This window comes from Diabrotica virgifera, chromosome 4 (genome assembly GCF_917563875.1).
Source record: "Diabrotica virgifera virgifera chromosome 4, PGI_DIABVI_V3a".
NCBI lineage: Eukaryota > Metazoa > Arthropoda > Insecta > Coleoptera > Chrysomelidae > Diabrotica > Diabrotica virgifera.
The window spans coordinates 213,187,413-213,259,501 of NC_065446.1; the positions used below are offsets into that span (position 1 = coordinate 213,187,413).

Consider the following 72,089-nt stretch of genomic DNA (forward strand, 5'->3'; position numbering starts at 1 on the left):
TGAAGTTAAGTTATTTGAGTTGTCCGTACTGATATGCAAGAGAGAATGATGCTTTTTACCACATTAAGTACACTTTCCGTACTTACAATTTAAATTAATATGGCCTGAATATAGGCAATTGAAACATAATTTAAGCCTTTTAACATTTTTAGCCCGATCAGAAATACTTAAATGATTGAAATCGGGACACAGACTTTTTTATGATTGATGGATTTGCAGAAAGCACAAGAAGTTTGGGTGGCTACTAGAGCTCTTGAGGATTTCTTATCGGAACTGAATCGTTCTTTACTATTCTGTCCAAGGTTGGCATCAATTTTTTCCAAAACGTCAGCCTTACCTTTTAGAAAATTAATAAGATCCTTTAACGTTGCGTTTGAAGGTTTCTTAGATTCCCACTCCTGTATGGTGTAGAAATCAAGTTTTTCTATTATAATAAATATAAGTAAGGTATCCCAGATATAAATTGGTTGGTCCAATGATTTAAGTGACCTTAAATTACCTTGAAGTTCATCTATTAGTTGCCTGATGCTTGATGGAGATGGCTTTGTGATTTTTGGGAGAGAAAAAAGACACTTGCTGTGATTGTATATTAATAAATCTTTGTTTGCAAATCTTTCACATAGCATTTGCCACGCGACTAAGAAATTATCCGAAGACACTGGTAAACTACTAATGACATTTTCAGCAACACCGCTAACAGAGGATTTCAAGTAGTGGAATTTTTGAATAGGATTTATATCTGAATTATCCAAGATTATTGACTGAAACGAATCTCTATACTATAACCATTTCTCATAGCTCCCGCTGTATTTTACAAGTTGAAGAATAGGTAATTTAATGTTACAATTGACGTTAGGTCGACCAGAAGGACCTGCTTGGTATTGAACATCGTTTTCTGAATAATTAATTTTATGCATAACTTCATTGGGATTGGACTTTGATAGCACCGATCGTGTTTTAGTAATAATAGAGAAATAATCTTTTTCGAAGAGCTCTCTTTGGGACGCTTCCTCCTCTAAATCGCTCACATGATATTCAATTTCGGATTAAATTTCATCGAAATCATTTAATAAATCTACAGCTTTATTTAACCTTAATTTGATTTCCTCTGACGGAATATTATAATCATCCTTGGAAATATTGGACTCTACATCTGTGATATAATTTTTAAAAATTGTCAATTTAGATTTAAGCCCTGCTCTCTTTCTCTTGTACCTCTCAAAGTTGGAAATTTGACTATGATTTTCAGTTTCGGACATTGTGACTTATATTGAAGTAAAAAAGAAGAAAATAAAATATGACAATAATTCTATAACGAGAAATGTCACGTAAACTCACGTAAATGTCAGATAGTTTTGACAAACCAAATTAAATGCAGAATTGTCCAATATGAAGGATTGATATTAAAAAAGTAAGTAATAATTTACAAGGTAACAACAAAAAAAAATAACCAACTGGAAACTTAGGCGTCACAAGTGAATGATAAGACACTGTGATTTTAAATATCAAATAATCGGTCAATAGAATTAAACAAAGAAATATGAATAAATTTTGTGACACTGGCGAATGAGTAGACGCCGAAATTATCAATTAAATAGGAAAATTAAATTTTATAACACTGGCAAATGACTAGACGCCGAAATTGTTAATTTAATTATATCCCAAGTAAAAAATTCTAAAAACAACAAGTATGTATGAGTCAATTCTTATTCAACAAAAAAGTGGAATATAAGAAAAGGAATATAAGTTCTAACCTTTTAATTTCAACGGCTAAAAGTCGGCTTCTCGTTATTTTTCTTATATGCGGTTCGAATAGGACCAATGAATAAACTTGGGCTGTAGTTGGACTGTATATAGGTGTGTTCTCTTTTTTGCGTTTCCAATGTGGTTGAAATAATTGTATAGGTATTGATTTAAATATATTAATGGAACATGCATTAGGGAAACATTTACAAATCAGTATATGAAACAAAATTTTTCTTACATTAAACATTAAAATAGCTATGGGAATAAATTACAATTCTTCTTTCAAATTCTTCAAAGTGGGCTAAAAGGAAAACTGTACAGTAGACGTTATCGTCTATTTGACGGTTTGATCTGAATGCAGCCTGTTCGTCTTCCAATTCTTTCTCTATCACTGATCTCAGACGCTTCTCTATAATTCTCGTGTATACCTTGAAGACGACCGATGTCAAGGATATTTCTCTATAATTTTCGCATTTATTATGTTGTCCTTTTTTGTATATTGGCAGAACTATGTTTTTCTTCCAGTGATCTGGGATTTTCTCTGTACTCCATGCTTCCTTGCATATCTGAAAAAATCAGTTCTCTCCTTTTTCACCCATCCATTTTATTATTTCTGGATCTATTTGGCACTTTCCTACCGCTTTTCCAATTTTAACATTGTTTATAGCTTCTTGCAGTTCTTCATTCCTTATGTTCTCTGGTTCCTCTTCCTATTCCAGTTCTGGTCTGTTTCTTTCTGCTTCATTTCTTTCTATTTCTTCGTGTTTGAATTTATCTTCCTAGTATTGTTTCCATACTTCTACTATTTCTGTAGCCTCTATTTTCAATTGTTTGTTTTTATCTTTGACTCCATACTGTTACCTACCTATTTTCCTTCTTAAACCCTTTATACGATTCCAGAATTTTCTGTTATCTGTTTTATAATTTGCTTCCAATTCTCTCCCGATTTCCTCCCAGCTCAGATTTTTCGCTTCGCTTACTGTTATCTTTGCTCTATTACGTTTCTCTATATCTTCTACTTTGTTAATTTCATCTCTACATTGTTGATATTTTTTTCCAGGCTTACTCCTTTTCCTTTATTATTTTCTTTATTTCTTGACTCCACCATTCTGTTCTCCTATGATATGTATTTTTTGACTTTTTTCCACAAATTTTCTCTACTGTTTTATATAGCGTGTCTTTTAGTACTGTCCATCTTTCTTCCATACCCAATTGGACTCTTTCCAGCACTATTCTTTGCAATTCCTCGTATATTTTTTGTATATAGTCATTTTCCTCTTTCTTTTTTTTTCACCTTCTTAATATTTATCTCAGTGTATGACTTATCGACTATATATTCCTTTTTGTTTGTAGTCATTTCGGCTACGAGTAGCTTGTGTTGAGTGCTTAGTTCTGCAAATTTTTCTGTTTTTATATTTTTGATAATATCCATTTCCATTATTCATTAATCTATTAAACTTTTAGCATTTTTTTCCTGTGCTTCAAAAGTATATCTCTCCTCCATATTCTGATACCAGAATCTCGACCCGTAAATCCCGTACTCTCAATTTACGGGTTTATAAAAATAGACCTGTTTTGTAAAGCCAACAAAGATACCTAAAAAAATGAAAAAGGATTTTTGTTGGTTAGGCGAGGGCGAAGGGGTTGGTGAGTTAGGATTGCGCTGAGTCTTATTCTTTAATCATATGCGACTAAAAAAAAGAGAAACACTGAATTCTGGCACTAAGGGAAGGTAACCTTTAATTTATCTCGTAGAAAGTTTGACGCGCCACTGTCGACGTACGTGCCACTAAAAAATGCCGGCATAGTGCTCATACGTTTTTTTGGGTTCTACTATTTAACTTATAGACGTTTACGGTGCCTAAAATGATTAGTTGTCGATAAACTACATGATTTCAAAGTTCATTATTTCGGATTTTTAGCTATAATGGGCCACGTATAATATGTATAATATGTCTGAGGCTGACCAATTAAGCACTATTTGAAGCTGAACTTAATCTATACCCATTTGGTCAATTTGTGGGTTCCCTGTCTCCCTTTAAACCAGAGATACATTCAACCAAAAAATAAGTTCCTGATATACCTATTCAGTGCTATAGCCGGCTTATACAACGTGGTCAAAGTTCTTCTTCTTCACGTGCCATCTCCGCGATGGAGATTGGCAATCATCATGGCTATTCTAATCTTAGATGCTGCTGCTCTGAATAGTTCGGTTGATGTGCATCCGTACCATTCCCTCAAGTTACGCAACCATGAGATTCTTCTCCTTACTACACTTCTCTTGCCCTGAATTTTCCCCTGTGTAATTAATTGAAGTATGTTGTATCTCTCATTAGGCATAGCATCCATCAGGTATTGCAGCTTTCGTGTCTTGATGGTTTCCAATATTTCCAGTCTTTTGATGACTTCGTTGTTTGTTATATGCTCGGTCCGTGATCTCTTCAGGATTCTTCTATACACACACAGTTCAAATGCTTCCAACTTTTTAGAAGTCGACGCGTTAAGTGTCCATGCTTCTATCCCGTAAAGCAGAGTCGAGAAAATATAACACCTTGCCAATCTAACTCTCAAGTCTAGTTTCAGTTTTCTTGCAAAAAGTACCTTTCTCATTTTATTGAAGTTAGTTCTTGCTTTCTCTATTCGAACTTTGATTTATTTGAAGTACTCGTTTGTGTGATTAATTATTATGCTAAGATAGTTGTAGTCTTCAACTTATTCTAAAGTTTAATTGTCAAGCTTTCATCATTATTTTGGGATTTTAATATCCTCATAAATTTAGTTTTCTTGATGTTTATTTATAATCCATATTCTTCTCCATACTCAACTATCTTGTTCATTAGCTTTTGGATGTCTTTAAGGATGTCTGCTATTCTGATAGTATCGTCCGCATATCTAATGTTGTTAATTGGCGTTCTATTTACTTTTATTCCTGCTGTTTCTCCCTCAAGAGCTCTTTTCATAATTTCTTCAGAGTATGCATTGAATAGTAGTGGTGACATTACACACCCCTGTCGCACTCTTTTTTTAATTTCGAACTCTTCTGATGTGTGTTCATTAATGCGTATGTGTGCTTGCTGCTTATAATATAGATTTGTTTAATTGTAATTGTTTTGCTTTGAGGACGTCCATTAGCTGTTTGTGGCGGACTTTATCGAAAGCCTTGTTGTAATCTATGAAACAGACGTACATATCCTGTTTCACATCCAAACATCTCTGGATTAGTACGTTGAATGCAAAGAGAGCTTCACGGGTACCTACGCCTCTACGGAATCCAAATTGGGTGTCTTCAATATAAATACATATCAAGTGTTTGGTATATGCGTTTATGAATGATCTTTCAAAACATTTTAAGTGTGTGAGACATCAGGCATATGGTGCGGTGGGTGGTGCATTCTCTACCATTTTTTTTAGGAGACAAATAAATGTTGAGGTTAACCATTCATTGGGTATGTCACCCGACTGATAAATTTCATTAAAGAGCTTCAAGAGGATATCTATGTACTCATTTTCTGTTAGTTTAAGGATATCAATAGGCAGTTGATCAGGCCCCGGGCTTTTTCTGTTGCTGGTGTCCTTTAATGCATACAATATTTCTTCCTTTGTAATTTTTACACTTGTTTTTCTGTTTTCGAAAGATATGTCTTGTAGGTTTCCTCTTTTGTCGTCGAAAAGCTCTTCCATATATTCTTTCCATCGTTTTAGCTTTTCGTCAGTCGTTTTAATAGTATTTCCATTTTTGTCTGAAAGAGTTGTGTTGTGGTTTCCTTTTTGGAGCCCTGCCATTTCTTTAACCTTTTTATGCAGGTTGAATAGATCGTATTTGTTCTAAAGATCTTTTGTCTCTTTATATTTTTCCTCATAGTAAGTTTGTAAGTTTGTAAGTCAAAGTTCTAAACTACACCAACTCTGAATCGGCTCAGAACTCCTGTTAAAACATAGAAAAAAATTCAGATTGGTGTAACTTTTTACACACATAACCGTACACAAACATATCCACAAATATGTTTTCCCTGAGCTAGGTAACTTTTGAATGGTTTAACCGAGTTTCGAAATTACAAATCCTATGAGAAGAAGCAGAGTCCGGAATTAAATTCTGGAAATTTTTTTTTAAGTTTTGGGGATGAACCCGAAAAACAGGCCCCGAATGTGGAGGGTCGTAACACACATACCCTGGGACAAAAAGGAATAGTTGATGTATGCAATTGGCGGGTCTTCCCTAAACTTTAAGATTGAATTCAGACCATTTGTCAATTCAGTCCCTGTAAATTCCCTTAAAATCCCCTTAAATTCCCTGTAGCTAATAACCTCAGAGGTTGATGCGACTATATTGTACATTTATGTTCAAATAAAAAATCAAACCTTAGTCATAATATAGTCACATTAAGTAATAAATAATTTTCAAGTTAAAAGCTATTAACTCAAAAGCTTATAACTAAAATATTAAAAAATATATTTAAATATGTATTACTTTCCAACACGTCGGTCGGCATACAATAACCGATTATTATCAAACACTAATACAGGAACATATAAAGCACCTGGTTAATGTAAATAAATATATAATATAGATAAAACTATTTTTTAATAATAATGTTAATGATTTTATTGCATGGTTATAAAATTTGATAAAAGTAAATCGGAAGACTATATAAAATGCAATTTTGAATTAAATCAGTATGTTATCTGTAAGATGCATCTCACAACCACATTCGTTCTTCTAGTCTCATTCATACTTTTGGGGGTCCATGCAGAGCTAATAGCTGTGCTGCAGGTACGTACCTTAAATTCTTATTTTCATATAATATTTTTACCCTTCGTCTGTTATTTTTCTTCTACCTTTGGTATTATAACAATGGATGGGTCTTTTCTTGTCTGGCTATGTCCTTCCATTAAGATAATACTTGTGGTCTTCTCCTCCATTGTCTTATATTCATGGCTTTCAGGTGGTCTTCCACGTCATCCATCCATCTCGTTCTGGTCCCTTCTTTTTTTCCTTCCTATCGTCTTCGATTGTAATATTTTCTTTGCTGTTTTCGCATCTTTTTGTCTCTAGACATGTCCCAACTATATTTTATGACTTTATACAAATCTTACAATATCATATCCTTCAATCAGTTCACTATCCACATTCGCAGATTCTACATGTGCCATGTGCCGTCTTCCTCTTTTATCGGGCCATCTATTTGTCGCAGTACTTTTATCTCGAATCTTCTGTGTTAAGCTTCACCTTTTTTTGTCATTACCCGAGTTTCACAACCATAGGTTCATGCGGATCCAATTAATGTTCTGTAGATAGTAATTTTGGTTCTTTTATCTAATCATTTTAATGTCATCAATGTTTCTTCTTTTTCTCCTTATATTAGGCCTCTTGGCCTGTTCTTAACCGATTTTGAGCTTATATTCGTAGCTATGATGTTGACTGCCAGCTATCTCGGCACCTTTTAAAAGCCCTTCCTATTGGTCTCTTCCCTGTTGGCTTCGAATTACTGGCTATACAGGCTATTCTGTTGCTGACCATTCTCGCCAGATTATGCTGATTCCACTCTTGTCGTCTCTGTCTTCCCCACCGTACTATATTTTGTATGTTACAAAGATCTCTTATTATGTAGTTCGGTATTCTGTCTCTCAGTGTTTTCCCAGTTATTGACCTCAACGTTCTCATTTCTGATGTTCTCAGTATCCTCTTGGTTTCTGCTGTGTGACTTCTTGTTTCTATCGCGTCTCTATTCATCAATGTTTTATTAGGGTAATATGGATGCATTAATATTGCTACGTACGGAATTCTTCTAATTTATTTCTGTGTCCAGATATGTGAAAACGTCCACATGCTCAGTGGTAGAGTTGTTTATTGCGATATTATTTTCGTTGTCAGGTTCTTTGGACGGTCGTCTACTTCGTTCTTGTTTCGTATATTTTAAGTCCTCTTTTTCGTGCTTCATGATCAATTTCCTTAAACGCTTCCATTAGTCGTTGCTTGCATATACTAATGATGGCTACTTTGTCTAAATATGCAGTGATTTGTATTGTATTGTTTTGTAATTGATATGGCCGGTTACATTAGTTTTTCTGATGACTACCTCAAGACCTAGGTTGAACAGTATGAACGCTTTCTGTTATTGCCAACAAAAATAAATTTTCTTCTATAAAGCCTTACCGACCCTCATTCTATCATTGACAAAAATTCAAGAAAACATCGTTTAGAAAATGCTCGTTTCCTCTTGGGGTGTCCTGCTTTTGCTCTTTTCCGTTCAAGTAGATGAGTTTCAACTTTATTTAATATGAAATCCTTTCAAGTGTTAAAATATCTTCTTTGTAGTTTCTTCTCCCATCGGAGGTTGGCAATCATTATAGCTATCCGTACCTTATTGCAGGCTGCTCTGAAAAGATCCACTGAGCTGCAACTATACCAGTATCTTAAGTTAAAGGAAATTCTTCTTCTACCTAGGGATCTCTTACCCTTAGTTTTAAACTGCATTATGAGCCTTAGTATCTCATATTTCGCACGTCTCGTAATGTGGCCCAAATATTCCAGCTTTCTTGATTTGATGTTCTGTATCACCTCGCAATTCTTTTGTGGCCTTCTTAAACCTCCTGCATTTGTATCTCATTGGATCCATGCTATTTGCAAAATCCTTCTATAGCACCATATCTTAAATGCTTTCAACTTCTTTATATTGTCTATCTTTAGTGTCCAGCTTTACATTCCATATAACAAAGTCGAGAACACGTAGCATCTTAAGGCTTTTATCCACAGCTCCAGAGGAAGGTCTCAATTAACAAACATGTTTTTCATTTTTATAAATACATTTCTTGCAATTTCAATGGGTGCCCTAAATTCTCCACCTTGGTAATTGTTCTCATTTACCCAAGTTTCCAGATATTTGTAGCTATTTACTCTTTCTACTTGTTTTCTCTCGATATCTCGCCTTCCTACTGTATGTTGTTTAGAAATAATCATGAAGGTTTTCTTAACGTTCATTTGTAGTCCATATTTTACACTAACTTGATGTAATCTATTTATTAATCGTTGCAGTACTTCTAGACTGTCTGCAAAAATAGCGGTGTCGCCTGCGAATTTTATGTTGTTCAAGATTTTTCTATTTATTGATATACCCTGTCCTTCCTCTGATATGGCTTCCTTAAAAATAGCTTCGCTGTAAAATTGAATACCAATGGAGACAACACGCAACCCTGTCTAACACCTCTTTTGATTTCTATGGTTTCCGTTTCGACATTTTCGATTTTAAACTTTACTTTTAATTCTAGCACAGATTGACATTCCACAGTCTTTTCTTTTAAATTTCTGCAAATTCCTGATGCCGTACTCAAAAGCCTTTTGATAATCCAATATCGTTAATTCTCATTCTTATATCTAAAATATGTCGATCAATAATTTTCACAGCTTATGCTTCTCGCATCTTGAGATAATTTATTCATACATCTAAAGCGATATATGCTGCAATCAATTGATTTATGTGAATTTTCAATTAAAATTTTGATTTATTTTCATACACTGAGGTAGATAATGGTGTCCTATGGTTTCCAGTAGTTCCTGGAAGGTCGTATGGTAATGTTCGCTTCCTAACAATACCTCTTATTTTCATTATTGCATTCACCGTTGATGAACCTTACTGAAATTGTGCTTTGGATAGTAGAATTGTGTATTATCTAGATTTTATCTCTTGTTTTTTACGTAAGAAGAGCAATTTTGAAGATTTTATTTTTTATTTGTTGTCTAATAATAAGACTAATAAGAAATGTGATAGTAAAATATTACGATCTTAATAGTAGAAGATATATAAAATAACTAAAATTGTCTCATAGATTTTTAGGCATGGACAACGTACACCTGTATCATTTTTCCCCAACGATCCATATTACGATTCATCATATTGGGGAGGATTAGCTTCAGGAGCACTAACTAATGTATGTAATTTTTTTATTATAAAGATATAAATACGTTTCATATACAAATAGTAGGTATATAAAAGACTGGTTTTTGTCTACATTTATGACAAGTGAATGAATAAAAAAAAGTATCCCTGAAGTGTTTAAAATATAATTCCTAGCTGAGTGTTTCGGCTTACTAAGCTATTTTCAGAGCGATTGATAAAGATCGATTGGTAGCAAACAAACTTTAGTTTGTTTCATGTTTGTGTCCATCGCTTCCTAAATTCGAGATTTTGATTTCATCACTCCAAATTACCTTCCTCCAACGTTTCTTTGTTTACTTTATGTAAGTCCAAGTCCAATCAATGCGTGTTTTCAGCTGGTTTTTGTTTGTTAATGTCCTGTTTGGACCTTCAATGATCTACTGAATACTGGCGACATATTCTGCGCTCTTCGTATTGAATATCGATTTTTTGTTTGTGATTCAATAAAATTGTGTTTTGACTAGGAAAGTTTTGGGGTAGTTCTGATTTCTTTCATTATATATGGATTTTGGGCTGCTGAATTCGACTATGAGGTTTGCGGACAAAATTTGTTGCCGGAACATTAAACAAATCGCGAAAAACGGAAAATTTAAGCTCTTTCCCGCTTTTTTGCTCAAATCTCGAAAACTATTAACTTTTAGTAAATGGTCTGTTAATAGAAATTAAAGTATTTAAAATTATATACAAATATCACTATTTACTTTTTTTTTTCAGACGAACCGTTCGGTCTAAAGTACAAGTTGAATATTGCCAAGTTTTAACGGTCTCGGCAAAACCCACTTTTACATTCCAAAACTTTATTTTTTATTAGAATGTCACAATTTGATGATGATATTTCCGAAGCCATTCGAGAAGCAAAAAAAATATTAAAAAATCCCAAATTGAAACAGGAACTCGCTTATATCAATGGCAATTATAAATTAATAGTTACCACAATTACGTTATTAGAAAAACAAGAGATAAATTTATGTGAGTCAGTAAAATTAATAGATAATTTAAAGACGAAAATTAAATCGGCACCTGGAAGTAACGGTGAATTAATTTAAAAAAAAGGAAATATGTTTTCGACAAGAATGAAGGTTTTTCGTTTTTATTTAATGTTGCTAAAGTTTTGAATGGGACATTTTCCGAGGAATTACAAATTATGCCAGATTTATTATCCGCTCTGAAATATGGTCCAATTACATCTGTCGATGTCGAACGTTCGTTTTCAATGTACAAATTAATTTTAAGTGATCGAAGATATAGTTTTAAGACCGAAAATATTGAAAAACATTTAGTTGTTTCTATTAATGATAAAATTTTAAGTGGTTACAATGTTTAATTATTAATTGACAGTTATTTACTTACTAGTTTATTTATACTAATGTTATGATTATGATGTGTAAATATACCTGCCTTAAGTTAATATTACGTTAATTCACTTTGTACAATAAATAGTAAGTTATATTCCTTTATTGCCTATATTTTGCCTAAATGTTTAATATTCCCGTTATTTTTATTAAAAATCTTTGCCTATATAGGCGCCTTTTTCTTCAATTTTTGTTGCATATAAATCCGAGCTTTACCTATAAGCGTTGCCACCAGTGCTACAATATAGCATCAGTGCAGTGCTACAATATAGCATATATATTATATCTAAAATATGTGAACAAATATATACGGCAATGACTTGTCTTAGGTGCCAATATTTTGAGGCTTTGGGAACAATAATCTAACATTTTCTGACATATTTCTACAGCCTTGGGACACCAATGAGTCTAAAATTTTATAAGCAACGCATATATTCGGGTTTGGTAAATTGAGACCATAACACCTTGAACGTATATATACGGCGGCTGGGAATGCAGACCCACTTTTTCAAAAACATATATATGCAGATTTGGGACAGAAAGGGTTAACGTACATACAATCGACAGATACCCCACTTTTTACGTCATGGGTGGCATTTCTTGTATTGCACCAAAATATGCAATAGCTCCTAAACAATCCATTCCTCGGCTAAAAACTAAACTCGCACCTGAGGTTTATGGAAGTCAGAGAGCTGTTTAACTAATACATTTTGAAAGAACAAAACCTCAAGGTTTATCAGAAATCAATATCCGAAGGGAATGTTCACACCAACTGATACTGTCACTCCATCTGTGCCTGATCTTCTGTGGCTCTAAGGGAAAAGCAGACACATTCTCGGTATTTTGGGATGGAATGGATTTATGGAAGCTGTGAGAAGAGACATACCATATTCATATTATGAACTAACATTTATTATTTGTACAAAAAACTAAGAAAAATTTATCAAATGTATCAAATTTATCATTCTAATAAAAACTAAAGTTTTGGTATGTAAAAAGTGGGTTTTGCTGAGACCGATAAAAATTGGCAATTTTCAACTTGCACTTTAGACCGAACGGTTCGTCTGAAAAAAAAAGTAAATAGTGAGGTTTGTAGATAATTTTAAGTACTTTAATTTCTGTTAACAGACCATTTACTAAAAGTTAATAGTTTTTGAGATTTGAGCAAAAAAGCGGAAAGAAGCTTAAATTTTTCGATTTTCTCGCGATTTTTTCAATGTTCCGGCAAGAAGTTTTGTCCGCAAACCTCATATTCGGATTCAGCAGCCCAAAATCCATATATAATGAAAGAAATCAGAACTACCCCAAAACTTTCCCACTAGGGAGCTCGTAGAGTACAAATTGACTGAATCATTGTTCTTTTCGCTAATTTTGTCGTTCCAGTGGTATGATAACGTTTAGAAACTTTCTTACACCTGATATCACCACCCAATTTGTTTTCTCATTTTGATATGTATGTAAACTTCTTCACGAATAAAATACATATATGTAATTATTGTATTGGTAAACTATATGAATCAGGATTGAGATGAATTCTGCTGAAAAAACAAAAAATTCTGTAAAGTTTGCAGAATTTTGGTCACTAGTGTATGTATTAAACTATTGCTTGTTTCTCTGTTAAAGAGTGCCTCTCTATTTATCCATGAATTTTATTATTTTTGTTTTCTCCAACATTTTTTTTGTTTAGTGTTTCTTATCTAGCTTGTACTCTGTATGCCATGATATGTCTTATAGCTATATTTTATTTTTGACATTTCGATTTACAACTAGTAGAGTGTTAGTTCAGAGAAATAAGGGAAAAAATATCCTGTTGGTGACACATCCCCCTCCAGGTCGAAAACAAATTTTTTGAAAAGTATGGACATCTATATTAATAACCTATATGTTTCCTGTATCCGATTTTGATGATATACGTAGTTATAAACAAATGAAATTAAAAAAACGGTAAATTTTCGCTTTTTTCGTCTATAACCAAAAAGTTAAGTATTTTAAACACATTTGGAAGTGAGAAACTCATAAATCGTATAAATAGCTTCAATATGGCGTTCGCTGAATATGTCTATCCTTATTGGTTGCTTATAAAATTACAAAATAAATCATAAATTTTGATTTTTTATAAATATTCATAACTTATATAAAAATTAACTTACAACGTTCTTATTACACGGAATGCTGAGACATCTGGTGCTTAAGTTATACTTTAAATTTCAAACTAATTAGTCAAATAGTTTAAAAGGTATTTAATTTGTTTATCATAAATTAATTTTTTTTTGCAACGCCATAAGTCAGAAAATGATGAAGTTACACTATTACTTTGGATAGTTTTTTGAAAGAAGAAGATATATACTATTAATTTAATTTAAAAAAAATGACAAAAAATAATTCTAAATACTGCAAAATTATTTTGCAAAAATATGTGAATTAAAAAAAGGGGGGGCTAACTTCGTGCCTAATTTTCCTGAGACAATTGTTTTTCTTTCTAAATGTGTATAAAAATTCAGTCTTTGAGAATATTAAAAAAATATTTTTCTACGGGTAACAGTTTAAAAGTTATGCTAATTGATTGTAAGTAAGCAAAAAATCAACGTGTTTTTGCAAAATAATTTTACACTGTTTAAAGTTACTTTTTGTCATTCTTTTTTTAATTAAGTCAATAGTATAAATGTTCTTCTTCCATAAACTGTCAGAAGTCTTACTGTAACCTCATAATTTTCTGACTTATAGTGTTGCAAAAAAATTAATTTGGGTAAACAAATTAAATAACTTTTAAAATATTTGACCAATTGTTTTGAAATTTAAAATAAAATTTAAGCACCAGAAGTCTCAGCAATTCGTGTAATAAGAAGGTTCTAAGTTAATAATTAACTTATGTAAAAATTATTTTTACATAAGTTATGAATATTTACATAAACTCGAAATTTATTATTTATTTTGCAATTTTCTAAGCAACCAATAAGGATAGAAATATTCAGCGAACGCCATATTGAAATTTTTTCGACGAATTATGAGTTTCTTACTCTCAAATTTGTTTAAATTGCTTAACTTTTTGGTTATACACGAAAAAATCGAAAATTTACGATTTTTTGATCTTCATTTGTTTATAACTATGTATATCATCATAATCGGCTGCAGGAAACATATAGGTTATTAATATAGATGTCCATACTAGTAATGTAACGAATATTCGTACTCGCATTCGCATTCGCGAATATTCGCATGTTTTTGCATATTCGCATTCGCATCGGCATTCGCAAAATTTGTGCGAATGTTTTGCGAATATGAAAACCAGAAGAAAAAAATAATTTTAAGATAAAATTAGGTTAATAAAATCAAAATCTATTAACTTCTCATCTTTTTTTATTAAGAAAAGGTAACTTAACCTCAAACATGCAGCTACTCTCAATTGGAAATATGCAGGACACAACAGCAGACAAAGAGTCGGAAGACGGAATAAAGGGATAACTCATTGAAGACCTTAGGACTACAAAAGAGGAACGGGCAGACCACAGACGAGATGGTCGGATGACCTAAAAGATACACAGGGACCAGAGCGACAGCATTAGCACTGAACCGAGAAAAGTGGAAAAATAAGGGGTAGGCCTAAGTTAAACTTTGGACAATTGAAGGTCAATAGACAGATATAACTTAGCCTTGTATAGAACTTAACCTTGTATGGAATGGAGGCCTGGACACTCAACACAACACTGATGAACAAGTTAAAAGCCTGAAAATCATTAAAGTCAGAAAAGTTAGCTACCTGGGACACATAATAAGAAACGAAAAGTACCGCCTCGCGCAACTGATCATCCAGGGTAGGATTGAAGGAAAACGGGGTTCCGGTAGGCGCAAGATTTCATGTCTTAGAAACATCATAGACTAGACCGGCCTTTACTCAACACTTTTGTTGAGAGCCGCATTGGACAAAGATAGATTTGCCAGTGTAATCGCTAACCTCCACTAGAGGAAAAAGCACCACAAGAAGAAGAAGAACCTTGTATAATCATATATCAGCCTTCACTTTTTTTTTTATTATTTGGTATTATGCAATAAAGTTTAAGATTCAGATTGATTTACACTAAATATCAATTAACGTTTCATTACAAATTTTGGAAACATTACAAAAATAGGAACAAATTTAATAAAAACTGAATATTCGCATTCGCATCAGCATTCGCGAATGTCGGTAGCAGATATTCGCATTCGCATTCGTATTATCGAATGTTCAAAAAATGACATTCGTTACATCACTAGTCCATACCACTTAAAAAATTTGGCTTTGGCCTGGAGGGGGATGTGTCACGAGAAAAACCTTATTTCTCTGGACTATGTTCCCGGGCTAAAAGTTATGTAAATGTTTGTGTTTCCTTCTACTTTAAAACGTAATAAAGAAAAAAATGAGTTTAATATTTTAATATTATCTGCCTCTTTTATAAAGGCAGTTCATAAATATCCACTGCGCGTCAAACTGAAGAAATTTTGCATTTTTTTATTTTTTTTATTTATATCAACTTAAATCATTTTTTTATTTAGTCACTTACTATTGTTGCATATTGCCCACATTATCATTAGTATCTAACAAATGGAAAATAAGGAAAAGGGCAAGTGTTGCTTGTTCCAATAATGTTGCTAATACTATACTAACTAGACAATATTTGCCGTGTATGGTCTTGCTTGATCTTGCATCAGCAGAAAACCATCTCAAATAAACCCAGCATATGGCACCATATGATTTTTTAAGAACTCTTTTATTGTAGGTTATTCTTTAAATAACTTTATTGGATTTCGCTATTAAATTCATGGTCATATTTATCATTTAGTTCATTTTGACATTATATTGTCCGTCAGATAAAAGCAACGATTTTTGTAAAATATTAAAAACAATTGATTATGTTACTAATTTAGATTTAGATTAACTGTGTATTTTATATTTTTAGGAAGGAAAAAGAATGCAAATGAAACTCGGTCAATATACAAGAAGTAGATACTCAAATTTCATCCCCAAAAAGTACGATCCATCCTTTTTTTATGCCCAGACTACAGATGTAGATCGTACGCATATGTCTGCTCAGAGTAATATTTACGGTTTATTTCCTATATCAACATCGGATCAGAAGTGGCAAAACAAAATAGATTGGCAACCCATACCCATTCACCCTTCTGATAGCGCCGTTTTATCTACCTCAATTTTCCCAGCAAACTGTCCAGCATACACCAAAACATTAGCAGCTGTGATAGGTAGCGAAGAATTTACAAAGTTGGACTCAGAAAATGTTGAACTATATAAATATTTAACGAATAATAGTGGAAGTAGCGTCACGGACATAATAAGCATAAATGGTATATGGGATCCTTTAAAAGCAGAAGATTCTATTGGATTCAGTTTACCAGCTTGGACTAAATCTGTGTATCCCGAGCCTCTTCGAACAATGGCCGGAAAACTTTTTGAATTATTCACACACACGACCACAATGAAAAGATTATGTAAGTATTAGATTCACTATCAGATATTTCATTAACTTTTTATCGAACTTCCTGATGTCTGGTGGTTTTAAATCTCTTTATAGCCGGCCCAGTTTTTTGCTATAATTTAGTAGGATGTTATCTGTGTCGCATACAGTAGAATGCTAGTTTAGACTAGAGCATTTAGCATAAAATAAATATATTTTAAATACACCATCTAGAGACTTGCAACTTTTTGCATTGTGTTCAGGATGATGCGAGGAAAAAATTCTACTACAGCAAAATGGGTGAAAATGCAGAGTTGTATTGGAAACTGCATAAAACGCATCTAAAAGTGCATAAATATGTCAAAATAGGTATACCGTCATATTTTGTTACTTTGGAGTTTTTGGGATGGCTGAAGATGAATACGCTAGCCGAACCGACCACCAGAGCACCTCGTGCCCACGTTCACTGCTAAGGCACGTTATTTGAACTTTCGAGGATTTTCGGCACTAAATTCATGCAAACAGATTGCTCGAGAATTTTTGGGATGGCTGAACAAGAATACGCCATTATGACCGATCACCGGTGCACCTGGTGCCCAAAAACCCTCCAAGATTTGAAAGATAACATGCCTGAGCAGTGACCTGGGGCACCTGATGATCCGGGATTCGGTTCTGACGTCATATTTGTATCCACCGACCCCAAAACCGCCTAGTAATCTATTTTCATCCATTCCAGGCCAAAAACCTTCGACACTCCAGAAGATGACCTACCTTAGCAGTGACCGTGGGCACTACGTGCTCCGGGGGTCAGTTCTGATGGGTATTCGTGTTCGGTAACCCCAAAAACTCTTCCTGTAATATTTTTGCATCAACTTGGTGCCAAAATCCCGCGAAACTCCAGAAGATGTCTTGACCCTAGTCACCAACTTCTACGGGTGTCGGTTCTGAAGGCGTATTCACCTTCAGCAACCCCAAAAACCGCCCTAGTATTCTATATGCATGAATATATGCATACATATAATAAAAACAGTACCAAAAACCCCCGAGTTACAAAATCTGCCCCTTACTCTACTTACTTTGAAATTTTTTGCACATTTTTCGATAGTAGACATTTTTTCTGATATCATCCTGAACAGAATGCAAAACGTTGCAAGTCTCTAGGTGCTGTATTTAAAAATCTATTTATTCCGGTCTTCTTAGTGCTAATTGCTCTGGTCTAGTTCCATTCCTATGGTTTCTGTTTTCCGCATTGTATACTATTCTGAATTTTACATTGATCTGCGCCTATTTAGTCATCTATCTCTAAACCTCTTCCAAGCACTTGATGTCACTGCTAATATTTCTGGGGTTTTAACTATTCCTTTTATTCTTTTGTCGCTGCTTTCGCATATGTTATATACACATTATGATCTATTTCATATCCTTATTTTCCACAAAACCGATCACATAATATATCCTTACATATGCTGCTTTATTGGCTTGTTGTCTAACATGCTTTTTAAAGTCTCAGTTGCTATATATTTATACTCCCAGATATGAATTCTCAAAATTTGTTTTCTTTTTTAGTATTCAGTTATCTTTAGGTTTATTTTCATGCCATTCCTTGTATATTTCTGTTTCAGTTTTCACCAATCTTCTCTCAGTCTTAGCAAAACGTGTCGTCAGCAAAACTTAGGGTACCTATATAATTATTCGTTTCTTACTAGTATGCCAACCCCTTTGCACTTTCTATTCCATAGTCTCAAGATTTTTCCAGGAATATTTTATATACGGTAGGAGCCGTGGAGAAGCCCCATAGCAGTCCCTTTGTCGTCTTAAATGGACTGCATCTATTGTCAGTTTTGATAACTACTTGATTATTCTTGTAGAGTGTTTTTACAGCTTTTATTAATATTTGTGGAACTTTGATCTCTTCCATTGCTTTCCATATATTGGTTATATGTATCGAGTCATACGCCTTCATAAGATCTACATAAACCAGATGGACGAATCTATTTTGTCTTTTATCATTTGTTGTTGTTTACTGCTACTGTAATTGTTTCTTTTTTTCCCGCATTATGACTAGGTATCTGATTAGTAGTTTTTGTCCTATCTACTTTTCTTTTCGTTTTTTGATACTCATTTTTGACTTTTTTCGTTACTAAGTACTCATAAAAAAATTCTTCCTTTGAGTTTTACTTACGACTTTATTTCTTTTTATTGTAATATTCTTGTCTTGAGTTTTACTCAAAAATGGTCTGAATTAGAGTGTGCACTTCTTGTTTCTTTAGATAAGCACTTTAAATGTAATTTTTCCATCCAGGGACGTCAAAGTTTATAAAATATTTTTATGTATCTTTTCTTTTCAATTGGGTACTTCTGACCATCATTCGATTTCTCACTTCAAAACCAATTAGCCATTGTTCATTTTTACCTGTTACATGAAGTTTACTGTATTTACCTTTTATTAACTTGTGTATAGACTTACCCAGTTTTGCATTACAGACTTTTGCATTACTACAGTAATATTTCGAATTCTTTGTCTAATTACCTACTTATAATACACCCCCTTTTTCCTCATCTTCCTTTTCTTTTGAAGAGGTGTATATGTTTGTCTTCTTCTTCCTACTTTATAAATAGGCTCAATGCCTGTTTTACTTCGGTTTTTAGCTACAATTGACATTGTCTGACCATCTTTTCCTGGGTTGTCCCAATGATCTTCTTACATTTGGCGATTTGTCTCTTGCTATTCCTACTATTCTATTTTCTGTCATTCTTTCTATGTGTTGATTTCATTATATTTTTCTTCTTTTGGTCCACATGTTTGTTTCTTCTATCCCACATCTCGCTCATATTTTCTCACTTCTTACTTTGTCTCTTAGAGTTTTGTTTGTTATTTTAGGTAAGACTTTAATTTCTGCTGTTTCCAACAGTCTTGTGTTTCGCCGTATCTTCTCTTGCTTCCTCTGTATACGTCATTATCGGTCTTATTGTTGATTTATATATCCTGGTTTTCGTTTCCATTGTGAGGTATTTATTTCTCCAGATTGTGTTCTTGAGAAATCCTGCTGCTCTGTTGGCCATGTTCACTTGTTTTTGTAATTCTTCTTCCACTTTTCCGTAGCTTGACAGTTTTATGCCCAAGTATTCTGTTTCCATCACTTGTTTAATTATTTTGTTATTTACGACCAATGTACATCGTCTCGGTTCCGCTGATACCGCTATCGATTTAGTTTTCTCTGTTGAGATCACCAAGTTGTATAGGAGAGCCGTGTCTTCGAATTCTTAAATTAATCTTTGTAGATTTTCTGCTGTTATTATGGCGTTGTCGGTGTAGCAGATTATTTTGATTTCCTTTTCTCCCATTCTATATCCTCTCTTTTTCTTAACTTTCTTTATGATTTCATCCATTATCAGATTAAATATTAAAGGGCTCAGCGAACCTCCTTGTCTAATGCCAGTTTCATACTTCATAGGTTGCGATAGTTTTCCATTACATCTTACCATAGCTATGTTACCTATATATTCTCAATGCTTTTTATTAAATCCAGTGATATTCCCTTTTTATATAATAAATGTATCGCGTCCCGAATTCTCACTCTATAAAACGCTTTCTTCAAATCTACCACGCACATATATGCTGATTTGTGTTATTTCAGGGACTTTTCTATTAATTGTCTTATTATAAAAATTGCATCCGTGCATGATATTCCTGTCCGAAATCATTGCTGGTCCTCGTTCCTTCGTTTATTTTTGTCGCTGTAATTCTTGTTGTCAATTTAAGTGTTGAGTGTATTTAAAAGATTAATTGCTCGATAATCATTTGGGTTCTCTTATCTCCTTTATTGAAGAACATCAGCAAGATCGCTCTTCTCCATTAATCTGGTATTCTGTTTGTCGTGACTATTTTATGAATTAGAAGTTGCGGTTGTTGTACAAGGTGATCACCTCCATATTTTAAGAGTTCATTTGGTATTTAATCTTCCCCTGGTGACATTCTATTTTTTAATTTGTTTATGTTTATGATTTTTATATTTAGATCCTTTCCTTATGTTATTAGATATGTTTCTGTGTATTGACTTACATGTCCATTTTGTTTAGAACAGATAAAAGGTTGATTTGTCGCTTAATTTAGTATTGTTGAGGTAAGAGCTATTTTGCCATTATTCTTATTCCCCTTATTCATTTTTAGGTATTGGGCCATTTATAAATGAAGTTGTGACCTACTTGGAATCAATGGCAGCTGATTCCAGCTCGTCGTATAAGTACAAAATGTACAGCGCACACGACACCAATATAGCAGCAATTTTGAATACATTTGGTGCTTTCAGTCCCAGTTTTCCTCCAGCATTTGCATCCACAATTTATATAGAGCTTCATAAAGAAAACTGGCAAAACGTAGTTAAAGTGTTTAACAAAGACGGAGATACTCTTAAACAGATCAGCGTTAACGGATGTGAATTAAGCTGTCCATTATCTAGCTTTAGGCAAGCTTTAAGTGATATTATTGTTGATGCTGATACCAGGGATGCGGAATGCAGTAGTACCGAAGAGACTAAAGTTTTATTAGGAAGTTCAGGCACAACTGGTAATAAATATTCTGCAGCAGAACTTGAAGAAAAATTTGCAGGTGTTATGACCTAAATTTATGTTATTCAGTTTAACTAAAAAGTTGGCTAAATCGATTTTAAAACTAATAAACTTTATATAAGACCTACATGACGTGTATTGAATTATTTCTTCTTTAAACCAAATACCATTTTTTTTTTGTTAGAGTCTCGTTTCAAGGGTTTTAACAAGTTTCGTTTACTAAATCAATTTATCTCCTTAGATTTTTTAATTAAATATAAATATTTAGTTTTCTGAAACAATATTTTTTTTATCGATAATAGGATAGCTATAGGTAGGGGATCCCAAGCGGGAATTTTTGCAGTTACTCGAGCGCGTCAGATTATTACATGTGGAGAAACCTTGTACCCTGAAACTGTACCTCTACCATACATTGGCTCTTAATGCAGGGGAGTTCGTTAAGGGGGGGGGGCGAAAAAAATATATCCTTAGAATAACTCGAAATCGTCAGGTTAAGGTAAGGTAAGGTAAGTACATGCAAAACAGTGCATATTTCAAAAATCTGACGATTTGAGCGGGGCGTAGGGAAATGGGTGAGCCCCAAAGTTCCACACGAAAAAAGCGAATATTTTGCGAAATGAATAACAGATCAAAAAACTAAAACTTACTAGTCAATATTTTCCAAAAATCTATCGAATGATACCAAACACGAACCTCCACGGAGAGGGGTGGGAGGTACATTTAATATTTTAACTACGAATCCCGCGATATTTCGCGAAATGAACATCAGATCACAAAACTGAAAAATACGCTTATTCAATATTTTAGAAAAATCCATCGAATGGTACCAAACATGACCCCCCGCGGAAGGGGAGACACTTTAAAATCTTAAATGGGAGACCCATTTTTTATTGCAGATTCGGATTCCTTACGTAAAAATAAGTAATTTTATAAGAGACATTTTTTCCAATTATGGATAGATGGGGCTATAATATAAAAAGCTATTGTTGGAAATGGACAATTAAATTACAAATGTACAAGTCCCCACTAAAATGGAAAACTTTACTTAACTTTTTTTGGTTTTACGACCTACTCTTCACAACCCAGTAGGTCCCTAAAGCGTTCGAGTGATTGCACATTTAGCATATTTTGCTCCCCTAATTAGACAGTCTCATTCTGAGATGGGAGGTAGAAATTGGAGAATCAAGAAAACAGAGAAATAGAGTCTTAGAACACGTCACACAACTTAAAACACCTAGCCACATCCAACATGCGCAAGCTAAGTGCTATAAGTAGTTAGAATCAGAAGCAAAAAGTAAAGTGGACAGTGACAGCTGAAATACGTCGAAAGTGGACTGGCAGAAGTACGCCGAAAATGAAAGCAATATATCGAACTAAAATGTAGCCAATAACTATTCTACAAACAACATTAAAATCCAGCAGTAGGCGGGGTAGGTTTACTTATAATAAAAAGTGATATTCATGATCATACAGAATAGGGCTATATCGAAAACAGTAATATCAACCAACATCCAAAATAACCAACATATTATATGTAACAGACTTTAAACCTATGTTTGGACATCAAATCACCAAGATGAAGAAATAAAGCAATTCTGTAAAAAAATTAATGGTATGTAATCGTAATGGACAATCCTTCTTTTCGCATCATAACCCTGGATGGCTTTTTTCCTATTTGGCTATGTCTTCCATTTAGATCTGTCTTTTGCCCTTCTCCCCCATTGTCTTATATTCATGGTTTTCAGGTTGTCTTCCACGTCATCCAACCATCTGGTTCTGGGCCTTCCTTTTTTTCGCCTTCCTACCGGCTTCCATTGTAATATTTTCTTTGGCGTTTTTGTATCTTCTTGTCGCTGAACATGTCCCAGCCATTACAGTCTTTAAATTTTCATAAATCTTATCACAATATCGTACCCTTCAGCCAGTTAATTCACCTCGTCTTTTCTCCTGATTCCCCATGTGCCGTTTTTCGCTTGTACCGGGCCATATAATTTTCTTACTATCTTTCTCTCGAAAGTCCTTGAGTTGAGCTTCATCTTTTTTCGTCATTGCCCAGGTTTTACAACCATAGGTTAATATAGGTCTAATCTTAATTGTTAATCTAGTCTTAATTGCTCAACCAGATTAAATTTATTAAAATCTCTAGTAAACTATCACTGGGGAGCTGATGAGGACGTCCTAATTAAAATGTACAGTTCTCTCATTTGCTCTCGTTTGGATTATGGATGCTTTGTATACATATCAGCTTCAAAGTCTTATGTAAGAACTCTTGACACTATTCAGAATACCGCATTACAAATATACAAATCTGTCTTGGAGCTTTCAGGGGTTGTATTTTCGAATTCAATCGAATATTTTCGCATACGAGTTAACCCGAATGAAAAATTTCGTATACGAAGGTGAATGTGTATTTTTGAACGTCCTTCGAAATGTTATACGGTTATACGTATACGAGCAGAATTTGCACCGGTAACACTGCAAATTCGAATAACATTGAGCTTATTTGTCATCGGAAAGGTCACAATGTTGCCATACTTTGTTTGTATATTTTTTGTGTAATTTCAATCAATGGTATAATCGCAGTATTAAAAACAAAATGTTATATTTGTTATATATACACTGGGGTATAATGTACAAGAATAAGATTTTATAAGAACATTTAATGTATAAAGATAACGACTTATAGTCTGAACCAATTTAAAAAAAGGACATTTTTGGGAAAAGTTGTTTAGCAGTTATTTTAAGTGTAATCGAATCTTAAGATTGCATAGGTATATTAGTAATATATATTTGCAAAGTCCGCAGAAAGTGTGCTATTTTGTTTAATATTATTTTTGTATCCAGTATTTACACTGATATTTTACTATTTATTTTTCAAAACTTTATTTCAAAGCGATTTTTTAAATGCACATTTATGTAATGTGATAGGTGGTATGAAAAAAATTGAGGATATGGCAACGATGTCATATTATGTCAAGTTTGGAGCTTAGATCCAATGCGTACATAAAGTTAGGTTAGGTTATACATATTTTCAAGGCATAATCGTACATGTTCTTTCTTTCTATTAAAGAATTATTTAAACAAGCCATCGAAAATAAATTTCAATGTAAAAATATTGTAGACAAAAACACAATTAACATGATCAGCTAAAACTATCCTGACAACTGAAATGACAACAATAATTCGTATAGAAGCATCACGATTCCAATGGTTCATACCCATTCGAGCTGTCGTATACGAAAAAATTCGTACACGAAGTATTCGAAAATACAAGACACCGCATTTCAAGCGAAATTCTTCTAATTTCGTATGCGAAATATGCTCGAATTAATTCGAAAATAGGACCCCAGGTCCAGTCCCACCGAATGCCTTCGTTTCGAGGCAGGTGAACTTCGTCTTTCACTTCGCAGGCAACAATTGCTTCTGACATACTTTGCTAGTGTCTTCTAATCGAAACAACCCTGTAAATGAGCTAATTTTTAAACCCTATAACTGCACGCCCAATAATAAATATCAGACACTACCTCAAATTTTACTTCCTCGTTCACTACCTGTTGATTTATCAGTAACAGATACTCATATAATATCATCAACTTCTCCCTGGATTAACAATATCCCAAAAATTAACCTTTCGCTTAACAACTATCCGAAAAATATAACCAAGAGCCAAATTCTGAGACAATCGTTCCTAAAACTGGTCAACACAAACTCATACGACGAGATTATCTACACACATGCATCTAAAACTGTGACAGGGGCTGGATATTTTGTAACAACTGCAAATATTGTTCTTCAGAAGTTTTGCCTTCCATCATCCAACTCCATCCATACAGGAGAGCTATATGCCATCCTGCAAGCATTAAAATGATTATCTAGCCAAACTAAAGCCAAAAACATTGCAGTATGTACTGATTCGATGTCCTCCATCGACTCAATTAAAAATATATACTCCCAACATCCATTAGTTCACGCCATACACGAAGAAACAAACCGTCTCATTTCTTCTGGAACAAATACAACGTTAATCTGAACTCCTTCACACCTTGGAATTTCAGGCAATGAGACCACCGATACTGCTGCGAAGGAAGCAATCAGAACCAAATCAAACATCAAACCCGTTCAACTAGCATCAGATCTAAAACCACTTTTCAGGTCCCAAATCAAAAAATCCTGGCAAAACCAATGAAAGAGATCAACCTCGAAATTATACAAAATACAACCTACTGTCGAAACATTTCAGCTGCCTAACTTAAGCAGAAGAGACAAGTTAATTATTCGCAGGTTGAGAATTGGTCACACACGGTTGACACATGGACATCTCATGGCTTCAGGGACATCAAATGTTTGTGAAAAGTGCAGTGAATATTCTCAGCATATTCTCACTCAGTGCAACGGGTTTGAACAAGAACAAAAAAAAAATACTCGATACAGGGTCTTACGAATGTGATACTCAGTGACTTGAAACATGTTCACAATATACTTGACTTTCTGCGTGAGACAAATATGTACTATAAATTTAATGTTTCTTTTTTAGGTATTTTATCTCTATTGTAAATAATAATCTAATATAATAACTTATGTAACAAAATTGGCCAAGTGTAAATAACCTTGTTGTTGAGACACAATAAACAAAAAACAAAAAAAAAACATTCATAGTTCAGAACAAAGCTATAAATAAAAAAGAGGTATTAATATCTGTTTTTAAGTGTGCGTCTCAGAGACTTACGTTGTGACCATTTTCCACGTCTGTAATTACAGAATTTAGAATTAATGAATAGATCAAAGAAAGTGGAGGTCCGAGCCAAAGACAATCTTCATAGCGAAAAAAAAAACTGTGAGAAGCTGCACCGGCTTTAACTCACAATCACCAATACGCCAGGGAAATAAGGCAAAAATATACCATGCTCAGGACACTTGGGCAGCCACGTTGCAAATGGTTTTTTTGGGTACTATATACCTATACATATTATAAATACCAAAATGCCCGTCACAGTTTGGACGAGAATTTTAGTTATTAACAAATAAGTGTCAAAAATGGCAGTTTTTTCGTTTAAATCGCCACAGGTAAAAATAGGGTAATTAAATATCTTATATAATAGTATCCTTCTTTTAGTAGATGAGCAAAGGTTTAAAATGGCATTTTTTTAATTTTGGTCTGATCGTTTGTTGCTTCGGAAATTTCAAAACAAAACTAAAATTTCGAAAATAAAAATTTTGCTATAACTTTCCAGAAATTGACCTTAAGGCTTACATATTGCATGAAAAGTTGAGTAAAACTGTCCATATAATGCACAAAAAATTTTAAGGTGATTCGTTAATTTGTTTAAATTTTATTCAATTTGTTTATCGCAAAGAGCTTTTTTTTTCAATAGTATTATTCAGAAAATAATAATGATATTGCAATTCTGTGGAAACCAGATGGAACAAAACTTACTAGAAATTTTGAACGTACCTATTTAAAAAAAAATCATTAAATAGTCATTTCTATCATACCAAAAATGAAAAAGAAGCAACCTTTATTCGAAACATTTTTTCGAATTATGGATAGATGGAAATGGAAATGGAAAATTAAATTAGAAATGGAAAGTTCCCACTAAAATGGAAAACTTTGCTTAACTTTTTTTGGTTTTAGGACCTACTCTTCACAACCCAATAGGTCCACAAAGCGCTCGAGTGACTGCATATTTAGCATATTTCGCTCCCCTACTATTACAATAGACCAAAAATTTGCTTAATTATATTTAAACTAATGACTAATTTATGCACTTGTAATAACCAAACTTAAACAGTTCTAATAATACGAGGTAAGTTTAACTTTAATATTAAAAAATGTTAATCTTTTCCTAAACATTCCACAATATATTAAACCCTTTGTGTTCCAAGCACATAAATTTATTACACGAGTAACAACTATACTTTGTTTTTCGACTTTTCTGCATCCATAGTAAAAACAACGACCATGAGAATTTTCAATATTTTGCACATTCAACGTAATATCAAGCATTTCTCTGAGTGGCATACTTATCATCTTTGGAATGTTTGTTGCAATAAATCGTTCTCCAGTGGTTTAAGCAATTGCATACCTTCTGAAAGTTTATTTATTGTTCTAAGAACTAGAAAAGTAATATTTTATTCACTGAAAATACAACGCTAAAATTTACAATTCTTGCCTTTAGTATAACCACAAAAGCAAACATTTGTCTCTGAGCCCAAAATTTTGTCTAACGAACAAAATATTCATCTAAATTCAACAACCATTTAAAACTAACAAGGGTTAGGTAAAATATAAAGCTATTGAATGACCTAGCTCGAATACAGTAAGGTATCTTTTTATGCGGATTATTTTTATGCGATTTTGAAGGTATGCGGTTGGTATTTCATTCAAAAATGTCTATTATTAACAAATTAGTATAATTAATATTAACTATTCCCATCCAGTAGTCTAAGAGTTTGCAATTCGGGTATTCCCCTTGTTACATGTTGTACCATGCAGCTATTATACCAATCTGAATAGCAGTCTGATTTTTGCATGAGAGTTTAATGAAAGGGTAACAAATCAATTGGAAGTTCTGTCGAACAAAATACATGTGATGGTTTCGTGGTCTAACCGTTCCAAATTTTTAACCTGTTCCACAATTAAAACTTCCCCTGATTCAGTGTTCTTATTTATCAAAGTTTGTCCGACTAGACACCCTTAAGCTATTAACAAATTTTCATCCAGACCTATATAACCTCTAATTGTTTTGAAATTAAATTTAAATGTTGCTGATTTTAAGTTGCAGTATAATAAACAGCACATTGTGATTTCTGGATTGAAACATTTAATTAAGTTTCGTAAAGTGTTATGTTCCATTACAAGGGTTGTTCTGAAGCTATTTTCTTGTGGTATTTTTACAATTTTAACTATTTATAATGGTAAATAAGCCACAATATAATTAAAAAATGATTTTTATTAACGTTTCGACGCCCAAATCGGGTGCCGTTGTCAAAATACAAAATACTACTAACATAAACAAAAATGTTGTCGCTTAGTAAAAAAAAAATCTTCTAATAATTTATTTAATTTGACTCATTTATATCGGCAATTCAGATATATATGATACATTTTAAAGCAGAAGACTTTAAAATGATATTGCCAATATTTATGAGTTGCGTTCCTGGGACGACTTTACTGAAAGATAGTTCATTCGATTACATGAAATCAACCCCAACTCAAGAATATCCGTCACAAAAAAATCATAGCATGTGATCTGTCTTTAACAAGACAACCACATGCAACGGTGACATTAAAATTCTCGCGTTAGAGATCTCATAGTAAATCACGAGGGAAAACCAGGAAAAACCTCGTGATACTATCCCGACATCGTAAGTATTTGGTCTTACATTTAAATTACTCTCAAAATTAATACCAAATTCTGACTTTACTATAATTTTGTTTAAATTATAAATAATATCAATAATACATGGATATATAAGTAATATTAAAATATAAAATATGTACTAACTGGACTATTGACTTACTAATTGTGGTATTTTCTTTCTATTGACTTCCTCTTTCAGTATGGGTATCCACATCCTACTGCATTCCACCGAGGAATTTGCGACACAATTTGTTTCGTTTAGCATAATTAGAACCGCTTCTTTGATTTTTCTCTTTTTACTATCTGTTTCTTTCAGGACTACACTTGAATCTCTCCACTGAACTCTGTGTTCATTATCCCATGCGTGTTGACATATTTGAGATCTATCAAACTCTCTATTTTTAATATAAGATTGATGTTCACTTATTCTAACGTTTAATGGTCTTGATGTTTTACCTATATAAAACTGTTCGCATTCACAAGGTATTTTATAAATTCTTTGTCCTTTCTTGTTCATTGTTAGGTTTAGTCTTAGATAGAATAGATCCCAATGTGTTGTTTGTTTTGTATGTTTTTGAAATTTTGAATTTATTTCCTATTGTTTTAAGTTTCTCGGATAGTCCTTTTATGTATGGTATTGATATTTTCCTCGTATTATTTCTTGTGAATGTTGTAGGATCCCGTTCTATGTTGTTCTGTTCCATTCGATCCAATCTTGACAATTCCTTATTTATAACCGATAAAGGATAATCATTTTTAATAAAACAGATGTTAAGAATTGTTTTTCTTCTAAAAATGAATTTTCGTTAGAACAAGTAATCTTAGCTCTATCATATAAGGAGTTTATGATTCCTTTTTTAACGTTGATGTTGTGATTTGATTTGTAATTGAGATATCTGTTGGTATGTGTTGGTTTTCTATACACTTGAGTCTCATATCCAGTATCCTTCTTTGAGACTAAAACATCGAGGAAAGGCAGGGTGTTATTATATTCCTTTTCCATTGTAAATTTTATTGTCTCTTCTTGATCGTTTATAATATTCAGGAATGTATCCAACAATTCTGCTCTATGAGGCCATATTGAAAACACATCATCTACATATCTCCACCATACAGTGGGTTTTCAATTATGTTTAGAAATGATATTAGTTTCGAAATCCTCCATAAATGTATAAGCCAATAATGGAGATAAAGAGGAGCCCATTGCTAGACCAAAATTTTGTTTATAAAATTCATTTAGTTGAAAATAGGTATTATTAATACATAATGTCAATAACTCCATTACAGCTGATACATTTAGTTTTGTCTTATTTGTCAATGTATCATCATTCTCTAATTACGTTTTGATTATGTTTAAAGTTTTATCTAATGGCACATTTGGAAATAAATTGTTTATGTCAAAACTTACTCAAATATTATTTGGATTAAACTCAATAGTTGATAATTTGTTTAAAAAATGTTTTGTATTTTTTATAATTTTACAAGATTTTTTATAATTTTTATAATATAACCATTACAAGAGGTTTTTGCCATCTCAATATCGTTAATCTGCGTTTTTAATTTCTTCTTTAAGATTTTATTTGGCCCAAAGAAAAAAAAACATCAGACACGATTTTTGGTGGACGAACGTCCACCATTTTTTGTGATTTTAGAAAATCACGGAACTTATGCCTACTTTTTCAATGCAAGTAAAGTCTTTTTTTATGCGATTTTTTTATATGCGGTTTTCTGAAGAACGTATCCACCGCATAAAACGAGACCTTACTGTATTAAAACAGATCTTTATGTATTGATATGAATCGGTTTACTCCGTCTGTGAGACTATACGTTAACACTGAATGATTAAATTCTTGCAGCAATAACAACTTTTACGACTTTAAGCTCTCCTAGTTCTTTCTTTTCCATGACTAACTGTTATAGGTAAAACCAATAAGTGCGTAAAAACATAACCTAAACTCTAAACCTTTCATCCCAATATCCACCTTATCTACTCCGCGATTAGCTTGATCTTCAGTCGATATACATGTATCTATTATATATATTTAATGGATTTCTATTGCTGTCACCGCCTCTCCATACCCATCTTCCAATTTTTTCTATCGTAACACATATCTTCATCTAACTTTCTTCTTCTCTCCGGTGGGAACCACTCTAATATTTTTCTCGGCCAGCGCGTCTAATTCATTCTTTTAACGTGACCGAATCATGTCAGCTGTTTCTTTTCAAAATCGTCTATTATAGTTTTTTCCACCTTCATACGTTCTCTAATTGTTTTATTTCTTACATGTTCTAATCTCGAAACCTGACAACTTTTCCTCAAAAAGTCCATTTCTGTACTAAGTAGCTTCTTTTTATTCCTTACACCCAAACTTTTCTTGCACCGCAGATTGTAACGCACTTCGTTATATTTTCGTATATTCTTCTCTTAGTTTCCTTCCTGATATCTTTGTCCCATAAGATTGAATTAAGGAATCTAGTGATGCTTCTTCTTTTATTGATCCTGTGTTGTATTTCATCTTCACTATTTCCTCGTTTGTTAAATATAGTATTGTATGTGTCTCGTATACCAATGTATCTATCATATTTGGTATAACCGTACATACCCATAAAGTGAAATTTTACTGCAGTAAAATGCGGCACTAGTGGTTAATTTTGTCAGACACGTACTTTCCTGTAAATCTAACGAAATTCCTAATGCTAACGTGTTTTCAATACATTTGTTTTTTTTTTCAGTTTGTATAAAAGTTCACATTGCGATAGCTTCAGTATTCAATAATAAAGTATTTAACTCTTTTTAGCAATCTGCATTATTATCGTCTTTTGATGTCTTTATTTTATCAATTGTCTCATCACAAGTATTACCGAGCCAGTTTAAAACCTGTGTTATATTCAGTACAAAATATTTGTCTCTATGCACTTCTTTATCAGTGCGTCCTCCCAGTCTTGACGTACGGATCAGAAACACTTACCTTAACTAAAGCCTCGGCTACCAAACTAAGAGTTACGCAGAGAAGAATGGAGCGGTCAATGTTAGAAATAACTCTGCAAGACAAAATCAGAAACGAAGAAATCAGGAGAAGAACAAAGGTGACTGACGTCATCGAGTGGATAGCCAGGTTGAAGTGGAGATGGGCAGGACACATAGCCAAAATGACAGATGGGCGATGGATGAAGATATTATTGGAATGGAGGCCAAGAGAAGACAAGAGAAGCGTCGGTCGACCGCCTACAAGATGGACTGACGACTTAAGAAAGGTAAATAAAAACTGGATGAGAGCGGCGCAGGATAGATGGGGTTGGAAACGAGGGGAGGAGGCCTATTTTCAGCAGTGGACTTTTGAGGCTGGATGATGATGACTTTTTTAACATCATACAAATCTGTATGCACTCCTATCCGGTCATATCGCAATTGAGGCGTTCTTTGCAAAAACCCCAGTAGTCCTTTTTTTCCGAAAATGAACTTATGTCATCTATGGATTGAAGGACTAATTACCTACGTTCCTTGCGTAAGAAACTTCCATTAAAGTTATAGTAGTTCAAAATATAAGCGACAAAAATATAGGCGATTCCGCATAAACCCCATCAGCCTTATTAATAAACACGGACTAACGCCCGACTAACTTTAGTCCGAGGACTAAGTCAATACCATTCATTTTCCCTATTAATAAACAGCGACTAACGATGGACTAAGCTAAACGCTCTCTAGTCTCGGACTAAAATTTAATCCGAGGTAATAGTAGGTTTAAACCGAGACTAACTTGACGTTTTGTATTCATAACCTTACAAACTTGCTAAATGCATTATTTGCTTTTGCTTGCTTGTATAATAAATATATAATAACATTATTAGGTATGTTATTATTGATAATGGAGAGATATTATTTTATTAATGATTTAAGATAATTAATAGACGAATTAAATGAGGATAGAAATCAGCGGAACGATATTCCTCTTGTGAGTAACATCAAAATATACAAAATTATAAAAAATCTTTAGTTTAGAGGAATTAGAAGGTAAATTTAAAGTCAAATACCGATTTTCAAAAGGTACAGCAGTTAATATGAAATACAAAACAATAATACAATAATATAAAATATAAAACACCAGGTAGAACCTTCTCAGAACGAAGTCCAACAAAAATTAACTAAAATTTATGCAGAAATGGCACCGACCGAACAGCTGTTTGGTTTAGAGTTTAGAGGAAAGAGAGGTTAAATCCTCTACATTTTCTTCTTTTTCGCAAGATTCTCTCCAATTCTCTTCTTTTTCGCAAGGGTTACCAACATAAATTTTTTGTAACTAGGACTAAGGAAGGTTTAGTTAGTCCGAGCTTAGTCCGTGTTTATTAATGACAATCTTAAAATGAAGTTAGTACTCGCTTAATCTCGGACTAAGTAGTCCGAGACTAACGTCGGACTAAGCAATTTTTATTAATAAGGCTGTTTATGTCAAGCGCAATTCCCTTTGTTAATGACTATTGGTGTTTTTGCGGGAAACTTTATCGCTTGGCTGTCAGTAGGTTTTTATAGGTTAAAGTTCCTTCGAATAGTTGTGTAGTGTCATTTTATAAGTAAACACCATTTTTCGTTCATTTTTTATTTTGGTTTATTACTATAAATATCGTTTTTCCTATAAATTAATGAAAAATTCCTGCAAAAACCCCATATGTCAAATGAATAAATGTCCTTCATAAATAAACAAAAGGAAAAAATAATGTTATTTATATTGTAAACTGGGTGTAATCATCAAAATAATAAATCACTAATTTGAGAATTTCCGTAAACTTAATAGGGTTCAATTAAATAACTTTTTTTTAAATATCTCCGATGTTGTAAAAAGTGACATATGGGTTTTTGCAAAGAACGCCTCAATTAGGATATTGCTCTTTATCTTTTTGGCTTTCCATAATGTCGTTGTCCCCTTTCTAGCGTTAATCGTGTCTATGAGTAGGGTTATAACCTGACTGTAGACGCTCTCCTCCTTTATCCGGGCTTGGGACAGACAACAGTTCTGTGTGGTTCTGTCGTGCTACTCGATCCACCCAACAAAACTGCAGGCGGAGTTCTCAGAAAACTAAAACAATAATAGATAATCAGTAACGAACTAATCAGATGCAAACTACAAATTTATGACATCAGTATTAAACAAGTGACGGAAATAAAACAACTTGGATTTACACTGTCAAATTACAAAGAGAAAATAGACCAGCAGGATGCATTAAAAACACTATATGGCCAAACCGACATATTAACACTGAACTGAACTCAGAATTATTTGTAAAACCAGTGTAAGACCAATAATAACATATGCATTAGAAACAAGATCCGATACAGCCACAACACAAAGGCTACTGAAAACGGCAGAGATGAGAGCATCGAGAAGGATCATTACAGGAAATACACTGAGAAATCGAAGAATAAGTGTGAAGACATTAAAGGGAATAACGTACAATGTATAAACGAATTGACATTAACTAGAAAAAAACAATAGAATATTTAATCCACAAGGAAAGAAAAGTTTTCCTGTAGTTGGCTGTATACCATCAATCACAAAAATTGGAATAAATCCTTTGTAAAAGGTATAAAATTTATTAAAATCCCTAAAGGACTACATCAGAACAAAACGTTTTCGATTTTATTACAAAATCATCATCAGTGTAAGACGAATACGGTAAGACGAGTCTGGATGCTAGCTGAGCCACCAAAGAAATATAGGGGTAATAACCCTTCAAATATAAAATTTATGCTTTACGGATGCATATTTACTTAAAATGCCTTGTGATGGGCAAATGGCAACAGGAATAATGCCCTAAGGTAAGGTATTTAAATTCCCAACATATGAGATGCAAAAAATTGAGTTGTTTACATTTCGAAGACTTTATGGCAACTGACTTTCGATGACTTTAGTTGCCATAAAGTCATCGAAATGTAAACAACTCAATTTTTTGCATCCCACATGTTGGGAATTTAAATACCTTACCTTAGGGCATTATTCCTGTTGCCATTTGCCCATCACAAGGCATTTTAAGTAAATATGCATCTGTAAAGCATAAATTTTATGTTTGAAGGGTTATTACCCCTATATTTCTTTGGTGGCTCAGCTAGCATCCAGACTGTCTTACACTGATGATGATTTTGTCATAAAATCGAAAACGTTTTGTTCTGATGTAGCCCTTTAGGAATTTTAATAAATTTTATACCTTTTACAAAGGATTTATTCCATTTTTTTTTTAATTGAATATTTATATAAGCAGAATGGGGGAAGCACTTGTGGGCAAACTACCAAGAGATAAATCACCAATCGGTAAAAGAATTACAGGCCGACGGCGCAAAATATGGAATGACAACTTTCCACAGAGGTATCAATCCGCCAAAAAACAAGCAGAATTGTTTATAAATGGTATGAAGAAGAAGATATTTTGGGCTGTGCTGTAGTTACTTTGATATTTAGAAATATATTCAATATGAGCTTTCACTGGGTACCACTACAGTATTTGCTCTAACGTCGCGTTTCTGCTATACCTGGCGGTCTATCTGTGCGGCTAAATAGCGCCATAATCTTTTTGCTTAGATGTGTTTGCATTAAACAAACTTGTTGTAGACTGTATAGATAGGGTATTTTTTATGCATGAATTTCTTCTTTAACCTTTAACTACCCGCGCATCAAGTTATAACGTAACTACACGCGTGGCGTACTTTATACGCCACAAGAAAATACTCTTAAAAAGAGCGGATTTGTTTATTTTTTTTAATACGCTTAGTTGTTTGTTATAAACCTTATTCGGCATCAGTGAATACTTGGAGTTTTTTCTCAGTAAGCCAATTGGGATTTAGAACTGGAATTTGGTTCCATGATAAATAAAAATACTAAAATTTTTTTTTGAAATGTGATTTTTTACATGAAAGAGAGTATTGTTTATAAAGAAAAGTATATTTTGTGCAATAATAACTAAGAAACAATTGAAAGATATACTTATATTACTACTTATATTACTGTAATCGTTGCGTATATTGTCCACCACCGGAAACAACAAAAAATAAACTGTAAATTACGATCTTCCCAGAACGACGATTGTAACGAAACTAAAACCAATTGTAAAGCACATTCCAGTGATAGGTTAGAGAGATAAACAAGGTCAAAAATTAAACTTTTAAATATATTTGCAGTAGAATTCTTATATCTGGCGTACAAAATACGCCAGCGCGTGTAGTTAAAGGTTAATAGTAATTGAGGCGCTCAGGACAACAGTGGCCTAACGTCAAAAACGAAGTTTTGAGATAAATGCAATATTTGCATTCACATTTCCATTATGTTTATGGGATGGCACTACAAATTATGTAGCGTTAATTAGCCAAATATAAAGGTAGGTTGTGTAGACCCTTGTTAATCCAAAGATTTAATGTTGCTGCTTTTATTGATATATCAATCTAAAAATGCTGAATTTCTGGCTTAGGCCACTGTTGCTCTGAGTCCCTTAATTTAATTCAGTCAATTTGCACTCTACGAGCTCCCTAGTGGGAAAGTTTTGGGGTAGTTCTGATTTCTTTTATGATGTATGTATTTTGGGCTGCTAAATCCGAATATGAGGTTTGCGGACAAAATTTCGTGACGGAACATTGAAAAAATAGCGAAAAAGCGTAAAATTTCTTCTTTTTCTCGCTTTTTTGCTTAAATCTCAAAAACTATTCACTTTCACTAAATGGTGCGTTAACAGAAATTAAAATACATAAAATTCTCTACAAAAATCACTATTTACTTTTTTTAGACGAACCGTTTGGTCTAAAATCAAGTTGAAAATTGCCAGTTTTTAATGGTCTCGGCAAAACCCACTTTTTGATACATTTCTGCTAGTTTTCTGTATAAATAATAATAAATAATGTTAGTTCAGAATATGAATATGGTATGTCTCTTGTGACAGCTTCCATAAATCCATTCTATCCTAAAAGGCCGGGAATATTTCCGCTTTTCCCTTAGAGCCACAGAAGATCAGGCACAGATGGAGTCACAGTTTCAGTTGGTGTACATTCCCTTCGGATATGTTATCTTGATTTCTGATAAACCTTGAGGTTTTGTGCTTTCAAAGTGTATAAGCTGAACAGCTCCCTGACTTCCGTAAACCTCAGGCGCGTACTTAGTATTTAACCGAGAGATGGACTGGTTAGGAGCTACTGCATTTTTTGGTGTAATAAAAGAAATTCCACCCATGACGTGAAAAGTGTAGTATCCGTCGATTTTATGTACGTTAAAATCAGCGTTATCGTACACGTGTTGTGCAACGCATGGCTGGTAAATTTTTTGCGGATCGTCTGCGATTGCTGACACTTCCAGACAAGCAACGCGCTTGCTCAAAAACTTGTAGCGGCAGTAAGGCCCAGATAATTCGCCTCACCATTCCTTGCAGGGTTGGCCGTTTTCTCTACAAAAAGTACGGCTCAAGAAAATAGGTTGATGTAGTTTCCTCTTTGGGGTTTTGTTTATCCTATACAGAAGCTGTTTGCCTGGAAGTGTCAGCATTCGCAGGCGATCCGTAGAAAATTGACCTGCCGTGCTTTACAGAGCAGGTGTAAGATAACTCTGATTTTAACATACATAAAATCGACGGATACCACACTTTTCACGTCATAGGTGGCATTTCTTTTATTGCACTAAAAGATGCAGTAGCTCCTAACAAATCCATACCTCGGTTAAAAACGAAACCCGAGCCTTAGGTTTATGGAAGTCAGGGAGCTATTCAACTGATTCATTTTAGAAGCACAAAACCAAGGTTTATCAGAAATCAAGATATCAGATCCGAAGGAAATTTTCACACCAACTGAAACTGTGACTCCATCTGTGCCTGATCTTCTGTGGCTCTAAGGGAAAAGCAGAGACATTCTCGGCCTCTTAGTAGGGAATGGATTGATGGAGCTGTCACAAGGGACATACCAAATGAACTAATATTTATTATTTGTGCAGAAAACTAGGAGAAAGTTATCAAATAACAGCATTGTAGTAAAAAATAAAGTTTTGAAATGTAAAAATGTGGGTTTTACCGAGACCGTTAAAAATTGGATTTTTCAACTTGCATTTTAGACCAAACGGTTCGTCTGAAAAAAAAGTAAATAGCGATATTTGTAGAGAATTTTATGTACTTTAATTTCTGTTAACACACCATTTACTAAAAGTTAATAGCTTTAATAGAAAAAGCAGAAACTTTACGCTTCTTCCGCTATTTTTTCAATGTTCCTTCAAGTAAGTTTGTCCGCAAACCTCATATTCGGATTCAGAAGCCCAAAATACATAAATATATAGGTAATGGAAGAAATCAGAACTACCCCAAAACTTTCCTAGTTAAAACGCAATTTTATTGAAATAATTAGGCTATATCGTTTTTAGATAAATAGGTTACACATTTTTTTTTGTAAATAGTTGGGGTGCATTTTGTTCGTAAAGGACCCCGCACAAACCTATGGAAAATAGGTCCCAGTGGATTTCGTTCATACTTTGGGAAAATACTCTTTGAAGCATCCTCATAAAAAGTTCTCCTGGGCACAACTCAATCGTATGAAGGATTTTCAAGATATAGAGGCCCAAACTCGGAAAATTATAAAATTTACTGGGTATTCCAATTCCGTGAGTTACTGGTTATTTGGCAACATGTAGAAGTTTGGATCAAGGAAAAGTTCTAGTAGTCTAGGATTTCTTCCTAGCTATCCAATGGCGACCTTTACTTTGACCTTGACCTTCAACGGACGTCATCTTCTAGAGTTTCGGGGGTTTTAGGCATTCAATTAATATAAACAAATTACTCATGTGCCAAAAAGGGATCGCTAAACACGAATATGCCATCAGAATTGCCCTCCTAATGACGTGGTGGCCAGGGCCACTGCAAGGGACGTCATCTTCTAGAGTTTTGATGGTTTTCGGCATTTAATTGATGCAAATGAATTACTGGAGGGTTTTTTGAGGTCGCTATACACGAATATGCCACCAGAACCGACTCCCGGAGCACCTGATTTCCAAGGTAAATGAAAAGGGCTCCTGGAGTTTCGAGGGTCTTTGGTACTACATTAATGCAAACGGATTAATTATGGTTTTTGGGTTTGCTGAACACGAATACGTGGTCAGCACAGACAAAGGAGCACCTGGTGTCTAAGACAGGTTATCTTCTGGAGTTTCGGAGAAATCAAATGGATTACTCTTAGGTTTTTGGGGTTGCTCTTTTGGATTACTCTTTGGTGTGTGTACTCACTAAGTGAGTAACTTAAGTACTCAATTGTTTTAATTATTTATAAAAAATATAAACTCAATTTATATGTGACAATGTTTTTCCTTCATTTATTTTAATATCGATTTACTACATTCTGTTTTGATAGTGGTATTCATCGTGGCCACTAGATACTCCACAGTCTTTTATTTAAGTCATATTCTTGTTCAGCAACCCCAAAAACACAAGAGTAATCCGCTTGCACCAATTTTATACCGAAAACCCTCGAAACCGCAGAAGATGACGTGCCTTTGGCACCAGGTACTCCGATGTCTGTTCTGATGGGGTATTCGTGTTCAGCAACTCCAAAAACATATGAGTAATCCGTTTACATCAATGTAGTATCAAAGACCCTCGAAACTCCAGGAGCCCCTTTCATTGACCTTGGAAACCAGGTGCTCCGGGAATCGGTTCTGGTGGCATTTTCGTGTTTAGCGACCTCAAAAAATATTCCAGTAATTCATTTGCATCAATCAAATGCCGAAAGCCATCGAAACTCTAGAAGATGACGTCCCTTGCAGTGGCCCTGGTCACCACGTCATCTGGAGGTTAATTCTGATGGCATATTCGTGTTTAGTAATCCCTTTTTGGTCCATGAGTAATCTGTTTATATCAATGGAATGCCTAAAACCCTCGAAACTCTTGAAGATGACGTCCGTTGAAGGTCAAGGTCAAAGTAAAGGTCGCCATTGGATAGCCAGGAAAAAATCCTAGACTACTAGTACTTTTCCTTGATCCAAACTTCAACATGTTGCCAAATAGCCAGTAACTCACGGAATTAGAATACCCCGTAAATCTTATAATTTTCCGAGTTTGTGCCTCTATATCTTGAAAATCCGTCATACGATTGAGTTGTGCCCATGAGAACCTTTTATCAGGATGCTTCAAAGGGTATTTCCCAAAGTATGAACAAAATCCACTGGGACCTATTTTACATAAGGTTTGTGCGGCGTCCCTTTTAGAGTCTCCTTTCATTTTACATTTTTCCTCCAAATTTTTATTAGTTTCCAACAAATACTTTCAGATTACCATCAGTAGATCGCACTAAGTATATATAGGCGAAGCAACGAAGCACTAAAAAGTCCAAAATCTTGGAATTTTATGCAGTAAGATGAACCGTCATGAACCTTTTTTTCATTCGATTCAGGCGAGTGTTAGGAAATTTTGTGAGCTAAATTGATCTCCAGGAGATGAAAATTTCCATAAGAAAAATGCATTTAAAATGGATCTCAAAGAGATGGCAAATGAAAAATTTAGAACTGAGGAAATACTGACGGAAATGAGTTCAATTTTTACACTCGGGGCTTTTGGAAGTCGTTGAATACTAAATTCATCTCGTTGATGGTCTACAAGGTATCTGGTGCCTAGGGTGGAACTCGTTGGCTGGAGTTTTATGTTATAATCATTCAAAATCAGTCAATATCTATTAATCGGGGGGTTTAATTAAATTCGTGCACAGCGACCCCAAAAACCCCTAGTAATAGTCACTAACTAATTTTTAATGATAATAGCCCAAAACTCCAGGCGATGAGTTCCACCCTGGGCACCAGGTACCTCGCAGAATATCGCAGCCATGAAATTCATTGTCAGCGACCCCCAAAGCTCCCCGAGTAATGGTTATTGACTGATTTTGAATGATTATAACATAAAACTCCAGACGACGAGTTCCACCATGGGCACCAGGTACCTCGAAGACAATCGTCGTCATGAAATTCGTGTTCAGCTACCTCCAAAATCTCCGAGTATAAAAAGTTTGTCAGTATTTCCTGAGTTCTAAGTTTTTCATTTTTCATCTCTTCGAGATGCAATTTCAATGCATTTTTCTTATTGAAATTTTCATCTGCCGGAGATCAATGTGGTTTACAAAATTTCCTAACACTCTCCTGGAACGAATTAAAAAAGTTGCATGACGATTCATCCTACTGCACAAAATTAATAGGTGTAATGATTCGTTTTCTCCCCTAATAATACTGCCGTTGATTGACATATTATTTTTGTGAAGTAATATCGTTTTTCTCTATATATAAACTTCACCTCGTGTACACTGAAAAAAATATTGTACATATTACCAATGAACGCCAATAATTGACTTTTTTACATTGATTCAATGAAAATTTTGTTAATACAATAAACACGTAATAACGTATTCATTAAGTAGACTAATGACCATATTAATTATTACAATGTAATTGTATTCATTAAAAAATAATGAATAGAGTCATTAATTAAATGAATCGTTTTATCGATCCAATGACTTTTTTCATAATACTAATAATTTTTTCATTGTATATATGAAACTATTCATCAGGATTATGCGGTTAAATTAATGAATATAAAACGTTGCACTAATGTACAGTGTTCTTCAAATTATGACCTCGTTTATTGAATCAATGAACGCATTTCTTGGTTTAATGTTTAAGATGTTTAAGATAAAATATAATTAAAATATAAAAGCGAGATCATTGTTTGAATGTAATATACCTGAATCAGTGATCAATACATTGTAGCAATAATCTCGTACATAAACCTGTACATTTCTTGACATGTTGAAGTGTTTCTATTGGTGCAGAAAAGTCACGTGACAACAGTGAATCAACCTTGCAGATTTATAAGACTGGTTTGGCACTAGTAATTTGTCTGTTCAACGTGCACAGACCACATTAATAGAGAAGAAAAATTCTGCGATTTGGTTGATTTTTCTAAGGTATATATTTACATGTATTTTTAACAATGAATAAATTATTTTTTCTACGACCGTTTAATAACATGCTCATTATTCGCTATTTTTTCATAGATAATAGCGCCCATTACTGTACCCGTGAGTAATAATTCATTACTCACGGGCTGAAGTTACTCACGGGTCATTACTCACGGGCTGAAGTTAGATTCAAGTGGCGCATGCCACTTTTAATATTAATCGTATATAAACTGCAAATAAAATTACTTAAACTTGTTTATTTAATACAAAAATTATTGTAATTTATACCAATAATTAACTTCGAAAAATTTTTAAAGGAATTTTAACTGAAACAATGTCAGTATATTTTGTACGTTTATATCTTGTTTACTAAAAATTTTGACGTTTATCATTTAATTTAGTGACAGTGACATTAGCGGATTTTGTTTATGTTAATTGGAATTTACAACTAATATTTTGTTTGTTTTTCAAGTTATATTGTGTTAAATATGTTATAACATATTATGTATAGTTATATATTATTATATTATATATAGTTAGTTATATATTATTATATTATATATAGTTAAATGTAAATATACATTATAACTATATATTATGAAATACGTCCACAGACAACAGCCATTTCGTATTTATTAGATTCACTGACAGTAGGTACAAATTTAAGCTTATAATTTTTCGGAAACGAATAGAACTTATATTGACTATTTCTAGTTGTATTTTTACAATAAATAAGAATTTAGTAATAGTAGGCAACCAATTATTCAGCCACGTCCTAGGGGTAAATAGTATTTAGGTATTTCTGTAAATTATTATAATTTAAATCTCGAGTAGTTGATAATTAAATTTTTTACTAATTAAAATAAAAAAAAGTCGTAGAAAAAGTATAGTACTCTACTCGCATGTAATGGCTATTACTCACTCTGATGAATTACGACACTCGCCTACGGCTCGTGTAGCAAACTTCATCATCGTGAGTAATAGCCATCATTACATGCTCGTTGAATAATATACTAAAGTTGGATCTCTGTAAAAAAAGTTGCATTTTTATATTTTTATTTTCCAGATTTATATGGACTTTCGAGTGGCATTTTGAAATTAGCTTATTGATGGATGGGACAGCAATTTCGAAAGCATTATTTCCTTTCTTCAGTGTGAAAGTCATATCAAGGAAAAACAAATAAATTTTGTTTGAAAAGGCTACCCATGAGGACATTACGGAAGGCAAATATTTCATTATTCAATCCTACTTATCTAGTATTAATTAATTTTTGTTCTCTGTAAATTTTTTGAAAAGCTAATTCGACACATAGGTAAAAGAAAATAGGAAGCATTTTTGAAAATATTTATAAATGGTATAATCTTATAAAATATTAGTAAATTAAATCTTTATGTGATTAAACCGTAAATAATTGAAAAATATTATTAACTCCCGCAGTCGCAGTCGGTAGTATCAAAATTAATTTTTTTTTTAGGATAAATTAAAATATTTCTGTAATAAAAATGGTAACCAAAAATACAACTATATACCTACAATATTTAGATGTATTTTTTTATAATAATTATTAATATTAATAATTGTATATGGCAAATATGCAGTTCTTCATTGGGTTCTACATGGATGGTTTGTGCCAACTAATAAAATGGTTAAAAAAAGATCTTAATGGACAAACAAAAATAATAAAATATGCCATCAGAGATTCCAAGGAATCATTCTTATACGTCGGGAAGACCCAGCAAGAAGTGTGAGACCATATTATTACATTTTGAAATAAAAGAAAATGACACTCAACCATTAATTACTGCCAGAGAGATATGTGTATATTTTGACGATATCAGGTATACATTTTTATTTATTTAATCTGGATTTTCCTTCCGAGTCAGAAATGTTCTAGAATTTTATTGAATGTTATATATATTTTTTTTTAAAATGTAATAATTGCTCTTTTTCAAAAGTCCATAATATGGACTTTTGAGGACTAATAAGATCTGAAGATTTTAAAGAAAATCCAGAAAAATAGTTTAGATAATCTAATAAAAAATAAGTCTGAAATTATCTGCAATAAATATTGATTCTACATATTATTTATAATTTTTGATATTGTTCATTATTATTAAAAAATAACACAAATTATATACAATATACTTATAGAGAAACAAACATTTGCTGAAGTTTCAGAATTTTTAGATATTTTCAACCTGTTTGATTTTTGTATTAAATAAGAAGAATTAATTTCTGCTACATAGTTATTTAGTTTTTTCCAAATGAAATGATAAAAGTTGTGTATTAATTAAAAATATATGTTTTTTTTTCTGTAAACTTATAGATACTTACTTAATTACAATTTGAGAATCTGCAAAAAATCGTTGGTTAAACCTATATTATTTGTAATACTTATGTACATATTAAGTCGGCACTTTGTTTACTTATTAACAATTTTTATGTTACTCAGTGTACCTGTTTATACTTATATTAAAACTTCTAAAACTTATTTTGAACGTTATTTTCATCAACTCTATTTCCTACTTTCCGTTTCCTATTTATGGCTTGACAGTAACCACATTGTGATCAAAACGATGTGATCTTAACAAATTGAATCAATGTAAACGTACATTATTTTAATGTAAATATTTTATTATATACTCATACGACCAAGCACTGCAAAATAGTTTTTAATTCAATAATTACCTTCATTATACAGGGTGTAACGAAAATACAGGTCATAAATTTAATCACATATTTTGGGACCAAAAATAGTTTGATTGAACCTAACTTACCTTAGTACAAATGTGCATATAAAAAAAGTTACAACCCTTTGAAGTTACAAAATGAAAATCGATTTTTTCCAATTTATCGAAAACTATTAAAGATTTTTTATTGAAAATGGACATATGGCATTCTTATGACAGAAGCATCTTAAAAAAAAATTATAGTGAAATTTGGACACCCTGTAAAAATTTTATGGGGGTTTAGTTCTTTAAACCCCCCCAAACTTTTGTGTACGTTCCAATTAAATTATTATTGTAGTACCATTACTTAAACACAATATTTTTAAAACTTTTTTGACTCTTAGTACTTTTTCGAAAAGTCAGTTTTTATCGAGATATTTTGAATATTTGTCAAATCCACCACATATTTGTATATGATTAAGTACGATTATGGAGACTTGGTAATAATATGAAAATTTATGTATGATTTACATTTTTAGGTATATTTTGAACCGTATTAAAAAAGAAGCCATATCTCGATAAAAGTTGCCTTCTGGAAAAAATACAAAGAGGCAAAAAACTTATAAAAACACTTTTTTTAACTAATGGTATCGCAGTAATAGTTTAATTGGAGTGTACACAAACATTTGGGGGGTTTAAAGGAACAAAACCCCCATAAAATTTTTATGTAAACATATTAAAAAAGAAGCCGCAACTCGATAAAAACTGCCTTATCGAAAAAATACAAAGAGCCAAAAAAGTTTTAAAAATATTGAATTTAACTAATGGTACCACAATAATAATTTAATTGGAACGCACAGAAAAGTTTGGGGGGTTTAAGGGAACAAAACCCCCATAAATTTTTTATGGGGAGCATAAATTTCACTATAATTTTTCGTTAAGATGTTCCTGCCATAAGAATGCCACATATCAATTTTCCATAAAAAATCTCTAATAGTTTTCGATATATTTGAAAAAATCGATTTTCATTTTGTAACTTCAAAGGGCTATAAGTTTTTTTATGTGCATATTTGTACTAAGGTAAGTTAGGTTCATTCGAAATATTTTTGGTCCCAGAATATGTGATTTAAATTATGACCTGTATTTTTGTTACACCCTGTATAATGCATATATTTCACTGTATCAATGTACCGATACATTGATTTTTAAATAGAAATTACATTGAATATACGTACTAATTCATCAAATTAAAAACTAATGTTCATAGAATTAATGAACTAGTTCGTAAATCTAACGTGTAGCATTATAAATTTCTGCTACAATGTTTGGTTAATTGCATTCATTAATTTTAATCCTATCCCAAGAGTAATATCTATTTTTCTAAAATATTTGGTGAGTTAATATATCATTAAAAATTCTAAGCCGTCCCTGCTTTTAAGTAATAGCGTTTATTTCACAACATAGTAAAATCATAGGCTGTTTACTTGTATAAACATTTATTATTCTAGAAGGATTCGTTGAGGGGTCCCAGTATATTTCCCTTGGTTTTGAGCGCTAAAAACCCTATGATATTATTGGTTTAGATTTTGAATATCCTGTAGTTTCTCTCCACCGATTGGCAATGTTCGGCCGAGAGAGAATCATCGGTTTGACGCGAGAGATACGTGACGATGTAAAGTTCAGTTTTAAAAGCACGTTTGAAAGGTGAAGATCTTTTTTGTTAGAACTCACACAAAGAAACGCACTTTGCCGGCTTTAAAATGGTTTTCTTCTTATGGTAGAAGAACTGAAGGATTTGTAACTTGTCAAGGAATATTATTACAATAGTTTCACAGCATTTTACGTGGATATATTCTTGTGAAACAGTATTATTGTGTCGTAGTTATGCCTATGCCGGTAAAGTAGTGTGCGATTCTATGGTTCCAAGCTTCTCCAGTTTTTTATGATGATCTATGGATTTTTTCATGTTTCCTGTAAGAATTCCCGTATTGAATTACTCCCAGATGATATTATTTGGTATCAACTGTTTCCTGTTTGGTCAAAATTTAATGTCTTCGCTCCCAGCTCCGTCTAGAATGGAAAATTTTGGTTATGTGCGAAGTGACGAATAGATTTTTGTTTTAAAAATGAAGGCATGAATAATGTTTATTTTAAATAATTCACAAGTGGATATTAATTTGGTAAAGGTTTTACATATTTAAATAGTTTGTTTTCAACATGGATTTTATTGTAAAGTAAATAAATGGCAGTGACTTTTGACAGCCATAAGTCAAATTTTTGTTTTGGTACACTGCTAAAAATAAGGTTAAGAATTGTAAAATCATATATTTGTTTTTAATATTCATTTCTTGTTTGAGAATATGTTTATTCTCAAAGTAAAAATAATAAGGTATAAAGGTTTAAATAAACATTATAAAATGTACACATTTTTATTTCTGTAACCTCTTTCTTTAAGAAAATTATTAACAGATATCTAATACAAGCGAATTAAGTTCTAGAATAGAAGAAAATGATATGGCATAGAAGCCAATAATGGTAAATAAATAGCCCAGTTTGACCCAATGAGGAATCTAAGCTGAATGTCCCCCCAATTGGTTCCCATAAATATGGAACATGTCCAGTAAGTACTCGATATGTGAATTTGAGGATTTTTCAAACGGCGTCCAAATTTCTTTAAATAGTAGGAAGGTCCTCAAGTCTGTGTAAGTATCCTTTGCTTATTTGGTTATTTCATTACTTCATTAAACCCTCTTAAAAATTCAGGTAGTGGTTGGAAAAACGCTTCAACTTAGTCTTCTTTAAACCCTCCTACCCCTCCCAACGAACCTACGACCTGCCAACGCACAAGAAATGAGCTGCCGTATGCATGAAGCTTTATGTGTCTGTTCCTTCTACTAGCCCCATTTCGACCCCCCAGTATCTTAGTAGATAGTCTTTCCTTGATCCCGTTAGAGCAGACATGTAAAACGCTACAAACGAACATCATTCTTTGGGTTAATGTATCCAATTCGTAATATTAACAAACTTTTTATTGGTTAATATTTTTGAGCATAAGTTAACGTATGGTACATTGGACCAATGATACTGATCTTTGGACGAAAATTAATGCTCACAGTTTTTGAATCAATGTTTTTTTTTTCATTATATTTACGTACTTTTTTGGTTCAGTGTAGTAAGAATAGCTTCATCCATTTAGTTTAGATATCAACATACTCGTCCTTTTCTAAGACAAATTGTAACTAATGCAAAGTTAAAGTTATAAAGCCCACAAGACATATTTGATTTATTGGGCAATATCCCTTCATTCATTTCCGCAATAAAAGCGAAATCCTTTTTGTCCGGTTCCACGTAAAACGCTGTCGGTAATATTTGAATAAAACATTAGTAGGTGGTCAAACCGAAGCCTATATACCTTTCCTTCAGATAATCAGTTTGTTCCTTTCGGGAAAATTCAATTTTCCTTGGGAACGAAACAGTCTGCCGTTGATCTTCGATTGAATATATACATCAGTTAGATATTTTAGTGGGCCGTAATTTTACGAGAAATGCAATGAACTCGTAACTTATTCAGCCAGGAGCGGCGAACACAGAAAGGAATCGAGTCTCGTAAGTAGAATCAAATTCATTCGTTTCACTCTTTATTTATAAATTGATATAGTTCTTCCATTCTATCTTTGCACATGCATGAAATTATTTATTTATTACTTTTTATATTAGGCTACGGCTCCACGGGCGGGAAATTGACGCTAGCAGTAGCGGGAAAATTACGGCAGCAGCACAGCTGTAAAATCTTGGCTCCACGAGAACGACAATTTACAACATGCATAGCGCCGCATCTGGCCGCATCTTGGTTTGTAGTGGTTTCATGCAGAGTCGGCGATAAAGGGCCTGCGATGGATGCACTGCAGGCGGGCGCTCTTATTTGACGAGCGACAAGACACAATACTGCAGTTGAACAGTGGATTGTAGATTCAGAAATCGGCTAGTTGAACCCCAGAATTTTATAATCCGTCTTTACAATAGCCGAGTTGATTTCCGAAGATGGGTAAATTGATTCCCGTTGCCATCTGGGGCTTGGTCGGTGTACTTAATGTTTTCTAGGAATGAGAAAACAATAAATTATTTTATAACATATAGTTTTATTACAAAAATGTATACCTATATATTTATAATAAAAAATATATCCTACATTGACATGCTAAATCTATGCTAAGGTATTTAAATGCCAGTCTAGGGGTATTATGTACGTTTTTGTCTATTTGGCAATAAGAAGAAAACCAAAGGTACTATCCCTTGCAAGATAATTCGGATGGAATTCTCCAGATTTTTTTGTGCTTGATATCGGCCCAATCTCTTAATCTGGGGAATTCCATTCGAATTATCTTGCAATGGAGAATATATATAGACCATGGACGGAGAACATTTACTTAAAAGAACTTTGGGCAATATTCAAAAGTTCCATCTATATTCATAAATGGTGTCCAAACCTGTTAAAAATTGTAAAATGCTGTTACAGGAAAACATAATAGTTTGGTTTTCTATGTCGTTTACCATTAGAAAATCCTCGTTTTTGTTGGTTTTCACCTAGAAATGTTTTAATGTTTATGAGTTTCTTCCATACTTTTTGGTAATTTAGGCAGAAGAGATCGTCGGGCGTTATACATATTTTCGGAACAATTCCACATCTTTGGTAGTCAAGGTACTAATATCGCCATTTCGTAATTCCTCATGCAAAATTTTCATATCACCCATTTTCATAGGTCCACTGACATCTTCTACGGTCTTTCGCTTCAAGGAGTTACTTAACATTTGACGATTGAGCACATCTTCGTTTAATTCACAATGATTGTGGTCATCCATAATTTCCGTCACTACGTTGTCCCCTTGGGTTTTTAAAAATGCTTTACGTTTTTCTTTTGTCTGCGCACAAAAAAATCAACGCTTGTCATCATGCCGTCATTTTTTAAAGATTTGTGAAAACGCTGAAAAAAATAAACGCAGAATTAAATATTACAGTATTATCGAGGGTCAAAAGCCCCTGAGACCTTCTATAATGTTTATTTTAATAAGTCACAGGGGTAAAAAAAATGAAACTTCCTGTTTATTCTAAGGACTTTTAGCCCCCCGTATTAATGTAATCTTTCATTCTGTGTTTAAATTTTTCAAAAATACTTATTGGTTTTCTCAGGATTTAAAAAAAATGAATGCGTTTAAAAATATTTCGATCAAAATTTTGCGCCTACGGTCTCAAATAGGGTTAAAGTATTATCCATTTTTGTAATCAGTATTTCAAAAGCTTTTAAATGAGGTGTCACATGATGTACTTTCCCATTTAAAAAAATCAAAGTTATGTCTGTCACCTGAAGAGGCATCGCGTAAAGTTCGAAACATTGATGCTATATTATACTATGATTATTTTAAAAATCGACCTGTCCCAGTGTTTTGCTTATGTGCTAAAAATAAATAAGTTAATAAGGGGGTAACACTTATTCGAGCGCACTGCATGTATTACATTTTATATTTGATTATCATAAATGCATAAGCAATAAAATAATTACAAATTAAAAGCCATTAAAAGGTAATTGGAAGGATTACGATTCCCGGGATTCAATTCGACCATCTAAATATTTTGACCCTTCTTAATTTAGATATTTACCTCCGCCCCTGTAAATTACTGTAAAAATGGGTCTGGACTTATCCATCTGCGACATGACCTTGACGACGCGTCTTTTACCGATCTTGAGCGATAGTTTACAGCATCGTGGAGCCGCCCAGTATTATCGTTGTTGGTTTCATTTATCACTCTTCATTTTGCTGCTACTGCTAGCGTCAATTTCCCGCCCGTGGAGCCGTAGCCTTCTACCACAGATTAACCCAACACAGATGCGAAACCCTGGCGATAAACCGAGTGTTGGTAAACTCCTCCCACTTTGGGTTACCAAAAGGGTAGTCGCTTAGTAGCTCGCTTAGTATATAGGCTTACGCTTATTGTCAGTTCTTGAATAACCTCGACAGTACATGCGCTTATTGTAGTTAAATTGACGGGCTGATTATTAGGAATTTTTTCTATTTATCAAGTGTGTTTAAATAGTTTTGTTATATTTTTAAAAATGGTTGGATATACGTGTATTTGTGAAGGGTGTTCATCTAAGACGGGTCATGGAATATCATTTTTTAGATGGCTTATAGTGGCTTATTTTCAGATGTAAAATAGTAAACTTTTTTCAATAGATGTTCAATATTTCTTTATTTTACAGAAATAATCTTCTGTATTATTTTGATGGCTTAGCAGCAATATTTAGATCAGGGGTGGGCAAAAGCTGGGCCGCATCCGGCCCTTTTGCTTACTTTATATATACGGCCCATTGAGAAATCACGCAAGCAATTTTTTAAGAGCTTAATGCATTCATTTTTTTCGAAACCTGAGAGAACTAATAAGTATTTTTGAAAAATTTAAACGCAGAATGGAATATTACATTATTACCGAGTGTCGAAAGTCCCTGAAAATTTTATAATGTTTATCACAGAGGTGAAAAAAAAGAGAAAATTTAGCGTGATTTTTAATTTCAAATGATGTCTTTCTCCTTTTAATGATGGTCAAAAGTTCTCTGTTCTTTTCCATTCTGTGCAACACCATTTCGTTCGTAATATGATCGGTCCATGATTACAGATATTTACATTTATTCTAGTTATTCTAGTTGTCGATAGATGGCGCCATAATAATTTTTTTTTACTTAGATAATAATATTACAAATATAATCTGTATAATTTATAAAACTATACAAATCAAATAAAATACCATTTTATAAATGCAAGAAACACATTTGATTTGTTTTTATTCCAAATTGAAAATAAAATGTGACAACTGTCAGATTTAACTAAAATGTCATGTTAGAATAAATGTCATAAATGTGTATTATCACGGACTTACCCTTTTTCCTATCATTTGTTACGCACTGAAAAATGCTCATGAAAAGGACAATATGTGCCCTTTCTCCTTGCTGTCTTTCTCCTTTTAATGATTTCTCACCATTTCGTCCGTAATATGATCGGTCCATGGTATTTTCATAATTCCCCTAAAAAGCCACATCTCAAAAGCTTGCAACTTTTTCATTAAGTCATCATTAACAATACAATAAAGAAAAAGAGAGTTGACATATCATTTTTATTATTATCCTGGTTTTTATAGCCTTCTCCGTCTTCCGTTTGCCAGTTTCCAGGGTGAAGGTTCCTTTCCGACATTGCCTTCTGAATGCCGCCTAGCCAGGATTGTTTTGGCGTTCCTCTCTTCCTTCTTTCCCTTGGCGTCCATTTTAAAATATGTTTTGGCAGCCTGTCGTCGTACATGACCAGACCAAATCAGTTATCTCCTTTGTTATTATGAAGGTTGACTTGACATAACATTTTACCATCCAATATTAGATTTGCAAATTTAATCTTTGGTTACTCAGGAATTTTCTCATCTTCAAAAAGGCTGCTCTTGATTATTCTATTCTTAATCGAATTTCTGAAGTTCATTTTTTATCTGGATCCTTGTTATTGCTTAATATAATGGACCATAATAAAAATTTCGTAATTTTACTGGGGACAAATTGTTCGCATGTACACAGCAGAAAGACAGTTTGTTATTAAAAACAATACAGGATCCTTTATATTATTATTAACAGTTATCCAGATTTAGCCATACGGCTCACACTCCCTCTAAGAAAATTAACTCATCCCAGATACCTACGGTATCAAAAGGATTGAACTCTGGTGGGACTCTTTCCGTGTTATCGAGTCCTCTAGGTGACTTGGTATACAGGTGTATCTCGCAAAAATTTTCGTACACATTTATTAATTTGTTATTATTATAACAGTCAAATCTCTTTCTCCACATGCTTTTAAATGATACTTATAGTATTTTTGTCAAAAAAATTTCTTGGGCAGAGAAAAACCTCCACCAAAAACATTAGCGTACATACTGTATAGTCATCCGGCCCGGGAGACATTTTGAAAATTTAATTTTGGCCCGCGCTTAGAAGTATTTGCCCACCCCTGATTTAGATGTTTAGCCTGTATTTTAGCTACCGTTATTTTTTAATCCTTTTTCGCTTTGTTATCGAACTTGGTACTTTCAAAAGTAATCACTAGACCTCGGTTTTTCAGCACACGTATTCTAAAATATAAGTGTTATCTTTATATTATACTTACTGAAAAAGTAATTAATGTATTTAATATTAAAGGATAACGTAAACATCATTACGGCTGTTTGTCATTTTTCTAGTGATACTCGTGCAGGGTTAATCCGACATCTTAAAAATTTCATGTTAAGTACCTACCAATTTTGACATTTTCTTATCTACAACTCTTATCAGGTAATTATGAAATCTCCTCTAAAATAGTTTGTTGTGTATTGTAAGCTAATATTGTTTTTTAATTCAATAATGTATTAAAAATGAAATAGTTATGTTATTAATAAAATTCTGGTTTTGGAAAATTAATTTGATAATATAATTAAATGACTATCTACATATTGTAATCAAAAAGTTGTCACTATTATAACATCAACTTTACTACTTTTCAAATTTGGAAGTTCCTGGAACTTGAAAATCATTATATTAACTACACTGTATCTGGTTTTGTTCTGGAAGGTTATACCTGGAATTCCCAAATTACTGTCACCAAACGACTGTCACTTTTCTAATACCTAGATTACTTTCTCTTGTTTTGTTAAGGACAAAACTTTGTTTTGTTTTGTTTTGTAGCTAGTTTACTTTCTCTTGTTTTGTACCTACCTAGAATTCCCAAATTACCCTATTATATTTATATCGTGTTCACTTCCAAGCAACTTTTTATCATTTTTCAATATACACAGAAATTTAATAAATAACCATTTATATATAAATATTTAACGATTGTCACTTTTCTAACAGTTAGTTAACTTTCTCTTGTTTTGTTAAGGATACAGAAACTTATTAAATGACCAATGTTTTGTTAAGTCTTGTTTGTCTTAATTTTTAGTGTAAATATAGTAAATATCAAATTAGGTGTAAAAGTAAGTATTATAGACCAAATGAACTATTTTGTAAGTTATCAATTCTCTTGGTGCAAACACCGGCAAAAGAACTGTGCTCCTTAGTTTCAAGGTTACCAATTTTTGTACCGGCATCATAGCATAGCTTTCGCATCTGTGTTGGGTTAATCTGTGCTTCTACTCACAGAAATAGACCACCAAAAGAGAAAATTTACCGTTTTATAATCTTCATTTGTTTATAACTATGTATATCATCAAAATCGGCTGCAGGAAGGGGCAGCCCTTCCTGCAGCCTGAAGGGGGTTGTGTCACCAACAGGATATTATTTTTCCTTATTTCTCTGAACTAAAGCTATTTCTCTCTAGTTGGTCGTTTGGAAATATAATATGTATTTTTTCTATTTCCATAGATTCTAATAAGGATAGTTTTAGGCCATTATTTGGAATATGCACCGAGAGAAAAAATTCTTGACATAAAGAAACTTTCTTAATATTTAAGAAAGATCGACTTGGCATATTGCCTAAGAAATATATCTTTGTATGTAAGATATAATTTTCTAAAATATTTCAAATAAATTCTACTATAGCCAAAGAAATATATCTTTAACATGATTGAACTATCACTTTCTGGCAAACTTCAAACCCATTTATCAGAAAGAAATTACACTTGATGTTAACTAATTTTATTAGTCATAAAAATATATTTTCTACACATTACAAAACTATTTTTTCTGGGCAATAATATTTCTTAGTAAGGAATATTATTATTTTACTATTAATAATTAATGTATTTAATGTTAAGAAATATATTTCGCAGAGATAAACGTATATTTAGAGTTAAGTTAATATTTCTTGAAAACAAAGTGATATTACATACGGCGGAAATAAAACAAGATAAAATCATTATTTATTAATAAAACAAGATATAAAACGTTATTATTACATACAAATATTTTCTCCACTCTTAAACTACTGGCTTCTACACAACAATAAAAGGATGGAGAGGCAAATCCAACTTCCTCAAATTTTCCTTCTTTTGTTAATAGCACTTTTGTATATCAGCAATTCACTAAAACAAAATCGTTATGTAGAAAGAGTAAACTTACTTTAATAAAATTTTTTTTATAAAGATATAGATATTTATTTTGACAAATTTAGGAAATACAAAAAAAAAACAAATACACGGCCCCACATAAGAACTATTAATACTAATAATAATCAATCATATTTAGTTCAAACATGGCATTATTTAAATACACATCTTTGTTTATTTTTTTCTTTTTGTAAATGAAATATTAATTATTTATCTGTATAATATTAAGTCACACAATAAACATTGTTTAGCTAAAACAAGAGGGAAAATACAGCCAATGTAAAACATTGAAGCAGACATAATAATATGTAATTTTCCTAATTTTTATAATCTAAAAGAGACAGCATACCTAATCATTAAGATATTTTATTACGGGAAAGTATTATTAGTTTACATCTAAGTTATTTAATACTTATTAATTAATTCACGGTTTTCGGCAATAACATTTCTTAACCATACACATATATTTCTTTTAGACTAACTGATTTCTTTATCTCAAATAAATTAACAGAAAACATCCTCAGCGTTGCACCAGCCATGTTTGATATAGCGTTGTATTGTATATTTTTATAGAAGACGATACATTCAAGAAACCTATTATAGTTGATACATATAAGTATACACATTTTTAAAAAGGTACTTACATGTATGAAGTTCTACCATTTCTGGAAGGCCCAGCAGTTGGTTAATAACTCCTTTCTTAATATTGTTCTGAAACTATATATTATATCATTCTGTCCCAGCTTTAAATTGTGGCATATCTCCCGGTTAGAATAATAAGCTCCTTTATTTCAGAGTCGTCCATCATTATACCTAAAAAGCATATAAAGATACTATTATGTTTCTTTTTTAACCATTCGGACACTCAACAATATTATTATTATATCTTAAATTACTCAATTTACTTTTATTTAATACCTATATATGTACGTACCTTCAAAATATTCGTTAATTTTTATAGAACACCAATAAATCCAAAATCCAACTATATGAACATGAACATATCACGCCATCTTGACAAACACTGACGACTAAATCATAAATAGTTGATCTGCGCAATTCTTTTGTGGAAGAAAATCTCTTTGCAAGTAACATTTCGGCATTAATGACAAAGTTTTTATTTTATAACCACAGTTACTACAGAGGGTATTTCTGAAGAATTATTTCTTGTGGTTTAAAATATTTATTTGATTGGAAGAAAATTTCTTGTTCACAAATATAAATATGGATTAACTTAACATTATATTTCTTATACTGCAAAATATTTGTAGTTTTCAATTTAAGAAATAAAAACTTTAGGATAAGAAAATTAAATGTAACCATTAATGCATTTCTTAGTATTGAAGAAATTATCTGTAAGAAATTATTGAGTTGTGTTTAAAAAACTCGTTTCTTTATATGTTAACCGGTATGTTTAAGTTAATAGGATATGTTAACTTTTAAGAAATATTGTTCAAAGAAATCGGTGTTTTAGGAGAAAAGAAATTGTTCTCTCGGTGTGGAGAATTTTAAATTGGTCATATGATTGTGATCAAGAAGGTGAAGTTCGTACTTAGAATCTGTTTTTCTATTATTGAAATCCTTTTTGTGTTCTGTTATACGTTTGTTACAACTTGGGCTAGTTTGACCGATGTAAGTTTTTGGGAAGTCATCACATGTAAGTTTGTATACACCTTTGTGTAAGTGCCTTTTCTTTTGACTCCTGTTGTTCTTCTTGTTATTGTTTGTCGAAAACCATCGAAAACGTCTACGTCCATAATCAAATACAGGCAAAGATAAATGGAAAACTAACACAGTTTATACAAGTACAAAGCGGAGTCAAACAAAGTGACTCGTCAAACTGTAACAAAATAAGAAGAACTTCTCTTGAAGTGAAAGTAAAAAGGACGATAAACTCCAACAGAAGTAAGGAAAATAAAGCAACAGCTTGTGTAACTAAATGAAACAAAAATGAAAAGTGCTTCTCGTTGAGAAGCCGAAGTCATAAAAATACTGGGATAGAAAGACAATACTACTTTGTCAGTAGTACTTGTATGGGAGAAGATGATAAGATGTAGAAATAGATAGACTGGAATAATAAAAGAATGAATAGACAGAGGCAAAACTGAATGGAGTTAGGCTAGTTAGATATGCAAGAAAACGACAACTTAACACTCAAGGATGGATACGGCCAACTTTGCATGCCTGTCTAAGACGGTAGCTCTAAGTAGATAGGGATGATGACTAAGAAAGGAAAATACTAAGATAAGAATAATAAATTCTGAAAGGGATAAAAATGAATAACTGCTAAAGAAGAACAAATTAAATAAACCTAACAAATCATGGGCGCCAAGAAAATAATCTTCGATCACTCTCCCAGGTATCTTTGGTAGGGGAGCAAAATATGCTAAATGTGCAGTCACTCGAGCGCTTTGGGGACCTATTGGGTTGTAATTATTAGGTCCTAAAATCAAAAAAAGTTAAGTAAAATTTTCCATTTTAGTGGGGACTTCCCTTTTTTAATTTAATTTTCCACTTCCAACAATCGTTTTTTCTGATTATAGCGTCATCTATCCATAATTCGAAAAAATGTTTCGAATAAAAGTTGCTTATTTTTATGCAAAGAATCCAAATCTGCTATAAAAAACGGGGACTCCCATTTAAGATTTTAAAGTAACCCCCTACCCCACCTCCGTGTGGGGTCGTGTTTGGTACCATTCGATAGATGTTTCAAAAACATTTTGAAAGTGTATTTCGCAGTTTTTCGATCTGATGTTCATTTTGCGAAATATCGCGGGATTTGTATTTAAAATTTTAAATTTACCCCCCACCCCTTTTCATGGGGGGTCATGTTTGGTATCTTTCGATAGATTTTTGAAAAATATTGACCACGTAGTTTTTAGTTTTTCGATCTGACGTTCATTTCGCGAAATATTTGCTTTTTTTTGTGAAACTTTTTGACTCACCCATTTCCTTAGGCCCCGCTCAAATCGTCAGATTTTTGAAATATACACTCTTTTGCATGTACTTAACTTACCTTGTCTGAGTATCTGTCTAAATCTGACAATTTCGAGTATTTTTAAGGACAAATTTTTTTTCGGGCCCCCCTGAACGAACTCCCCTGTGTTAAGAACCAATATATGGTAGAGGTACATCTGCAGGGTACCACGTTTCTCCCCATATGATAATCTGACGCGCTCGAGTAACTGCAAAAATCCCTGCTTGGGCTCCCCTACCATTAAACTGCTGTCAAATATTAAATTTAATAAACCAGTAACTGTAAACATAAAGGAATAATAAAAATAAATGATATACAAAATAAGTAAATATTTATTAAAAATAACTACCAGATCTTTAACAATCACTGAGTTAAACCAAATTTAATTATTAAGTGACTCTAACGTGACAAAAATTATCATTAAACACTTTAACAGGATATTCAATATAACAACAATCCTTTTATATGTATGTTACAAATTGATATACCTCTTATTTACATATAGGGTACAACTCACATGAGACTACCAATTGGTTATAGTACGCTTGCTACGTACAACTAAATTGAAATCAACAAAGATAAAAATAATACAAATAAATAGGCACAAGCCTGACTAAGAGAAAATACAATAATGAATTAATCAAAGTTAATGAATGAACGCTAAAAAGTGAAGTTAGATAATATACAACGACTTAAATTAACGGAGCAAATGCAATGAAATAAAGTAAGGACGAAATACTTGGGAAACAAGCAAATAATACAATCTAAATTTACATAATGACATAAAATCGACATAAATTAACAATAAAATATAAAAACCTAATACCTTTTGGGCAAATACGCCGAGCTCAACGTACAATACCTCAAAATCATACATGTTTGAGAACTTAATAAACTTATATGTACCTATATTAAAAGCCAAATAAATGCAAGCTAAATCTTAAACAAGGTAATTAATAAACATAGTGCATTAAACCAAAACGTCTGAGATATAATATACAATAGTTACTCATATCACCACACTGATTGTTCCCAAACAAACCCGAACGACTCCAAAAGTGGTTGCTGCTGCACAGGATGGTGCAAAAACCATGCCTCCTGTAGACCAAGGTGCGAAGACGAAAAGGAGCCGGAATGCTCCCAAAAAGCTTGTTCCCCAAAGTGACTAATGGTTTCATGTGAGTGGCTACAAAAAACAATTTCCATTTACTTCAATTTCTTAAGTGTAATCAAAGGAAAAAAAGAAGAAAAACGAGGAAAGTGTTTTTTGGATAGATAGTAATGTAAAAAAGGCCATTAGTTACACACCAAAAAAATTACTGAATACATGAAGTCTTGACCTTGACAAGGATTTATATGAGAATTCCTAATTACAGACATGTGGAATTGGGATTTAAATACAGAATAAAAATAGGATTTCTTTAAAATACTTATATGATATTGACTTCTTAATGATGTTGGAATAATCAAACGAAATTTTGACTTTCGCATAACAAAAAAATAAGGTTAGGAGTTTCTCTGAATGAGTATTAATTATTTCTTGGAATGATTTAATATACTGAATTCACTGAATAAATTTACACATAAGACTTAATTTGGAAAGATTTTATATGTCACAATGAAACAGAGTGAAAACAGGTGGTTATAAAAAAATAATATAAAAAGAAATAGGTAGTTACCGTGTGACTGCGATAATTCTATGCCGGAAAACTCGATATATCTATTTCTTTTGAGTTCTTCTAAACACTCATAAATACATGTTATTGATTCACATTTCAAAATTCAGTTATGTACTTTTAATGATAAAACTAGGTCTTCATCTGTAAATTTTGACCCCAATTTGGCACACGCTACTCACGAAGTTCCAACCAAAAGTGAAAGCTGTGGTTCTTTTCGTCTGTCACAAGGACGACCGCAGAACACGAAGTAATATTCACCGATACCAACCCAAGAAACTAACAGGTAGTTTTAAGTGTGTTCAAGTATGACATCATAATTTTTTTTTAATATAAGGAAAAATAATATACCCTATTCCACGAACATATAGAAGCCGTAGGCCTATAAGGCCTGTTAGCGCTGTTATATATATATATATATATATATATATATATATATATATATATATATATATATATATATATATATATATATATATATATATATATATATATATATATATATATATTCCACGAACATACGCCTGTTTTGGATTACTTCGACAACGAATATTTTACTGTGCAAAATAAGAAGAACGAAAGTAAATTGCAAATTACATTGTTGTTTATTGAAATAATTATTAGGGCCATTTCCTTTCGTACTTCTTATGTTGCACAGTAAAATATTCGTTGTCGAAGTAATCCAAAACAGGCGTATGTTCGTGGAATGGCCCGTAGTTATAAATGGGAATTACGAGTAATTTAGAGAAATTTAATTAAGCGATCAAGAGAAAATAATTATAAAAATATTTAAAAAATTCAAAAGTAATTATTTAACCCGGCACCTGCCACGTGGCTTTGCAAGGCGCCAACTGCCACGTGGGGTGCTCACAGCACCCCTTAAAAATTTTGTGTGATCTACTTGTTTAAAAAACAAAATAATGTGTTGAGTAACACAAGAATATAAATAAACATGTTTTATTACCTTATTAGCCACTAATGTGTTATAAAATTTAAAAAATAAAATGAAAAAGGTGTTATAAGCAAATTAGCAAGTACCAAGCCATAATAAATGAAGTTAAGTAAAATATCTAAAAAAATTAAGATTTAGTGAGTATATAGTTTATATTAATAATTTAAATCAGTTATTTCAATAAAAAATGTAAATTTGACCTGTTTATCAAAAATACAAAAAAAAAATTAAAACTTAAAGTGCCAGATGATGACACCCCAATTCGACTTTAGAGCTATAAGTTCAGAATGACAGTAAATAACCACTTCAAATACTAACACATATATGCTATATAATATTATAGAAAGCTACTATGACGCACAGCTCGGTTACCAAACTTGAAATACCAAATATTTGGTAAAAATATGTTATGGGGTGCTGGTAGCACCCCACGTGGCAGGTGCCGGGTTAAGATTATAATGGTATAAATAATAGAAGCAGTACGTAAAGGTCATGGTTACAGAATGGGGAACAAAGAAATCCAAATGTTATGTTATGCAGACGACGCGACGCTGCATTGATCGCCTAGACATAGGACGATCTCCAAAGATTCACACATCTTTAATACAACAGCCAAGAAATGTAATATAATAAGCCGAAAAAAACCAAATGTGTGACTATATCTAAATGCCCACTACGATGTAAAAACGAAATTAATGGAAAAATGATAAAGCAGGGCGCAAGGTTTAGATATATGGAAATAGATATAAATAGTTATGGAGATGTTGAAGAGGAAATACGACAACAAAGCTTAAAAGCAAGTAAAGTGACGGGATCTCTTAATGACACAATCTTTAAAAACAAACACCTAAAACAAGACACAAAAGCAAGAACCTATAAAGCAGCAATTAGACCTATATTGACATACACGGCGGAAACAAGACCTGACACATCTGAAACGAGACGACTTGTAGAATGGCAGAGGATATGATAGTACGAACAGCACGAGATAAGTCACCAAATGGACGAATAAGTGTTGGCAGATCAAGAAAAAGATGGTACGATAATTTAAACAATTTATAAGGCTAATATTTAGAAGGCTACATGACGTAAAATTAATGACGCTAGGAAAAAAACGTTGAGAAAAGCCTATATCTCGAATTTATTTTACAATAATAATAGCTTGTTCTATGTTCCATATGTCAATACCGTCAAATGCTTTTTCATAGTTAACGAAGGCAAGAATCAGGGATAGTTGATATTCATTTGCCTTCTCTATCAATGATGTCCTTATTATTATTGCTATCTATCCTGTAACTATATTAATTCTGGTTCCATGACATCTCGTAACGCGACAGTTCGTAACCGGAAAAATGGTAACAGAGAATCCGTAACAGGGACAGTTCGTAACGGCGACAGTTCGTAACTATACAAATTCGTAACAGACAATTCGTAACGTCCAAATTGAATTATTCTGTTTAGTTTTATTAACGTGGAAACTTACTGTTATTACAGTTATAAATAAAATTATGTTTATCAATTTAACGAGTCAGTATCAGGATAAAAATATTTAAGGCTACGGCTCCACGGGCTGGAAATTGACGCTAGCAGTAGCCGCAAAACGAACTTAAGGTTCCGCAGAACGGAATAGGAATAGCCGAACTGTACCGACTACGCACAAGTCCTGTAGTCGGTACAGTTCGGCTATTCCTATTCCGTTCTGTGGAACCTTAAGTTCGTTTTGCGGCTACTGCTAGCGTCAATTTCCAGCCCGTGGAGCCGTAGCCTAAGGCATTTCATATTTGTAGTTGGGATAGTTGGAATATTTTTTTATATAAAATTGATAAACATAACTTAAATTTTGTAGTCGATATGCTAATCTCAGACACAATTGTCTACACTACAATCACAATAAAAATGCACTATATAAAAATAAACAAACCAAGACACGTTAAACGTTCGAGAAGCACTCCCAAATCATGATATGGGAGTGCTACTCGTGCTTGTTTATTTCTAATGCATCTTTATTGTGATTGTAGTGTAGATAGTTGTGTCTCAGATTAGCGAATCGACTATAACTGTAATAACAGTTATGTAGCTTCCCTGTTAACAAAAATAAACAGAATAGTTCAATTTGGACGTTACGAATTGTTTGTTACGAATTTTTATAGTTAGGAACTGTCGCGGTTACAAAGTGTCGCTGTTACGAACTGTCGCCGTTACGAGTTGTCCATCACTACTTGTCCGGTTACGAATTGTCGCCTTACGAGATGTCTGGTCACGATTAATTCCATATAAAAATAATTCTACTGTTGCCGTATTATAGGACTATTCATAATTGTAAGGCCGTAATATAGAGCGCTCATAATAATTATTAAGGAGCGGATTTTATGCTAAATGCATATTGCATGCATATTTCGCATATTTGAGAACTTTACTAAATTTTGCATATTTTTAAAAAAACATGCATATTTTGTGCCTATTTAAAAACATTTAAGTCCAAAAAATTTTTTAATTTTTTAATTCGACACAAAATATTTCCCCGCACAGGCTATCGTATCTATTAATTCGAGAACTACCTAAAGAAAGACGGCTTCATTCACTGCTGCCTTTCATTTTTTCTTAGAAAATACCCGATCTTTACACAAAGTACTTATAGTGCTTATAGTACGCCGTTATAAAATGATTGTAGGATGTTAAAGTGAGGAAGGATGGTTTACCCGGAAATCCGAATTTTATTTACTTTTATTATATTTAGTAGGTACCTATAATTCTGGTGATTCTTTTAAATCCTCTATTGTTAAGAGAATTTATACCTTTAACAATAGTTTTACCATTTTCTAACGGATATTAACAAGTTATTTTAAATACACCCCAATTAGGTACTTATATTGATGTTGAAAGGAGTTTTTCAAGTTATAAAAATATTTTGTCTGATCAAAGAATATGTTTCCTCGTAAAGAATTTGGAAAAACACATTGTAGTGAATTATAATTGAAGATATATTACTTAGTTTATAGTGATATTGTTGTTTTATTTTAAATAGGTAACTATTGGTGGCAGTTTTTGCAAAAAACTGTGAATTAATTGCATATATAAAAAAATTATTTTATTTGAAAGATAATAAACAAGATTGCCGCCCCCCTATAAAAGAACCCCCTAGAATAGAATAGAACAGAAAATTTGTGATTTCTCGAAATGCGTTTTTTGAATTTTTGTGCATATCTTACGCATATTTCGTAATTTTTTACCGCATATATATATGCGCATATTTCATCAAAATTTATCGCATATAAATCCGCTCCCTAATAATTATCATTTATTGTAACTAAAGTTGTAATATTTATTGTAATAAAATTGTTCCAGAATTAATTTCTCCTGTAATTGATAAACGACAAAACAATAATAAAAATACCTAGGTAAAAAACCTACCTACATGATAAAATATTTTTATAAAAACCTATAGAGAGCATGTAAAGCACATACAAAAGGTAGCGATTGCAACAGCTACATAATTCCGTATTTTCATTCCAAGCGGCTGCAGCGAGAAGTGGCTCCGACGTATTCGGAATGAAGTTTCCTCGCTTCATTATTGACGTCAAGTTGAATGGAATCACATTCCGCTGGCTGGAGAATCTCCAGAATGTTGTCTGGCTGTTCTCAGCGTACCTACCTACACATGAATAATTAATTCGGCTTTACCACTTAGAAAACAATGGCTAGTTGTCGTTTGCTTTATTTTAATGCGACTGTAGAAGACAAACTAATATGAAAATAAAAATAAAACTGTATACCATCTTTATTCAGTCGCAATGCACTTAGTACAGAGAGCGCAAATCAGCACTCTAAATCGACGATTTTCGACTCTAATTGGAATCATCATCAGAGAAGCTGTGACGAAAGAGGTTTGCAAGTAACGAAACTCCGAGAGTTTGTCCTCGCATTGCAACTGACGTTATGGAATACATAGGTGTCTAGCGAAATGTGCTAAATGAAAGTCAAAGTTTTCAACCTAATAAAAATATTCAGAATATTTAAAAATATCCTAAATATTTCTAAAAGATATTTAACTGAAAACTTATTGGACCATTTTTTCTAAAAATTCCCCTATTGGACCCTAAAAGAGGGATTTCCAAAGAGAGAATTCTGTAGAGTTCCCTCTTGTCTTTTTCGTTTCAGCATGCATCTGGCTTACAATTTTTAGAAGCCATGGAGGTGTTACCAGGAAAATGGTCCAATAAGTTTTCAATTAAATATCTTTTAGAAACGTTTTGGGTATTTTTAAATATTTTAAATATTTTCTTAGCAATTTGGATATTTATATGAAAACTTTGATTTTCGTTTAGCAGATGTCGCTAGGCACCTACTTAATAACGTCAGTTACAATGCGAGGATAAGCTCTCGGAATTTCGTCACTTGGGGCAGAGAGCAGTAAACCTACGCCTCTCTGATGATGACTTCAATTAGAGTCGAAAATCGTCGATTTAGAGTGTTGGTTTGCGCTCTTTGTAGTAAGTGAACAATAAGACAGTTTTGTCTTCGCATTGCAACTGAATAAAAATGGTATACGTTTTTATTTTAACAAATTTATTTATTTATATCGAAATATAATAAAAATTAAAATGTATCAATCATTATCAAAGGTCATTGGAATGCCCAATCAGAGCAAACTATCCGCTGTCCTGCGCGTAGCACCAATAATTAATGTTTTTTTTAATTCCTGACGCCGTGGTAGTTAATCGATTTTAATTTTGCAAATTGCAAATAAAAAGTACAGTGTACCTCTATACGCAAAAAAAATTTCAACTTGATATCTGCTTTATTTTCAGTCCTGTAACATTAAAAAAAATGATTTTTTTTTTGAGAAAGCTGGATTGCAAAATTTATTTTGCAAAATCTATTCAACCGATCTGAATCAAATTTACAGCACTATTTTAATGTATCATAAAATTTTTCTGGGTAAAATATGAAGGTCCTAAGTGTAGCATAAATGGTTGAGAAACGTAAAATGAGAATACTTGTTTTTTATGTTTTTTTCGCAATTATTGCTATTTTGCAACAAGGGTGACTATTGGTTTTAATTTGTAACCAATTTTATATTGTAGGAAATTTAAATGCGCAACTTTTATGTCAACACAATTTTTCTCGGAAATGAATACTTTTAAAGTTATAATCAAAAAACGAAGAAAAAAATCGAATTTTTTACATGTTGATTATTTTAACAATGTTACGGAACTTTTTGAGAGGGAGGATAACTTAAATATTATTATTTGAGTTATTTTCAAGCAATTTCTGCAAAAAATTTGAGTCACCACTCAACGTCCAAATGTACTAATATTTTTACAAATCCGCCCTGGTCTATATAGGTAACCTAATCCTACTGCATTATACCGAGGAATTTGCGACACAATTGGTTTCATTTAACATATTAGAGCTGCTTCTTTGATTTTTCTCTTTTTGCTATCTGTTTCTTTCAGGACTATACTTGAATCTTTCCACTGAACTCTATGTTCATTGTCCCATGCGTGTTTATCTATTTAACATCTATAAACTTTTCTATTTTTAACATAAGACTGATGTTCACTTATTCTGACGTTTAATGGTCCTGATGTTTCACCTAAATAAAAATGTCCGCATTCACAAAGTACCTATTTTATAAATACTCTTCTTTGTTCTTTCCTGTTCTTTTATATATGGTTTACGGTTATATTATATCGTTCATATATTATGGTTTTATATGTAGGTAGTTGATATTTCCATCGTATTATTTCTTGTGAATGTGAAAACACCCCGAATATGAATATAGTTCGGATATGATTCTTATATTAAAATTTAACGAATTTGAAATACCTACGTCGCTGGAGTGCACTTATTATAAGATAGTAAAAAGCTTTTCTCAGTTTTGCCGTTTTAATACATTTTGATCATCAAAATTGAATTATTTCTAATGCATCGTGAAATTGGACGATTCAGTTTGAAAAGATAGAATAGAATAAGTCTCTTAGTTTTCATCTGATAATATTTCAAAAAGCAAACGGACTAATTGATTAGAAAATCATAAAATTAATATGAATAAAAATATCGTCTTCGATTGTAAAAGAGAGAAGAAAATACACGAAAGATTAGCTGGGCATAGAGATTGCAAAATAAATTTGCAAAGTCTAGATTATTGAAAATTATTTTCATGATACTCTAAACATTCTTTTTGTCCAAAAAGAATGCTAGAAACAGAATTCAACAAAATGTTTTTGTGACAAAAACAAAAAGAATGCTAGAAACAACAGAGATGAAAACATTTCGAAAAATCGATGGTATGACACTATGGGATAGAGCTAGAAATGCAGATATACGACGGAGATGCAAGGTGGACAACATTAACACTAGAAAGTCGGAGGGGCCACTTTGGCCCCTGTTGCGATTTGCAGTTATTGTAGTTTTTTTATTTGAGGCAATAATATTTTCATATTTTATGACCTTTAATATTTTGATAGAAAGCCTTATTTAAAACAAAAAAATATTGTTTACTAAATTTATTTAATGGTTTTTTTAACAAATGTGCCATAGAAGTCTAAAGGGGCCAAATTGGCCCCGTGTAAGTTATTATCGTTTTCTGGGAAATTCGACGATCCTTTCTTTCAAATTACTGTCGAATGGGTAAAATTATATTTATGTATGTTTATTGTAAATGGTTACACTTGGTACTGATCATCTACGTAATGAAGATACAATTGTTGGCGAACACATGTGAACACAAAGATGCAATTATTGGTGTAGAGGACTAAATGACGCGTCGTTATACTACAAAGGTAACTTCAAGACGATAGCCTATGTACGTGTTTTATAATACTCTTGACTTGGAAGCAATAAATGCATGAATTATTTATAAAGAAACAGCTGGAAGTAGACCCAGTTTCCGTAAGTTTATTCTTTGGTTGTGTGAAGAATTACGGGCCCCATACCTTGTCTCCCGAAATCTGGAACTATGTCTAGCAACACCAGGTCTAATAACAACTCACTGTTACTATCCAAAAACGAAAAAAATATCAGTTGAAAATATTTTGTAAAGGAAATCATACTTCCAATCATTGCCACGGTTGTAACAAGGCAATGTGTGGCAAATATCAAAAACTGCAAATTGTATGGTGTTCCGAATGATTTTGATGGGCAGCGAATGTGTTAAACAATAAAAGTAAAAAATTAAAATTAGATTCTACCGTCTTAGATACCGTCTAGAGTAAATTTAATTTCTTTTAAACTGAGTTATAATTGATTAAAAACGTGGAGCCAAAATGATCCCTTCCGGCTTTCTAGGTAGGTATGCTAAGCCAGATTTTCTAGTGTTAATAACTGAGTGAAAAACAGAAGAGTAAAATAGAACGATATCATACGCCGAATGACAACAAAGAGAGTAGTAAAGGCAGCGAAAGACGATTCCCCAATAGGAAGACGATCACTGGGAAGAGCACGAAAATGATGGAATGACAACTTACTGCAGGCAAATTGAAAAACAGACAGAGTCATGTCTACACAAAAAGAAGAAGAAGATACTCTAAATATGCACTTCAAAATACTATGCTCAGAAAATGCAGATAAATATTGTAAATTTTTATTGTATTTATGGATTTCAATTCCAAAACGGTTTTCTTTTTTTTAAAGTCATCATCATCATCATCATCAATGGCGCCACAACTCTTCGTGAGTCTTTGCCGCCTTTACTATTGCCTTCCATGTTTGTCGGTCCTGTGCCACTAATTCCCGTTGTCGCACTCCCATTTTCTCTGGATCTTCTTTGACTGTATCTGTCCACCTTTTTCTAGGCCGCCCTACAGACCTTCTTCCATCTGGCCTTTCCCAGAACACATTGTTTATAAGACGATTGTCGTTACTGCGTATCACATGCCCTGCTCATCTGAGTCTATTAGCCTTTTTATATCTGACTAGGTTTTCTTTTCCGAATAGAGACTCTAGCTCGTTATTGTATCTGCGCCTCCATTCGTTTGTCACGCTGTCTCTGCAAGGGCATATATTATTCGAAGGATTTTACGTTACCACACCAGCAATTTATTTACTTCTCTTCTCTTTTTGTTAGCATCCATGTTTCGCTTCCCTACGCGACTGCTGGTCGTATTATGGTCTTATATATCTGGATTTTTGCACCTCGTGAAAGAAGTTTTGACTTCATTAGATGTTTCATTGCAAAAAAAGATCTGTTTCCTGCGATTATTCGCGTTTCAACTTCTCGATCTAATTTGTTGTCATTTGTGATTATTTCTCATAGATATTTAAATTCTTTAACCACTTCGAAGTTATGATCGTTTATAGTAATATTTTGCCTTATGCGCCATCGTTCTGAGACGACCGTGTATTTTGTTTTGTCTTCATTTATTTTTAGACCGATGTTTAATGCAGCTTTTTTCAAAGCTCGAGAAAATATCCTTAATTTCTAATGTTGATTGTGCTACTGCGTCTACGTCATCGGCAAAGGCGGGTATGATGTTTGCTTGCTCCCCGAGCAGTTATGTCTGATTTGATTTTTGGATAAATTTTTCGCATGACATATTCTAAGGCCAGGTTAAACAACAATGGGGACAACGGAGCTCCCTGTCTCAGTCAAGAATTTACGCAGACAATATTTGATATTTTCCCCATATTCTAACTTATGCAAAGGAGTTACTTACACACATTGTATTACCGCAGCTAGTTTCTTGGGTACGCCGAGCTCGATCATTGCCTTCCATAATGTTGCACGATTAATTGAATCATAAGCCTGTTTGAAGCCTATAAAGATCTGATGAGCGTCCTGATTATATTCCCAATACTTTTCAAACATTTGTCTTATTCTAAATATTTGATTAATAGTCGATCTGTCAGGCCAGAAACCACACTGGTAGTCACCAACTATTTCTACGCCGTATGATACTAATCTTTTTAATAATATCGAAGCCAATATTTTATACGTAGTGTTGAGTAGTGAGATTTCTCTATAATTCATGCATGATTCCTTTTTTCCTTTCTTGTGTATTGGTACAATGATACTACCACACCATTCTTTCGGCATTATTTCTTGTTGCCAGGCCTTTTCTATTAATTGATGGATTCTACTTATGAGTTCATGAGCGCCTGTTTTAATTTGCTCGGCATCAATATTGTCCAGACCAGGGGATTTATCGTCTTTAAGCGTTTTTATGGCATGCGTAATTTCTTCCATGCTTGATGGGGGTATTCCTAATTCGGCCGTTTGTTACTCATGTTCTCCGTTGTTTCCACCATTTTAATTGTTTTCATCACTGAAATTTTGGATATTCAGGAGCTCTTCAAAATATTCAGTCCATCTTTCTATTATTTTGTTTTCGGCAACCAGCATTTCTCCATTTTTATCTCTCACGAATTTGGTTGTCCTTATATACGAGCCTCTCTTACGTTGTCTTACCTCTCTGTAGAAATTTTTACTTTGATTGCGTCTTTGTTCTCCTTCTACTTTTTCAATTTGTTGTTGTAGATATTGTCTCTTTTTTTACCTAAGTGTTCTTCTAGCTGCGGCTCTCTCTCTGTGGAATCTTCTTAAAGTGCCTCAACGGAAGTTGGCTACTACAATAATTGTATTTTTAATAATTATTATTGAAAATTCTTTTCTGTCTTCGGCTGTTCTTATTTGCTGTTTAAAATTCAGCCCTGTCCATTGCCGGATGATTGTAGTCACGATAGTCTTTTATTTTCTAGTCCCCTCTTTCCCTCCATCTTTCCTTTCACTATTAGTTGAGCATATTGGTACTTACTGTTCCTCAATATGTGGCCTAGGTATGATGTTTTTATAACTTTCACTGTATTGAAAAGTTCTCGTCCTTGATCTATTCTATACTACAGCACTTCTTTGTTTGAGGTTTGCGATGTCCATGAAATTTTGAGGGTTTTTACTATGGATCCACATTTCAAAGCCCTATATTTTATTTACAGTTGCTGTTTTCATAGAGAAAGTCGACCACACTTAGCATTTTGATAAATGTAGTCGAGTTTGGAGTTTTATTCGAGAATCACATATCAGTCATTTGATTTTTTCGTGGCCTACTCTGCTCTGTTCTACATCCTATTTCTCAGGCGCGGATCCAAGGGGGGGTCAATTGCCCCCTCCTTGAGACTTCGCCTGGTGTCGCCTTTTTTTAAGAAAGATAATTACGATTAAAAATAAATAGTAAGTTTTGTGTCCTGTGTACAACTGAATAACGGAATGAAAAATAAAACAGAATTCCTTCTCCAAAGTACGTGTTCTCGGTCTTACTGTATGGTATCAAGTCTTGGACTGTGAATAAAATCGATCCACTTACCTAAATCGCCTTGAAGCTTTCGAAATGTGGTTCTATAGAAGAATTTTAAAAGTATCTTGGGTGAAGAAGATTCGAAACTCCACAATACTAGAACGTCTCAGCAAGACTACTGAGATTATAGAAGGCAACAAGAAGAGAAAAGTGGAGTATTTTGGACATGTAATGAAAAGTTGTAAATATAGGTTGCTACAAAATATTATGCAAGTGAAAATAGAAGACAAACGTAGTCCAGGACGAAAAAGCACTTCGTGGTTGATATAGGGTGGCAGTGAATAAAATTAAGATAGCTATGATAGTAACCAACGTTCTGAAAGGACATGGTACATAAAGAAAAATAAAGTAACAGCCCATATCGAAAAAGAATCCTGCGTACGCGAGTGACAAGAAAATTTTTATTTCATTGCCCCCTCCTTGCAAGGTTGCTGGATCCGCCGTTGCTATTTCTAGATCAGAATTTAGACTGCTAATGATCCAACACTCTGGGTGTTTAAATTTATTGACATCTTCTAAAATTTCCCGTTTTTGTGCAAAGTTGAGGTATATTCAGGTTTTTTCGGATTGACATCAATTTGGTTGTTTTAATGTTGTAATGTTTATTTTCAGCTCGAATTGTTTACAGATTGTGTTGGTCCTCGCGATGAGTCATTCTAGACCCAAGTCAGAATCCGTAATTAACACCATGTCATCGGCATATCTGATGCTTTGATGTTTACACTATTCACCTTTACTCCTTCCATCCAGTGTATATTTGAATATAAATTCAGAAAAAAAAAGCTAAATAGCAGGGGTGACAAAACACATCCTTGTCTTGTCTAACTTCCCTTCTAATAATTTATACTTTTGCGGACGTGGAAACTTCAATCTTAATTCTGCCGTTTTGGTTCCAGTATAATTTCTTTAGTAGTTTGATACAAACCGTCTTCTTGCAATCTCCTCCCACCAAATGGTTTTTGACAAAGACTGGTGGCAAAAGTAATTCTCTCGTATTTTTTGCCGATACTACCATAAGCATCGTTTGATTACTTCGAATTAAGGTTTATGCTTTCGCGAATTATCCCACACTGAGGTAGACTAGTGTTCTTTCTGCCTGTTTTGGTTACAGTTTATTGTTTGTTCGGGATAATTTTCCTTGTTTGCTATTTCTACATGTCTGTTTTCATTGTGAAGTTTATATGATTTTTATATCGTTTTCCATATCATTACGTCATTTTGTTCTTTGATGTCTCTTGGCTTTTTTCTTGGATTGGGTCCATCTTATAACTTTTTTGGTAATTTCGTTTGCAGACTTTTTTTGATGGCGCATAATATTTATTCCAAGCCTTTTGATTTGATTACTCTAACGTGATGACCATCTGGACGTGATATCATAATCGATATTTTTTAGATGACAGTTTTAAAATATGTATTTAAAACTAGATTGTGCAAAAAGGGAAATCAATATTGATCGTTATTATAGCTGAGGGTTTAAACGAAGCTCACAAAACGATGTTAGAACTAAAATGGGCAGTAAAACAAGTAGGCTTTAACATAAACTTTCAAAAACAAAATACAGGTACAATTTAGTTCCAAGTGATAGTATGTGGACACGAAGTATATCAGGTTTTTAGCTATATCTATATAGGACATGAAATTGTAATAGGAAAAGACAAACAAACATGTGAGTTACAGCGTAGTATAGGCTGGGGAGAGGCAACATTTGACAAGATGCGACATATTCTAAAACGAACGCTACCGATTTGCTTGAAGAAAAAAGTTTTCAAACAATGCATACTGCCAATAATATCATATGGCTTCGAAACCATAACCGTGACTTAACATTTTGGGAATAACAAGAAGAGATATGGTACTAAACAGGAGAGTGAGAGAGAGGATTAAAGTGACAGATGTCATAGAAAACATTGCACAAGCCAAATGGAGATGGGCTGGACATGTAGCACGTTCAAATGATAATAGGTGGACCAAAAGAATCGTAGAATGGAGACCTATAGAAAATAAATGATACCGAGGTAGGCAACCAAAAAGACGGATGGGTGACTTAAGAGGCTACAGTAGC

General features: G+C 33.0%; 1 protein-coding gene across 1 annotated transcript; it reads left to right on the top strand.

Moving 5' to 3' along the window:
- Positions 1 to 6,383: 6,383 nt before the first annotated feature.
- LOC114330546 (prostatic acid phosphatase) lies at positions 6,384 to 21,175 on the top strand. The gene is made up of 4 exons (XM_028279909.2): positions 6,384 to 6,517; positions 9,571 to 9,672; positions 15,967 to 16,513; positions 20,651 to 21,175. The coding sequence occupies exons 1-4, from the start codon at positions 6,437 to 6,439 to the stop codon at positions 21,100 to 21,102; spliced, it is 1,182 nt and encodes a 393-aa protein (XP_028135710.2). The 5' UTR covers positions 6,384 to 6,436; the 3' UTR covers positions 21,103 to 21,175.
- Positions 21,176 to 72,089: the final 50,914 nt, after the last annotated feature.

Coding starts and splice junctions, on each gene's coding strand:
- LOC114330546 (XM_028279909.2), top strand. CDS start 6,437: ATGCATCTCACAACCACATTCGTTCTTCTAGTCTCATTCATACTTTTG. Junction 6,518..9,570: donor AGCTAATAGCTGTGCTGCAG/GTACGTACCTTA, acceptor ATTGTCTCATAG/ATTTTTAGGCATGGACAACG. Junction 9,673..15,966: donor CTTCAGGAGCACTAACTAAT/GTATGTAATTTT, acceptor TTATATTTTTAG/GAAGGAAAAAGAATGCAAAT.